The sequence below is a fragment of the Rutidosis leptorrhynchoides genome, chromosome 9, assembly GCF_046630445.1.
Source record: "Rutidosis leptorrhynchoides isolate AG116_Rl617_1_P2 chromosome 9, CSIRO_AGI_Rlap_v1, whole genome shotgun sequence".
NCBI lineage: Eukaryota > Viridiplantae > Streptophyta > Magnoliopsida > Asterales > Asteraceae > Rutidosis > Rutidosis leptorrhynchoides.
The window spans coordinates 364,275,691-364,347,779 of NC_092341.1; the positions used below are offsets into that span (position 1 = coordinate 364,275,691).

A 72,089-nucleotide genomic window follows, 5' to 3' on the forward strand; every position below is an offset into this window, starting at 1 on the left:
TAGTTTATTTCCTTCTTTTGTAAGTACTTTAAAGTTTGTGATGTTGTTATTTTGGTCAAGTGTTACTAGTTAATCTTGATCTCATTTTTCTTGAACAAAAGTTAACTTTATAAGTTCAAGAACATGGAAGTATAACTTTCTAGTTATAACTTCATATACTTGTGTTGGATCTAAGTTTCTATAGCTTATGGTCTTCTAATTTTGTTGTAAATAAGAGCTTACAATCTTACATACATTATTCAAGTTGAAAATCTAAGCTTCATAACTTATGGTTTCATTAAAGTGTAGATCCAAGTTTTGTAACTTAGGATCTAACTTAAGAACACTAGATCTAGACTTTCTAGTCTAGGATCTTTATGATCTAGCTAAGATCTAAGTTCTACAACTTATGATCTTGATTATTTAGTTTACTTTCAAGTTTGTAGCTTAATATTACTTTTGTAACTCATGTATGTGTCGGATCTAAGATCTTGATGTAACTTTGGTTCATCAACCTACTTGCAACACTTAAATGAGTTGTGCTACTTATCTTAGACTTACACTAGTTTTATGATGGTCAAACCTTGGTTTAGATGATGGAAACCCATCAACGAGTTGACACTTGAAGCTATACGCATCAAGGATGAGAACCGTGATGAGCATCAAGCACCAAGAACCCACCGGAACACCTTTACTTACTGTTTCTGGAACTGATCAGACTACCTGGGCTACTGTAAAGTTGATTTTCAGTTAGTTCGGTTCGAGTAGATGATTTTCCGTTTAGACCTTGTCTTAATCCGATTTACGGTTTAGGATCTATGGCCTCCCGAGAGTCACTACACCCTATTAACGTTGTGCTGAAATTTCTGAACTACTCGCACTTAAACCGTCACCACGGTCAAACGAAGACGAGTTTGGTTCTGGAAATTGGTCAGTACCTAGGGGACTCATATACAGAGCCATGGCCACTGGTCTTGAAATGTCCCGTTCATATTGATTATAAACGTTCCATATTAATTGATTTCGTTGCGAGGTTTTGACCTCTATATGAGACGTTTTTCAAAGATTGCATTCTATTTTAGAACAAACCATAACCTTTAAAATATTACGACGATTATTAAATAATGATAATCTAAAATATAGCATTTTTCACACGACCATTACATAATGGTTTACAATAATATTACACATCAACATAAGTCTTCGAATGCAGTTTTTAAACAATATTATACAAGCATGGACTCCAAATCTTGTCCTTAATTTAGTATGCAACAGCGAAAGCTCTTAATAATTACCTGAGATTAAACATGCTTAAAACGTCAACAAAATTGTTGGTGAGTTATAGGTTTAACCTACATATTATCAAATCATAATAATAGACCACAAGATTTCATTTTTATAACACATCTCATATCAGTCATTTCGCAAACTGCATAGAGATAAAAATTCATTCATATGTTGAACACCTGATAATCGACCTTAACAAGATGCATATAGAATATCCCCATCATTCCGGGACTCTCATCGGATATGATAAATCGAAGTACTAAAGCATCCGTAACTCGGATGAGGCTTGTTGGGCCAAATAGATCTATCTTTAGGATTCACGTCAATTAGGGGCCATTTCCCTAATTCTTTAGCTACCAAGCTAAAAAGGGGCATATTCGGTTCGATAATCCAACATAGAAAGTATTTTCGATTACTTGTGTCTATTTTGTAAAACATTTATAAAATCACATGTATTCTCATCCCAAAAATAATAGATTTTAAAAGTGGGACTATAACTCACTTTCACATATTTTTACTTCGTCGGGAAGTAAGACTTGGCCACTGGTCGATTCACGAACCTATAACAAATATGTACATATATATCAAAGTATGTTCAAAATATATTTACAACATTTTTAATACGTTTTACTGTTTTAAGTTTATTAAGTCAGTTGTCCTCGTTAGTAGCCTACAACTAGTTGTCCACAGTTAAATGTACATAAATAAATCGATATATATTATCTTGAATCAATCCACGACCCAGTGTATACACGTCTCAGGCTAGATCACAACTCAAAGTATATATATTTTTGGTATCAACCTCAATCCTGTATAGCTAACTCCAAGATTACTACATATAGAGTGTCTATGGTTGTTCCAAATAATATATATACATGGGTCGATATGATATGTCAAAACATTTGTATACGTGTCTATGGTATCCCAAGATTATATAATATATTAGAATACATGTATAATACAATATGAGTAAGCTAGGATATGATTAATGTAGATTTGTTACAATATTTCCCGTAGCTACAACAATCAAAAAAATATCTAATCTTGTTTTACCCATAACTTCTTCGTTTTAAATCTGTTTTGAGTGAATCAAATTGCTATGGTTTCATATTGAACTCTATTTTATGAATCTAAACAGAAAAAGTATAGGTTTATAGTCAGAAATATAAGTTACAAGTCATTTTTGTAAGAGGTAGTGATTTCAGTTGAAAGAACGACGTCTTGATGACCATTTTGAAAAACATACTTTCACTTTGAGTTTAACCATGATTTTTGGATATAGTTTCATGTTCATAAGAAAAATAATTTTCCCAGAAGAATAACTTTTAAATCAAAGTTTATCATAGTTTTTAAATATCAAACCCAAAACAGCCCGTAGTGTTACTACGACGGCGTATGTCCGGTTTTACGGTGTTTTTCGTGTTTCCAGATTTTAAATCATTAAGTTAGAATATAATATAGATATAGAACATGTGTTTAGTTGATTTTAAAAGTCAAGTTAGAAGAATTAACTTTATTTGAGAACAAGTTTAGAATTAACTAAACTATGTTCTAGTGATTACAAGTTTAAATCTTCGAATAAGATAGTTTTATATGTATGAATCGAATGATGTTATGAACATCATTACTACCTTAATTTTAGGAGGTAAACCTGCTAGAAATAAAAAAAATAGATCTAGCTTCAAAGGATCCTTGGATGGCATGAAAGTTCTTGAAGCAGAATCATGACACGAAAACAAGTTCAAGTAAGATTTCCACTCGAAATAAGATTGTTATAGTTATAGAAATTGAATCAAAGTTTGAATATGAGTATTACCTTGTATTAGAAAGATATATTACTGTAAATAAGAAGGATTTCTTGAGGTTGGATGATCACTTTACAAGATTGGAAGTAAGCTAACAAACTTGGAAGTATTCTTGATTTTATGAAACTAGAACTTATAGAATTTATGAAGAACACTTAGAACTTGAAGATAGAACTTAGGAGAGATCAATTAGATGAATAAAATTGAAGAACGAAAGTGTTTGTAGGTGTTTTTGGTCATTGGTATATGGATTAGATATAAAGGATGTGTAATTTTGTTTACATGTAAATAAGTCATGAATGATTACTAATATTTTTGTAATTTTATGAGATATTTCATGCTAGTTGCCAAATGATGGTTCCCACGGGTTGCTAAGAGCTGATCATTGGAGTGTATATACCAATAGTACATACATCTAAAAGCTGTGTATTGTACGAGTACGAATACGGGTGCATACGAGTAGAATTATTGATGAAACTGAACGAGGATGTAATTGTAAGCATTTTTGTTAAGTAGAAGTATTTTGATAAGTGTATTGAAGTCTTTCAAAAGTGTATGAATACATATTAAAACACTACATGTATATACATTTTAACTGAGTCGTTAAGTCATCGTTAGTCGTTACATGTAAGTGTTGTTTTGAAACCTTTAAGTTAACGATCTCATTTAATTTTGTTAATCCATTGTTTATTATATCTAATGAGATGTTAAATTATTACATTATCATGATATTATGATGTATGAATATATCTTAATATGATATATGTACATTAAAATGTCGTTACAACGATAATCGTTACATATATGTCTTGTTTCAAAATTCTTAAGTTAGTAGTCTTGTTTTACATATGTAGTTCATTGTTAACATACTTAATAATATATATAATTATCATTTTATAATGTTAAATATAGTGTAACCATATCTTAATATGATACATATGTATTTAGTAAGACGTTGTTATAACGATAATCGTTATATATCGTTTCGAGTTTCTTAACTTAGTAATCTCATTTTTTATGTATATAACTCATTGTTAATATACCTAGTGAGATACTTACTTATCATAATCTCATGTTAACTATATGTATATCCATATATATTTTGTCATGTCGTTTTTAAAAGTTTTAACGTTCGTGAATCGCCGGTCAACTTGGGTGGTCAATTGTCTACATGAAACTCATTTCAAATAATCAAGTCTTAATAAATTTGATTGCTTAACATGTTGGAAACATTTAATCATGCAAATATAGTTTTCAATTAATATATAATCATGGAAAAGTTCGGGTCACTACAGGTCTCACCCCATTTCACTTTGTATAGAGGTCGTGGCGACTGAACGAAGTCAGCCCTTATTTCAAACCCTAGTCTTGACTTAAAAACTTACTTTACACTTTTTGTTAAATTATGAATGATGATGGTACTTAAGACCTAATTTACATACATTTAAACCTTTGGGAACGATTTACTGACTTAGTAACTTTTGACTTAGGTTGAGGACCTCCGGACCAACCGCTTCTTACTATTCCCGCGTACCGACTTTTACTACTTTATCACTGTGAGTTATAGCATCCCTTTTTACTTTAACTATTTTGGGAACTGAGAATACATGCGTATTTTATGTTTTACATACTAGGAACGAGTACTTAAACTTTATATATGTGTGGGTTATACAACGGCATAAACTTTCCCCTTAGCTCGGTAACGTTTAGTCATTGGTCTTTGAACCGGTGAACGCGAATCTTAGATATGGATCCATAAGGTTTGACATCCCCACTCGGGCTAGTAGCGCTAGCATTTAACGGGTGTTTAATACTTCGTAAACATACGCACTCGCCAAGTGTACTTTTAGGGGGTGATAAACGTTAAGTTAGTTACCAAGTGCCCACGGTTATACATATACTTTTCATACTGTTTTGAAACGCTGTTGAAGCACTGAAATCTCGTGGCCTACCTTACATTACTGTTATACTTAAACTATAGCTCACCAACCTTTGTGTTGATGTTTTTAAGCATGTTTTTCTCAGGTGCTTAAGGTTTGCTTGCTTCCGCTGTACTAGTCATGCCTTGTAGACTTCCGCTGTGCTTACTAGAGATGTCACCGCATGAAACATTTTTATTGCATTCAAACTATGTTACCTTTTGAAACAATAATTTGTAACGACCATTGGGGTCACGTACTATTACTAATTGCTTCTGTTCATTGAAGCATACTTATGTTGTAAAACATTTGATGTTGGTTAAGACATCACCTTTTATTATGAATGCAAACTTCTTTTGAAACAGCATATAGTATTTGACCTTGTAATGATCCTGTTGTTGATGGTTCATACACGATGGTTATGTACGGGGCATCACAATATGCCATTAATATACATATATATTAGTGGCACAATTTTCATATATGCCATTAATGAACCTATATATTAGTGGCACAATTTTCTTATATGCCATTAATGTACACGTATATTAGTGCAATAACATTTATCTATCATTATATATATACATAATAGTGACACACTTTTATATATGTCAATATGTCATTGATGTATATGACTTTTAGTGTGATATATTTTGTATGTCATTACTTTCTATACATATTAATTACACATATACTACTATTAATATACATATTCACATAAATATATCAGTTAGGAAAATTAATATATGTCACTAATGTACATGGGTCTTATGGAAATACAAATCGAATCATTTGAATGGATTTCATGTCGAATTAGGAATCGGAAGATTGATTGGCTAGGTTGGATCTCGGATCCATGGTCTTGTCTTGTCTAGTGTAGTGCATTTATAGTTTGCTCTCTCCACAACTTCTTTTGTTGTTTTGTATTTTTCTCCTCACTGATCGAGTCTTTGTATGCAATTTCAGTTGGGTCTTGTAACGGGCTTTGCCTCCCCTTAGTGGGCTTTCGAGTTTTAATAATATCTTGCCTTTCGAAAAAAACTAATGTACATGGGTTTGTGCATTTAAACGACGACTTTTGGGTGATAGCTTCGGATTAAGTGTTGTGGTTCTTGGAAAGTTGGTGGATGTAATGCAATGTTCAAATGTTTGTTTGTAGTTTTATATTTGTACAATGTACTGTTTACGTTTAATGTGGGTGGTCATTTAGGTTAGTGCTCAATAGATTATAAGTTAGAATGGATTAAGTGTTCCATGTTTGTGACTTCTGAGATAGAAAGGAACTAGACTAATATCAATGTCATGAGATGTACATACATATTAGGTTCTAAGACAATGAGTACCATTCGCTTTGAAGCTTGTTGGAATTTTTCTTATTTTAACTTTGATTTTTATATTTTTAATATTTTTATATAAATGATAATAATAATAATTCGAATAAATATCTTTTTTTTTAAATATTTTTTATAAAATATTTTAGATTTAGAATAAATATATTTTATATATTTTAGAGATCCAAAAATCAAAGTAAATAAAGGCGCGATTTTTTCCGTGTTCCCTCCGATACCCACGTCCCTTAAAATTTTCAAGTTTCCTAATTTTTCTTAACTTCTTAAAATTTGTATATATCCCTTCAATTGAATTCATTCACGAAGTTTCTACATTCCTTAATCTTATTTCCTTATCGATCTGAAAAAATCGTGAAGAATACTATTCTATGAATTCAATTTGAATAGAGTCTCTTAAACTTTAACTTGAAGAAATTTCAATTGATTCTACATATACTCAGATAATCTCTCCCGTATACGGTTTTTTGCTTGATGGTGATTGCTATAGTATTACTGTTTCAGATTGATCCTTTTTTCTTTGCATATTTTTTCTTGATACAATAAGCCAATGTGATCAAGTTTTTTTATGCATGTTAATTGACTGACAATGCCTGAAGAATCATAAAGAAAAAAAAGAAGGTGGTTTATGATGTTCAAAAAGGTACAAAGGTTTCATGATTTAAATTATTCTTATGATACAAGGATAATTTGTGAGATATTGCATTTGACATTGATTAATGCTTATAAGTATTTGTATGTCGGTTCATAGCAACACATTAAAATAAATTAAAGGGAAGGTAATGATAGGAACCTAAACTCAAAGGAAGAGCCTAGCTCAAAAGACATGTCTAATGGTTAAGAAAACCCCTTAAGCTTAAGTACCGTCATGTAGTTTCCTACATGACCAATGTGGGATTGTATCAGTGCACACCCCATCAAGTGCCGACGTCCTCGTTGGCCCGTTGGGTGCTCGTTGGCCCACTCTAGGTAGCTCTCACTCGGTTTTTCTTTTATTTTTGCTAGGTCGCCCCTCCCACAGCGCACGTTGACCCGTTGGGTGCTTGTTAGCCCACTCTAGATGGCTTTCACTCTAGACTTTTTTCGCTAGGTAGCCCTTTTCTAGGTCGCCTCTTCCGCTACGCGTGGTGTCCACTCTAGATATTCCCGGTAGCCCTCTCCTAGGTCGCCCCCTCCGAAAACGCGGCCTCTCAATGAAAGCACCAAATGATAGGAACCTAAACCCAAAGGAAGAGCCTAGCCCAAAAGACATGTCTAATGGTTAGGAGAACCCCTTAAGCTTAAGTACCCTCATGTAGTTTCCTACATGACCAATGTGGGATTGTATCATGTAATCGTTGGAAAGTGGGATGTGCCTCTTCCCAGGTAAGGGAACATTCATATCTATATATTTTGTTACTTATACATTTGGGTGTTTATGATTACAATATATGGTTCAGAAATCTCGTTCAAGTTAAATCATTTGGTGACGATGAGATAAACAGTTCATATTCATAAAATGTAATTTCTCAACCTGCCTTGTGCCAAACTCCCTACTTGTTTGTGTCCACTTTTATAATTTTTTTGGCATGTTGATTACTACTGTACTTCTGATTTACATCATTACTATTATTTATTTCTTTAGTTTATTTTACAGGAAATTTTAGGAACTTAATAATTTACAATGAAGTTTGAGCAAAAGATTCATCTCAAGGAAGTTTGAAGCTCTTCATATGAAAATATTGAAGTTTGAAGTTTGAAGTTCTTCTTATGAAATTATTGTGTAACATAGTGTAGTTTTTGTACATTAATTGTTCCCTACACAGCCAATTACTTTTTGTAAATCTTGTATAAAGGCAAACAAGCTTTCATTTTAGATAATGATATTGTTTTGTTCACATATACGTTATGCTTGTTTTTATTATTCAATCACATTATTAGAATCTAAAATGGGTACAATCTACATTGTCATAGTGTGTATAACGGACTGAGTAATTAATATTTTATATGATATAATATTTCTAAAAATAGGGTATTTTCTAGATTTGGAGAATCATTTAGTGGCAGAATATAAGTGCCATCAAAGCTTTTTACATCTATTATGGCTTTAAAACAAGTGCCACTAGAATCCTAAAGGCTGCAGCAGCACACTCAAAAAGTGCCACAAAAGGGCTTTAGTGGTGGCTCTTCTAGTGGCACATTTTTATTGTGCCACCCTTTCCTAATTGGATCTTTAGTGGCACTTTTTTGGTTTCTTGTGACACTTTTTGTGTGCCATTAAATGGCTTTTTGTTTGTAGTGGTTGGGAGTTTATTGCATATATTGAGCCACTTGTGGTCAATTGTTTGTTGGTGATTGTATTTGTTTTATCGTTCACCATAAGGTTGTATTGGATCAAACGGGTTGTGTGATCTATGTCAATTGTAACTCGACAATTAGATCATATATATATATATATATATATATATATATATATATATATATATATGTGTGTGTGTGTGTGTGTGTGTGTGTGTGTGTGTGTGTGTGTGTGCGCGCGCGCGCGCGCGTGTGTGAAATATATAGAATACTAGAGTAGATAACTCTTACTTATTTTCTACTTGCACTCCTCGTCCTTTCTTTTTTCCGTTGTTCACACATGTTTATGGTCGTTGTCTCCATTTCTATCACTATTTAGGAGGCATGTTTACATTGAGTTGGTTACTAGTAAAGTGGCCGGTTTTGTGGATAATCACTGAATTTCTATCCTATTATTGTAATCTGTCTATTTCGAAAATGTCGTTCGACGACCAGAGTTTCGTTCCTTCATTCGTTGTCAGCCTTCAGGCGACGAATATAGTGGGTCTTCTACCAAATTTTGTTGGTCTAGTGATAAAAGGTATTGGGTGTACTTTATGATTGTTTTGTGGCTTCCACGTTTTTCCAACAGGGGGTTACCAGGGTTCTCATTATTGGATCTTTGCTTACAACGACACTTTAGCTTCTCTAACTTTGCTAACTTTGTCATGCAGGTTTGTTGGTAGTAGTGGCTTGAGATATTTTAACAGATAAAAACTTGGTCTTCAACCGTCAACTTGAGTCGTCATATATTGAACTTATGTTTTTGGATCTCATAAAAGATTGCTTGACAAACTCCCCTTCCCCTTTGTGTTCGAGGTTGTTTCGTTCATGGTCTATACCCGTCGTGTTTCGTCGTGTTTCGATATTCTTCTTTATAGATATGATGACCCTCAAAATTTTTCATTTTTGTTATTACTGTTCCATTAATAGGAATGTTTGTACTCGTAAACTTTGTTTAACAAACTTTGATTAGAAAGAATCTTTTGATCAATATTTTTCTGTTAATATAAAGTTTATGTATTTATGTGTTTTATTTAAATAAACTATATGTATATATTATTGTGACAATATATATATAATTTAGAAACTATTAAGAATTAAGTAATGAGAACTAATATGAACTTAATAAAAATTAATAAAAGTTAGGGGTTAATAATTAAATAAAATGTAATTAAATAAAATGTAACCCTAATATTAATAATAATAAAAAAATATAAAAATATAAATAAATATATAAGTGCCGGTTTAAAAAAAATTAAAATAAAATAAATATGTATAAGTATTATATATCGGCTGGGAAGAAAAAAATATATTAAACTTGATCCCTAAGTAATTCACAAACCTAGTTTAATTCTAATTAGGGTTCTTGATCACCAAGTAACCTAGTGAGATTAGGAAACCCAACAACCCTATAAAATCCCTCAAGTTTTTCCATAATTCTCACCACAAATAAACCTCTAATCCTGCTGCAAATAGTCGACAGTTTCCTCCAGCTTGTTTCCCTCCCATCTGTCGACTAATAAACCCCTAAACCAGCCTTCTTTTTGTCGAATAAACAAACCCACAAAAACCTGCTGCATACGTCAACCATCACAACCCTTTTTCCTCCAAATTTAATCGACATACAACCCTCACAAAACCCTCCCGTTTCCTGCTCCAGTTGCTGCGTGTTTTTCTGGTTTCTTCCTGCTGAATCCGTGACCCTCAACAGCCCTACAAATCATCCAAGTTGCTGCTATACCTGCTGATGTGTTGCTGCTATTTTCTGTCGAGCAAGAAGACCCAAACAGCCCTCTTTTGGGTCGATTGTTGCTGCTACTGGTTCCTGTCTGTTTCGCATCATACTCATCACCAATTCTTAGTCTCTAGCTTCATAAGGTAGTCTAAACCCTAGCTTAATCTTACTTGTCAAGTTATTTACTTTAAAGTTATGTATAAGTATTATGTATAAGTATTATGATATTATAGTTATTAGGGATTGATGAATAAAAGTTTATGGTTAGTGAAAAAGTTAAAAGTAGATTATGAATATGAGGTATTAATAAATTGTTGATCTTGATTATGTTTATGGATAAGTTAAGGTTAAAAGTATAATTATAAGATTATGATTATGATAAAAGATGTATGATTATGGTTATTGAATAATAAACTAGTTAATATAATAAAGAGTTATGAATTATGAATTGATCATGAAGTATTAAGGTTAAGGTTAAAGATTATGATTTTATGTGTTTTAGTTAATGAGTTAGAACATGGTTAATAGGTTACTAGGTGATAAATATAATTAAGTAATGATGATTAAGAGTTTATGGATTAAAGAATATGATTAAGTAATTGATTATGATTATTATGATTAGGTTATGATAAAAGATCGAACATGAATAGCTTATGATATGAATAAAAATTATGATTTTATATTTAGTAAAGAATAATGATAATAATAATACATGTGCATGCATGCATGCATACGTATGTATGTAAGTATATATAAGTAGGTATATGTGTGTGTATATGTAAATATATACATACATGTAAATGTATGTGTATATATGTATGTATATGTACGTGTGTATGTATGTATGAATGTGTATTATGTAAGTTATATAAGGTTAGTAAATGATAAGAAAAGTAATAAGTGTATGTATATATATGTATCATCTTACACTTATATATGTAACACCTACACCTAATATATATATATATATATATATATATATATATATATATATATATATATATATATATATATATATATATATATACTATATAGTTATGAACATGTATGATAATAATAAAGAATATATATATGTCTGTATCACATAGGTGTATATCTATATATGTAAAATATAATGATAAGTATACATAATAGTTGATTAATTAAATAATAATACAATTATTAGTATAACTTATACACTTAACTATATAGTAACACTTAATTACACTAAATATATTATCACTTATATATATATAACTAATAAGTATATTAATAACTTGTTATGTGTATACACTATTAACGTGAAGGTTATAATTAAAGATGGCGTACAAAGACTACAAACATCACCGCTACTTGTGGCCTAGGGTTACCATCTGTAGCGACCCGACAAAATCGTCATTGACGGCGTCGTCTACTTAGGTCCCGTTACGTGGTCATAAGTCTTTAAAACAACATTTGACCAAAAGTATGTCGCATTCATTTCAAAAGTAAAGATGTTTCAAGGTTTACAAAGTAGTTCGACAACTAGTTACATAGCAAAGTTTAAAGTACAATTGAAACATATGCGACACAATTTGAAAGTAGCCAAAAGACGCTCCACGTATGCATGTATACTCGACATCCAAGCAAGTATCAAAAGAAATGAGCGGAAGCATGTATCACAAAATGTTCAAGGACCTGAGAAAAACATAGAAATCTGTCAACGAAAACGTTGGTGAAATCATAGGTTTAAGTAAGTAAGTACAAGTGAACCACAAGATTTGTAACATTGATATAATAGTAATACATTCCAAAAGTTTGTTTCACGAGCACCCAATTATCAATGCTTAACATTCCTTCCATAGAACCCCATCACAATAGTGTTAGAACATACACTGTTTCTCGAAAATATATTCCATTCGTAAACGGTAGCGAACCGTTTGAATGAGGGTTTGTCAAACCCATATGGCCATATAACATAAGTTCTTGCTTACACCCGGCAAGTGTAACTAATGATAATCGAATTGAGGATTTTTGTTCAAACTCGTATGTAGAATGTTTGTTTTCCTGTACTTGTGTTCACTTAGTAAAAAGAAACGTTTATGTTTTCTCATCCCAAATGTAAGTTCAAAAGAGTAAAAGTGGGACTATGATCTCACCTTGTGTGCACGTAGGTATAAGTACTTCAACAAGTAAACGTGTGTAAGAAACGAATGCTAGTCTTGACCTAAACAAATAGGTTTGTATCAATATCGGTAAACACGGTCGGTCAAAGTGTTCAATTAGTCCTATGGCTCGTTACGACTCGATTACATAGCATGTGGATCAAATTGTCAAGTTTCATGCAAGATACAAGTATAGAAGCATGTTAGAACGATCGCATAAACATTTGGTTAAGTTTGACAAAAGTCAAACTTTGGTCAAAGTCAAAGTCAAAGTCAACGGTGTCGGGTCAGGTATCCGACAATTTTTCCATGATGAGAAAGTATATATAAGCATGTCGGCCAAGTTTCATGTTAATCGGAGTTACGAGTAAGCAGGGGTGAAAACGTGAAAATCAAAAGAATTTGGGACAGTCCAGAATGGCGCGCCACGCGGGGTTTTGGCGCGCCGCTCCATTTCTCGGTTCAGCAAGTCTGGCAGTTTTCAAGTGTTCCAAACGAGCGAAACTTCAAACAAACATAATTTACGAACCGTAAACACTTAAAACGCGTATCTTATATCGTTGGAAAGGTATTTTGATAAGGAATACAACTAACCACATTTCATCAATCACATTTACCTTTACAACAACCAAAATCACATTCAAAGCTCCTCATTTAATGCATTCAAGTTCATAAATGCCATTCGATGATTCGGCAACCAATTTACATGAATGATATGCCGTTTCGAAGGTAATCAAGCATACAATACAACCTAACACTTACAAATAACATTTCATGTCATTCAAAGCATCAAAAGTCCATTTCAAGTTCATCAAACCCTAACCCAATTTCACCAAAATCAGTAATCAAGTTCATGAAGTTTTCTAAAGCAACCTACACATCAAATTGAAGCTAGTGATACTAGGAACACATTTAATACTTGCACTTTATCATAACAACAACATTTAAGCAACCAAATCAACAATCAAACACACCAAACTTTCAAGTTCATGCTAGTTACTAAAAATAACAAGATCGAACATATAAATCATATATTCATGTTAGACTTGAGCCATAGACACTAATTAACAACTTTATAAGTTAAAAACATCAAGAACACGAAATCTAGTGATTTTAGAAAGTTACCCAAATATAATGAAATCGGTATGAAATCGAAGAGGAAGTTGCAAGGATTCCAAATATGTAATTTGTTTGGATTGAAGCTTGCTAGATTTGATTTGGATGATGAATCTTTGTAATGGAGAATTGAAAGAAAATGTGGAAGTGTTAAAATAAAATGGAAATGGAAAATAGAAATGAAAGGAGATGGGTGTTGACTAGTCAAAAGCTAGTCACATCTTTTCTCCCTTGGCGAAACTAGTCCCTCGAGTTCAGTTGCGGTTGCGTGAATTACCTAAACAAGATATTTTTAAAACGCGTATTAACGAAGGATGTTATAATCATATAACGGACTTTAAATAATTAAACGGAAAAGTAAATGGAAAAAGGCGGGATGTTACATTACCTACTCCTTAAAAGAAATTTCGTCCCGAAATTTAAGTAGGCGTAGTAGTCATTGTTTCTTCCTCGGAATCTTGTGTTTCCGGAACCGGGAACAAGTGAGGGTATTTCTTTTGCATTTGATCTTGCCTTTCCCAAGTAAACTCGGGTCCTCTTTTGGCATTCCAACGAACCTTGACAATCGGGATTCGGCTTTGTTTCAACATCTTGACGGAGGTGTCCACAATTTCAACCGGTTCTTCCACAAAATGAAGTTTGTCATCAATAGTAAGTTCCTCGAGAGGAATGACGATATCGGGTTCGGCAAGACACTTTTTCAAGTTAGATACATGGAAGGTAGGATGAACGGAGCTCAATTGAGATGGAAGATCTAAACGATAAGCAACGGTTCCAATACGCTCCAAGATTTCGAAAGGACCAATATACCGCGGATTTAGCTTCCCGCGTTTCCCAAAACGGATTACACCTTTCCAAGGTGCGACTTTTAACATTACACGATCACCGACTTGAAATTCGAGGTCATTGCGTCGTTTGTCGGTATAGCTCTTTTGACGACTTCGGGCCGTCCTAAGCCTAATTTGGATTTGAACTATTTTCTCGGTTGTTTCATGAATGAGTTCGGGTGTGGTGATTTGTGTGTCGCCTACTTCGGCCCAACAAAGAGGTGAACGACATTTTCGGCCATATAAAGCTTCGAATGGTGCGGCGTTAATACTTGCGTGATAACTATTATTGTAGGAGAATTCGGCGAGAGGCAAGTGCTTATCCCAAGCTTTTCCAAAGTCGACAGCGCAAGCTCGTAGCATGTCTTCCAAGGTTTGAATTGTGCGTTCGCTTTGTCCGTCGGTTTGCGGATGGTATGCGGTGCTCATGTCTAAACGTGTTCCCAACGCTTCTTGTAAAGTACGCCAAAATCTAGAAACAAAACGGCCATCTCGGTCGGAGATAATCCATAAGGGTACACCGTGTCGGGCTACGATTTCTTTAATGTAAAGTTGTGCGAGTTTCTCCATGTTGTCGGTTTCCTTCATGGCTAGGAAATGCGCGGATTTAGTGAGACGGTCAACAATAACCCAAATAGTATCATATCCGCCAACCGTCTTTGGTAGTTTGGTGATAAAATCCATCATTATCCTTTCCCACTTCCATTGCGGGATTTCGGGTTGTTGAAGTAGTCCGGACGGTCTTTGATGTTCGGCTTTGACTTTGGAGCAAGTTAGGCACTTTCCAACATAAGTAGCAACGTCCTTTTTAATGTTCGGCCACCAATATTGTTCTTTAAGGTCATGGTACATCTTATTGGCACCGGGGTGAATCGAGTATCGTGACTTATGGGCTTCGTCTAAAATAAGGCTTCGCAAGTCCCCATAACTATGCACCCAAATTCTTCCGGAGAAATATTGGAGTCCGGTTTCTTTAACTTAGAATCGAGAGGTGAGGACGTTCAAGTGTTTGAGAGAGATGTTTTCATCCTTGAGAGCCTCGTCTTGGGCTACACGAATTTGACTATTTAGGTTGGTGTGAATGGTGATGTTTAAAGCTCGAACACGAAGAGGCACAACTCTTTCTTTTCGACTCAAGGCATCGGCTACTACGTTTTCCTTTCCCGGATGGTAACGAAGCTCACAATCATAATCGTTTAAAGTTTCAATCCACCGTCGTTGTCTCATGTTTAGTTGCTTTTGATCGAAGATGTGTTGAAGGCTTTTGTGATCGGTGAAGATGGTACTTTTGGTTCCATAAAGATAGTTTCTCCACATTTTAAGTGCAAAGACAACGGCTCCGAGTTCGAGATCATGTGTCGTATAGTTTCGTTCATGGATTTTCAATTGTCGAGAGGCATAACCAATGACTTTCTTTCGTTGCATCAATACACACCCAAAACCATGTTTCGAGGCATCGCAGTATACAACAAAATCGTCATTGCCTTCGGGAAGTGACAAGATAGGAGCGGTGGTTAGCTTTGTTTTCAAGATTTGAAATGCGGATTCTTGTTCGGTCGCCCAAATGAATTTCTTTCCCTTGTGAGTTAACGCGGTTAGAGGACGAGCAACCAAAGAGAAATCCTTGATGAATCTACGCTAGTATCCGTCGAGACCCAAAAATTGACGAATGTGAGTAGGAGTAGTAGGAGTCTCCCATTTACTAATGGCTTCGATTTTCGTTGGATCGACTTTAATACCTTGATCACTTACAACATGACCAAGAAATTGAACTTCCTTCAACCAAAATTCACACTTGGAGAATTTGGCATATAGTCGTTCTTGTCTCAAGAGTTCGAGCACAAGTCGGAGATGTTGTTCGTGCACTTCTTCGCTTTTAGAATAGACCAAGATGTCATCGATGAACACAATGACGAATTTATCGAGATACGGTTTGCACACGCGGTTCATAAGGTCCATGAACACCGCCGGTGTGTTAGTGAGACCAAATGGCATGACAAGGAATTCATAACTACCATAACGAGTTCGGAAAGCGGTTTTGGAGACATCTTCCCCCTTAACCCTTAATTGATGATAACCCGAGCGGAGATCGATTTTTGAATATACACATGATCCTTGTAATTGATCAAAGAGGTCATCGATGTGCGGAAGAGGATATCGGTTCTTAACCGTCAATTTTTTTAGTTCACGATAGTCAATGCACATTCGTAGGGATCCATCTTTCTTCTTAACGAATAAAATCGGAGCGCCCCAAGGTGAATGGCTAGGTTGGATAAAACCACGATCAAGTAGTTCTTGGATTTAACTTTGCAATTCTTGCATTTCGGATGGAGCGAGTCTATATGGTGCACGTGCTACGGGTGCGGCTCCCGGAACAAGATCGATTTGGAATTCAACCGGTCGATGAGGTGGAAGACCCGGCAATTCGTCGAGAAATACATCGAAAAAGTCACTAACAATTGGCACATCATCGATATGCTTCTCATCGGACTTGACTTTCTTAACATGGGCAAGGATTGCAAAACAACCCTTACGGAGTAGTTTTCTAACTTTAAGGCACGAAACAAGGTTGAGTCCGGTGCAACTCTTATCGCCATAAACAATCAAGAGTTCACCATTCTCGATAGGAATTTGGATTTCGTTAAGATCACAAAGGATGTGAGATTTTGTTTTGGTTAACCAATTCATACCGATTATTACATCGAAGCTTCCTAATTCCATGGGTATCAAGCCAATTTCAAACTCATTACCCAAAATATTTAACGTACACCCCCGGTAATATGTGTCGGCACTCAATAGTTTCCCGTTGGCCACTTCAATGGTATAAGTGGTATCTAGTGGGAGTGGTGGAGTGCTAAAAGAAAGAATCAAAGTCTTGGATACAAAGCATTTATCGGCACCCGAATCGAATAAACAAGTAACATAAGTGTTGTTGAGAAGAAACGTACCCGTGACTAATTCATTGTCATCTCGGGCTTCCTCGGTGTTGATGTTGAAAGTTCGGCCGCGCGTATTGGGGTTATCTTTTTTCTTCGGGCATGCATTTCTATAATGGCCCGTTTGGCCACATTCGTAACAAGTGCCCATTTTTGGTGCATTGGGCCCCTTTCGAGCGATGGGGGCGACACTTTTAGACTCATTGGCCTTATGAACAACTCCTTGGCACCGATGGCAAATTAGCTTGCCACATTCACCAAAGTGATGCTTGTTGCATTTGTTGCAAAGAGGTAGGTTTCCGGCATAACCTTTCTTGCCGTCGGAGGTGAAAGGCTTCTTGGCAAAGTTGTTGTTGCTTGATTGGGGGGCTTCCCATTTTCTTTTGTTGTTACCCGACTTATCCTCGGCTTTAGGTGCCGGCACTACAATTTCGTCCACCGTTTCTATCAACTTGCGGGCCATGTTCAAAGCTTCTTGATGATTAGTGGGTTTGGATGACATTACCCCATGTTTGATGCTCTTTGGAAGACCATCCATGTAAAGTTCAACCCTTAAAGCTTCGGGGTTCACAAGGTTTGGGCACATCAAGGCTAGTTCGAAAAATCGTTGATTGTAGGCCTTGAGATCGTTTCCGACCGCTTTCAAAGTTCTTAGCTCTTGTTCGAGCCTTCGGGTTTCTTCACGAGGGAAATATTCGACGATCATCTTTTCCCTTAAGTCGGCCCAAGAGAGGGCGTGAGCTTCATCGGTACCCACCGATTGTACATAGGTGTTCCACCATGTGAGGGCGACACCGGCAAAAGTGTGAGTGGAGTATTTGACCTTATCTTGGTCCCGACAACCGCTTATGCTAAAGACATCATCCGTTTGTTCGAACCATCGAGTGAGAGTAACCGGTCCCCCGGTCCCATCAAAAGTGTGAGGTTTGCACCCCATGAAGGCTTTGTAGGAGCACCCTTCGCTTGAGTTACCGGCCCCTTGATTGTTGTTGTTGTGGTTGTTATTATTGTTGTTGTTGGAGGAGTGACCGGCCATGGCCGCATCCATGGCGGTGGCTATCATCTGTTGAAGAGCTTGTTCGGGAGTCTCATGGCGTGGCACACGGTGAGGAGGCATTGTTCCTTCAAAACACAAGAATACCGTTGATTAGTATTTTCAATAATACTAATCATGATATGGAATAAGAATAGAGAGAAAAATTTTCCTTGACTCGCCTTAAATTCTTTATGCCATAATGTCGGAACGTTCATATGAGTCACCGTAATATAATCCCGGAAATTATATTACCCTAATTCATATGTGCATTCGACATTATTTCACTAAGTCAAGGTGGCGTGTCAATCAAATTAAACAACGTGAGATTAAGATGAATTAAGAGTAGATATGAGTAGAAACGTTCGAGTATAAATGCACAAGTAGTCAAGTAATTCCTACTTCAAGTCTATATGCCGGTTGTAGTCTAGACTCACTAATGTACCCTATGACTCGGGGTTGACACCAATGAACTCTAAATCCCTACAACCAATGCTCTGATACCATTTGTAGCGACCCGACAAAATCGTCATTGACGGCGTCGTCTACTTAGGTCCCGTTACGTGGTCATAAGTCTTTAAAACAACATTTGACCAAAAGTATGTCGCATTCATTTCAAAAGTAAAGATGTTTCAAGGTTTACAAAGTAGTTCGACAACTAGTTACATAGCAAAGTTTAAAGTACAATTGAAACATATGCGACACAATTTGAAAGTAGCCAAAAGACGCTCCACGTATGCATGTATACTCGACATCCAAGCAAGTATCAAAAGAAATGAGCGGAAGCATGTATCACAAAATGTTCAAGGACCTGAGAAAAACATAGAAATCTGTCAATGAAAACGTTGGTGAAATCATAGGTTTAAGTAAGTAAGTACAAGTGAACCACAAGATTTGTAACATTGATATAATAGTAATACATTTCAAAAGTTTGTTTCACGAGCACCCAATTATCAATGCTTAACATTCCTTCCATAGAACCCCATCACAATAGTGTTAGAACATACACTGTTTCTCGAAAATATATTCCATTCGTAAACGGTAGCGAACCGTTTGAATGAGGGTTTGTCAAACCCATATGGCCATATAACATAAGTTCTTGCTTACACCCGGCAAGTGTAACTAATGATAATCGAATTGAGGATTTTTGTTCAAACTCGTATGTAGAATATTTGTTTTCCTGTACTTGTGTTCACTTAGTAAAAAGAAACGTTTATGTTTTCTCATCCCAAATGTAAGTTCAAAAGAGTAAAAGTGGGACTATGATCTCACCTTGTGTGCACGTAGGTATAAGTACTTCAACAACTAAACGTGTGCAAGAAACGAATGCTAGTCTTGACCTAAACAAATAGGTTTGTATCAATATCGGTAAACACGGTTGGTCAAAGTTTTCAATTAGTCATATGGCTCGTTACGACTCGATTACATAGCATGTGGATCAAATTGTCAAGTTTCATGCAAGATACAAGCATAGAAGCATGTTAGAACAATCGCATAAACATTTGGTTAAGTTTGACAAAAGTCAAACTTTGGTCAAAGTCAAAGTCAACGGGGTCGGGTCGGGTATCCGACAATTTTTCCATGATGAAAAAGTATATATAAGCATGTCGGCCAAGTTTCATGTTAATCGGAGTTACGAGTAAGCGGGGGTGAAAACGTGAAAATCAAAAGAATTTGGGACAGTCCAGAATGGCGCGCCGCGCGGGGTTTTGGCGTGCCGCTCCATTTCTCGGTTCAGCAAGACTGGCAGTTTTCAAGTGTTTCAAACGAGCCAAACTTCAAACATACATAATTTACGAACCGTAAACACTTAAAATGCGTATCTTATATCGTTGGAAAGGTATTTTGATAAGGAATACAAATAACCACATTTCATCAATCACATTTACCTTTACAACAACCAAAATCACATTCAAAGCTCCTCATTTAATGCATTCAAGTTAATAAATGTCATTCGATGATTCGGCAACCAATTTACATGAATGATATGCCGTTTCGAAGGTAATCAAGCATACAATGCAACCTAACACTTACAAATAACATTTCATGTCATTCAAATCATCAAAAGTCCATTTCAAGTTCATCAAACCCTAACCCAATTTCACCAAAATCACTAATCAAGTTCATGAAGTTTTCTAAAGCAACCTACACATCAAATTGAAGCTAGTGATACTAGGAACACATTTAATACTTGCACTTTATCATAACAACAACATTTAAGCAACCAAATCAACAATCAAACACACCAAACTTTCAAGTTCATGCTAGTTACTAAAAATAACAAGATCGGACATATAAATCATATATTCATGTTAGACTTGAGCCATAGACACTAATTAACAACTTTATAAGTTAAAAACATCAAGAACACGAAATCTAGTGATTTTAGAAAGTTACCCAAATGTAATGAAATCGGTATGGAATCGAAGAGGAAGTTGCAAGGATTCCAAATATGTAATTTGTTTGGATTGAAGCTTGCTAGATTTGATTTGGATGATGAATCTTTGTAATGGAGAATTGAAAGAAAATGTGAAAGTGTTAAAAGAAATTGGAAATGGAAAATAGAAATGAAAGGAGATGGGTGTTGACTAGTCAAAAGCTAGTCACATCTTTGCTCCCTTGGCGAAACTAGTCCCTCGAGTTCGGTTGCGGTTGCGTGAATTACCTAAACGAGATATTTTTAAAACGCGTATTAACGAAGGATGTTATAATCATATAACGGACTTTAAATAATTAAACGGAAAAGTAAACGGAAAAAGGCGGGATGTTACATCCTTGGTACCATTATGGGACGCTTGTGGATCTCGAATGCCAAGACTTAGATTCTGGTCAAGAGATCCTGGGCCGCTCGGTAACAATAGATCATTCGAGTGACTTGCATTTTAGCAACGAAGTTTGGGCGAGATTATACAACATCTTTGTTAAGAAATATAACCCGAACTTCTTAAATTAGAAGCTTACTTTAAGTGGAAGCTTTCCATAAATAGTAGGTTTTCAAAAATAGAAACTTTTGAGAAATAGTAACTTTTCTCGAAAATCGTCACTGTTAATATAGTTTGCTATATTAATAAACAAACTTTATGTCTATTAGACATTAACTAATTAAATATTATATCTCTAGGTTGAGATCTCCGATTACATACTCCGTTCATACTACTTGCGTGGAATAACTTTCTTGCTACTAAGGTGAACTTCATAGCCCCACTTTTTAACTATCTTTATATACTTGTTTTGAACTTTTGAGGTGAGACACATGCTTGCTTTTAAACTGTTTTACGCTTAGACACAAGTACACGAAAACTTTATTAGTTCAAACTGTGCTATGACATGCTTTGTTTCATGCTTAATCCCTGCCATGATATCGTTAGTTGCTGGAATTTTGGTAAGCTTAATTATTGTGAGTAGCGCTATTGAGAGTGACGTCTCTATCCGGATGACCGTTGCTCAATGGATACATAATAATGATTTAACGACACGAACGAATAAAGTGATCACGGGGTAACTTGTTTAGTTTCGATATCATATACCTCAGCACTACTAACGAACTGATTAAACTTTATAACTAAATCTTGTGGTCTAAACACTATTATAAACCTTATGTTGTTCACTCAACCATTTTGGTTGACACTTTAAGCATGTTTTGTCTCAGGTGAAGATTGCTAAAGATTATTTGCTAGTTGGACTTTGCTGCTTTTGGAGTCCGCATAATTACATTCATATTATTGCATTAAAACATTTAGTGTTATGACTTAATACTTTTTGCTGCTTTAATACATTGGTTTTAATTAAAACGTCTCATTTAGAGTCGTTCTCGTTTATACATACTTGTGTTGTGATATTGTGAAGTCATATTGTAGTGACCCGAACTTTTCCATGTTTATATATATTAATTGAGATTGATGTTTACATGATTAAATGTTTCCAACATGTTAAGCAATCAAACTTGTTAAGACTTGATTAATTGAAATATGTTTCATATAGACAATTGACCACCCAAGTTGACCGGTGATTCACGAACGTTAAAACTTGTAAAAAAACTATATGATGACATATATATGGTTATATATATAGTTAACATGATATTATGATAAGTAAACATATCATTAATTATATTAACAATGAACTACATATGTAAAAACAAGACTACTAACTTAATGATTTTGAAACGAGACATATATGTAACGTTTATCGTTGTAACGACATTTAATGTATATATATCATATTAAGAGATATTCGTACATCATAATATCATGATAATATAATAATTTAAAATCTCTTTTGATATTATAAACATTGGGTTAACAACATTTAACAAGATCGTTAACCTAAAGGTTTCAAAACAACACTTACATGTAACGACTAACGATGACTTAACGACTCTGTTAAAATGTATATACATGTAGTGTTTTAATATGTATTCATACACTTTTGAAATACTTCAAGACACTTATCAAAATACTTCTACTTAACAAAAATGCTTACAATTACATCCTCGTTCAGTTTCATCAACAATTCTACTCGTATGCACCCGTATTCGTACTCGTACAATACACAGCTTTTAGATGTATGTACTATTGGTATATACACTCCAATGATCAGCTCTTAGCAGCCCATGTGAGTCACCTAACACATGTGGGAACCATCATTTGGCAACTAGCATGAAATATCTCATAAAATTACAAAAATATGAGTAATCATTCATGACTTATTTACATGAAAACAAAATTACATATCCTTTATATCTAATCCATACACCAACGACCAAAAACACCTACAAACACTTTCATTCTTCAATTTTCTTCATCTAATTGAACTCTCTCAAGTTCTATCTTCAAGTTCTAAGTGTTCTTCATAAATTCCAAAAGTTCTAGTTTCATAAAATCAAGAATACTTTCAAGTTTGCTAGCTCACTTCCAATCTTGTAAGGTGATCATCCAACCTCAAGAAATCTTTGTTTCTTACAGTAGGTTATCATTCTAATACAAGGTAATAATCATATTCAAACTTTGGTTCAATTTCTATAACTATAACAATCTTATTTCAAGTGATGATCTTACTTGAACTTGTTTTCGTGTCATGATTTTGCTTCAAGAACTTTGAGCCATCCAAGGATCCATTGAAGCTAGATCCATTTTTCTCTTTTCCAGTAGGTTCATCCAAGGAACTTAAGGTAGTAATGATGTTCATAACATCATTCGATTCATACATATAAAGCTATCTTATTCGAAGGTTTAAACTTGTAATCACTAGAACATAGTTTAGTTAATTCTAAACTTGTTCGCAAACAAAAGTTAATCCTTCTAACTTGACTTTTAAAATCAACTAAACACATGTTCTATATCTATATGATATGCTAACTTAATGATTTAAAACCTGGAAACACGAAAAACACCGTAAAACCGGATTTACGCCGTCGTAGTAACACCGCGGGCTGTTTTGGGTTAGTTAATTAAAAACTATGATAAACTTTGATTTAAAAGTTGTTATTCTGAGAAAATTATTTTTATTATGAACATGAAACTATATCCAAAAATTATGGTTAAACTCAAAGTGGAAGTATGTTTTCTAAAATGGTCATCTAGACGTCGTTCTTTCGACTGAAATGACTACCTTTACAAAAACGACTTGTAACTTATTTTTCCGACTAGAAACCTATACTTTTTTTGTTTAGATTCATAAAATAGAGTTCAATATGAAACCATAGCAATTTGATTCACTCAAAACGGATTTAAAATGAAGAAGTTATGGGTAAAACAAGATTGGATAATTTTTCTCATTTTAGCTACGTGAAAATTGGTAACAAATCTATTCCAACCATAACTTAATCAACTTGTATTATATATTATGTAATCTTGAGATACCATAGACACGTATACAATGTTTCGACCTATCATGTCGACACATCTATATATATTTCGGAACAACCATAGACACTCTATATGTGAATGTTGGAGTTAGCTATACAGGGTTGAGGTTGATTCCAAAATATATATAGTTTGAGTTGTGATCAATACTGAGATACGTATACACTGGGTCGTGGATTGATTCAAGATAATATTTATCGATTTATTTCTGTACATCTAACTGTGGACAACTAGTTGTAGGTTACTAACGAGGACAGCTGACTTAATAAACTTAAAACATCAAAATATATTAAAAGTGTTGTAAATATATTTTGAACATACTTTGATATATATGTATATATTGTTATAGGTTCGTGAATCAACCAGTGGCCAAGTCTTACTTCCCGACGAAGTAAAAATCTGTGAAAGTGAGTTATAGTCCCACTTTTAAAATCTAATCTTTTTGGGATGAGAATACATGCAGGTTTTATAAATGATTTACAAAATAGACACAAGTACGTGAAACTACATTCTATGGTTGAATTATCGAAATCGAATATGCCCCTTTTTATTAAGTCTGGTAATCTAAGAATTAGGGAACAGACACCCTAATTGACGCGAATCCTAAAGATAGATCTATTGGGCCTAACAAACCCCATCCAAAGTACTGGATGCTTTAGTACTTCGAAATTTATATCATATCCGAAGGGTGTCCCGGAATGATGGGGATATTCTTATATATGCATCTTGTTAATGTCGGTTACCAGGTGTTCACCATATGAATGATTTTTATCTCTATGTATGGGATGTGTATTGAAATATGAAATCTTGTGGTCTATTATTATGATTTGATATATATAGGTTAAACCTATAACTCACCAACATTTTTGTTGATGTTTTAAGCATGTTTATTCTCAGGTGATTATTAAGAGCTTCCGCTGTCGCATACTTAAATAAGGACGAGATTTGGAGTCCATGCTTGTATGATATTGTGTAAAAACTGCATTCAAGAAACTTATTTTGTTGTAACATATTTGTATTGTAAACCATTATGTAATGGTCGTGTGTAAACAGGATATTTTAGATTATCATTATTTGATAATCTACGTAAAGCTTTTTAAACCTTTATTGATGAAATAAAGGTTATGGTTTGTTTTAAAATGAATGCAGTCTTTGAAAAACGTCTCATATAGAGGTCAAAACCTCGCAACGAAATCAATTAATATGGAACGTTTTTAATCAATAAGAACGGGACATTTCAGTTGGTATCCGAGCATTGGTCTTAGAGAACCAGAACTTTGCATTAGTGTGTCTTATTGAGTTTGTTAGGATGCATTAGTGAGTCTGGACTTCGACCGTGTTTACTTGAAAAATGATTGCTTAACAAATTTTGTTGGAAACTATATATTTTTAACATGTGAATATTATGTGATATATTAATCTCTTAACGCGCTTGATATTATGTGATAGATGTCTACCTCTAGAACAAGTCCCATTGACTCACCTAATAATAATGAAGAGTCAAATGTAAATTGGAATGATTCGTGGACTGATTCACAAGTTCCCGAAGAGGAACCGGAAGAAGAGTCGGAACCAGAAGAAGAATCGGAACCGGAAGAAGAATCGGAACCGGATGAAGAAGTAGAAACGGTGGGGGAAATAATAAAACGGTTAAGTAAAAGAAAATCCTCAACCAACCGACTAAGGTTAATTATGGTCAATGGTGTTTCCGCCAAGGAAGCAAAATATTGGGAGGATTACAAATTCTCCGATGAATCGGATTCCGACGAGAATTCCGATGATGTTATAGAAATTACCCCAACTGAATTTAAAAAGGCAAAAGAAAATAATAAGGGAAAATGCATAAAAATAGAGAAATCTAATTCCAACCCCGATGAACTGTATATGTATCGTCAACCCCCGAAGTCCTTAAGTTGTAACAATGACCCGGGAACCTCTAAACCTCCAGGTTTTTCTAAACCAATGTGGACAACGACGGCTCGTATTAGGGGAACATCATATATCCCTAGAAACTTGGCAAAACGAACCAAAACCGAAGAAGAAGAAACGAGCGAGTCGGAATAAGATAGTTGTATTCGTGTGGTGTAATATATGGAATATAGTGTTCTTATGCTTTATGATATATGTAAAAATTGCTTGTATTAATAAGTATTTTTTTTATGAATCTAACTCTTGTCTATTTTACAGTTTAAAAACACAAAATGGATAGACAATCCAATATTTTAAGAGACCTACCCGGAGACATGATTGATGAAATCTTGTCTAGAGTCGGCCAGAATTCTTCGGCACAACTATTTAAGGCGAGATCAGTTTGTAAGACATTCAAAGAACGTTCCAAGAATGTCTTGGTTTATAAGAGACTTTCGTTTGAAAGATGGGGGATATCACATTGGGAAACCCATAAGTTACGATGTGTTTACTTTGACGCATATATTGCGGGGAACCCAAATGCTATTTTACGCAACGGGTTAAGAAATTATTTTGACTCAATATATCCGAATATTGGACTTCGTGATTTAGAAAAAGCGGCTAACATGCAACATAAAGAAGCATGTTATGCTTACGGATTAGTAATGTTCGCTTCTCACCAAAGTGAGAACAAGAACATCGGGCTACAACTATTAAACAAAACGTTTCCACAAGTGACGGAGTCGGTAATTGGGGTAAGAAATGAGGTTTTTAGATTATTACGGGACTGTTGGACATTACGTAACCCTCGTCCCTTTGATGACGTTACAACACGCTGTCTTATCAACGGCCATAACGGTTATGTTGCACAAGACCAAGGATGGGAAGTAGTCCTAGTAAAACCAGAATGCATGACTTGTTTCTGGACGTATGAATTACGTGTCTTTATTGCCTTTGCTGAACGACTTGTGTACTAGCTAGAATTGTCTTCACAACTATCTTGTATCAAAGTTATTGTGTGCTATATTTCATGCTTTATGTAAAATAAGCGGTATTGTAAGTTTGTAAAATATTGTATAAAAGTTTGAACGCGAAATATTATTATAATCAGTTTTTCATATAGAATTGTAGTAGTTGAATTGTATATTAGCTACTAAGTATGAACTTAACGGGTAGGTACTACCCGAATTTAAACTTATAAAACGCTAATATGAAGAAAAAGCTTTTATAAATGAGTTCATATTATGCTACGAAATACTATTAACTACTCTTAATATTCTGTATGATTAACTTGTTCCATTTAACTATTTTGAAGGAAATGGCACCGACTACTCGACACACCGTGAATATGAATGAAGAGGAATTCCGTACTTTTCTAGCTTCAAACATAGCCGCAGTACAGGCTGCGCTACATACCAACAATAACCTTGGATCTAGCAGTACAGGAAATCGTGTAGGATGCACCTACAAAGAATTCACTGCCTGCAAACCTTTGGAATTTGATGGAACCGAAGGACCGATCGGATTGAAACGGTGGACCGAGAAGGTTGAATCGGTGTTTGCCATAAGTAAGTGTACTGAAGAGGACAAAGTGAAGTACGCTACGCATACCTTCACAGGTTCTGCGTTAACATGGTGGAATACCTATCTAGAGCAAGTGGGACAAGATGATGCGTACGCACTACCGTGGTCAGCATTCAAGCACTTGATGAACGAGAAGTACCGTCCCAGAACCGAGGTCAATAAGCTCAAGACAGAACTTAGAGGGTTACGAACCCAAGGATTTGATATTACCACGTACGAAAGACGATTCACAGAATTGTGCCTATTGTGTCCGGGAGCATTCGAAGATGAGGAAGAGAAGATCGACGCATTTGTGAAAGGATTACCAGAAAGAATCCAAGAAGATATAAGTTCACACGAGCCCGCCTCCATACAACAGGCATGTAGAATGGCTCACAAACTAGTGAACCAGATTGAAGAAAGAATTAAAGAACAGACTGCTGAAGAGGCCAATGTGAAGCAAGTCAAAAGAAAGTGGGAGGAAAATGGTGATAAGAATCACCAATACAACAACAACAACAATCGCAACATCAATCGCAACTACAACAAACGGCCCAACAACAACAACAACAACAACAACAACAACAGCAACTACAACAATCATCCCAACAACAATAATAACCGCAACAACAACAACAATCAGAAGCAACTATGCCAAAGGTGTGAAAAGAATCACTCGGGGTTCTGCACCAAATTTTGCAACAAGTGTAAAAGAAATGGTCATAGCGCGGTGAAGTGTGAGGTCTACGGACCAGGGGTTAATAGAACGAAAGGAACAAATGGTGTCGGAACGAGTAATGGCGGAGCAAGTAGTGTCGGAGCAAGTTATGCCAATGTAGTTTGTTATAAATGTGGAAAACCAGGCCACATTATTAGAAATTGCCCGAACCAGGAGAACACGAATGGACAAGGCCGTGGAAGAGTTTTCAATATTAATGCGGTAGAGGCACAGGAAGACCCGGAGCTTGTTACGGGTACGTTTCTTATTGACAATAAATCTGCTTACGTTTTATTTGATTCGGGTGCGGATAGAAGCTATATGAGTAGAGATTTTTGTGCTAAATTAAGTTGTCCATTGACGCCTTTGGATAGTAAATTTTTACTCGAATTAGCAAATGGTAAATTAATTTCAGCAGATAATATATGTCGGAATCGAGAAATTAAACTAGTTAGCGAAACATTTAAGATTGATTTGATACCAGTAGAGTTAGGGAGTTTTGATGTGATAATCGGTATGGACTGGTTGAAAGAAGTGAAAGCAGAGATCGATTGTTACAAAAATGCAATTCGCATTATACGAGAAAAAGGAAAACCCTTAATGGTGTATGGAGAAAAGGGCAACACGAAGCTACATCTTATTAGTAATTTGAAGGCACAAAAACTAATAAGAAAAGGTTGCTATGCTGTTCTAGCACACGTCGAGAAAGTACAAACTGAAGAAAAGAGCATCAATGATGTTCCCATTGCAAAAGAATTTCCCGATGTATTTCCGAAAGAATTACCGGGATTACCCCCACATCGATCCGTTGAATTTCAAATAGATCTTGTACCAGGAGCTGCACCAATAGCTCGTGCTCCTTACAGACTCGCACCCAGCGAGATGAAAGAACTGCAAATCCAATTACAAGAACTTTTAGAGCGTGGTTTCATTCGACCAAGCACATCACCGTGGGGAGCTCCTGTTTTGTTTGTCAAGAAGAAAGATGGTACATTCAGGTTGTGTATCGACTACCGAGAGTTGAACAAACTTACCATCAAGAACCGCTACCCACTACCGAGAATCGACGACTTATTTGATCAACTACAAGGCTCGTCTGTTTATTCAAAGATTGACTTACGTTCCGGGTATCATCAAATGCGGGTGAAAGAAGATGATATTCCAAAGACTGCTTTCAGAACACGTTACGGTCATTACGAGTTTATGGTCATGCCGTTTGGTTTAACTAATGCACCAGCTGTGTTCATGGACCTTATGAACCGAGTGTGTGGACCATACCTTGACAAGTTTGTCATTGTTTTCATTGATGACATACTTATTTACTCAAAGAATGACCAAGAACACGGTGAACATTTGAGAAAGGTGTTAGAAGTATTGAGGAAGGAAGAATTGTACGCTAAGTTTTCAAAGTGTGCATTTTGGTTGGAAGAAGTTCAATTCCTCGGTCACATAGTGAACAAAGAAGGTATTAAGGTGGATCAGGCAAAGATAGAAACTGTTGAAAAGTGGGAAACCCCGAAAACTCCGAAACACATACGCCAGTTTTTAGGACTAGCTGGTTACTACAGAAGGTTCATCCAAGACTTTTCCAGAATAGCAAAACCCTTGACTGCATTAACGCATAAAGGGAAGAAATTTGAATGGAATGATGAACAAGAGAAAGCGTTTCAGTTATTGAAGAAAAAGCTAACTACGGCTCCTATATTGTCATTGCCTGAAGGGAATGATGATTTTGTGATTTATTGTGATGCATCAAAGCAAGGTCTCGGTTGTGTATTAATGCAACGAACGAAGGTGATTGCTTATGCGTCTAGACAATTGAAGATTCACGAACAAAATTATACGACGCATGATTTGGAATTAGGCGCGGTTGTTTTTGCATTAAAGACTTGGAGGCACTACTTATATGGGGTCAAAAGTATTATATATACCGACCACAAAAGTCTTCAACACATATTTAATCAGAAACAACTGAATATGAGGCAGCGTAGGTGGATTGAATTGTTGAATGATTACGACTTTGAGATTCGTTACCACCCGGGGAAGGCAAATGTGGTAGCCGATTCCTTGAGCAGGAAGGACAGAGAACCCATTCGAGTAAAATCTATGAATATAATGATTCATAATAACCTTACTACTCAAATAAAGGAGGCGCAACAAGGAGTTTTAAAAGAGAAAAATTTAAAGGATGAAATACCCAAAGGATCGGAGAAGCATCTTAATATTCGAGAAGACGGAACCCGGTATAGGGATGAAAGGATTTGGGTACCAAAATTTGGAGATATGAGAGAAATGGTACTTAGAGAAGCTCATAAAACCAGATACTCAATACATCCTGGAACGGGGAAGATGTACAAGGATCTCAAGAAACATTTTTGGTGGCCGGGTATGAAAGCCGATGTTGCTAAATACGTAGGAGAATGTTTGACGTGTTCTAAGGTCAAAGCTGAGCATCAGAAACCATCAGGTCTACTTCAACAACCCGAAATCCCGGAATGGAAATGGGAAAACATTACCATGGATTTCATCACTAAATTGCCAAGGACTGCAAGTGGTTTTGATACTATTTGGGTAATAGTTGATCGTCTCACCAAATCAGCACACTTCCTACCAATAAGAGAAGATGACAAGATGGAGAAGTTAGCACGACTGTATTTGAAGGAAGTCGTCTCCAGACATGGAATACCAATCTCTATTATCTCTGATAGGGATGGCAGATTTATTTCAAGATTCTGGCAGACATTACAGCAAGCATTAGGAACTCGTCTAGACATGAGTACTGCCTATCATCCACAAACTGATGGGCAGAGCGAAAGGACGATACAAACGCTTGAAGACATGCTACGAGCATGTGTTATTGATTTCGGAAACAGTTGGGATCGACATCTACCGTTAGCAGAATTTTCCTACAACAACAGCTACCATTCAAGCATTGAGATGGCGCCGTTTGAAGCACTTTATGGTAGAAAGTGCAGGTCTCCGATTTGTTGGAGTGAGGTGGGGGATAGACAGATTACGGGTCCGGAGATTATACAAGAAACTACCGAGAAGATCATCCAAATTCAACAACGGTTGAAAACCGCCCAAAGTCGACAAAAGAGCTACGCTGACATTAAAAGAAAAGATATAGAATTTGAAATTGGAGAGATGGTCATGCTTAAAGTTTCACCTTGGAAAGGCGTTGTTCGATTTGGTAAACGAGGGAAATTAAATCCAAGGTATATTGGACCATTCAAGATTATTGATCGTGTCGGACCAGTAGCTTACCGACTTGAGTTACCTCAACAACTCGCGGCTGTACATAACACTTTCCACGTCTCGAATTTGAAGAAATGTTTTGCTAAAGAAGATCTCACTATTCCGTTAGATGAAATCCAAATCAACGAAAAACTCCAATTCATCGAAGAACCCGTCGAAATAATGGATCGTGAGGTTAAAAGACTTAAGCAAAACAAGATACCAATTGTTAAGGTTCGATGGAATGCTCGTAGAGGACCCGAGTTCACCTGGGAGCGTGAAGATCAGATGAAGAAGAAATACCCGCATCTATTTCCAGAAGATTCGTCAACACCTTCAACAGCTTAAAATTTCGGGACGAAATTTATTTAACGGGTAGGTACTGTAGTGACCCGAACTTTTCCATGTTTATATATATTAATTGAGATTGATGTTTACATGATTAAATGTTTCCAACATGTTAAGCAATCAAACTTGTTAAGACTTGATTAATTGAAATATGTTTCATATAGACAATTGACCACCCAAGTTGACCGGTGATTCACGAACGTTAAAACTTGTAAAAAAACTATATGATGACATATATATGGTTATATATATAGTTAACATGATATTATGATAAGTAAACATATCATTAATTATATTAACAATGAACTACATATGTAAAAACAAGACTACTAACTTAATGATTTTGAAACGAGACATATATGTAACGTTTATCGTTGTAACGACATTTAATGTATATATATCATATTAAGAGATATTCGTACATCATAATATCATGATAATATAATAATTTAAAATCTCTTTTGATATTATAAACATTGGGTTAACAACATTTAACAAGATCGTTAACCTAAAGGTTTCAAAACAACACTTACATGTAACGACTAACGATGACTTAACGACTCTGTTAAAATGTATATACATGTAGTGTTTTAATATGTATTCATACACTTTTGAAATACTTCAAGACACTTATCAAAATACTTCTACTTAACAAAAATGCTTACAATTACATCCTCGTTCAGTTTCATCAACAATTCTACTCGTATGCACCCGTATTCGTACTCGTACAATACACAGCTTTTAGATGTATGTACTATTGGTATATACACTCCAATGATCAGCTCTTAGCAGCCCATGTGAGTCACCTAACACATGTGGGAACCATCATTTGGCAACTAGCATGAAATATCTCATAAAATTACAAAAATATGAGTAATCATTCATGACTTATTTACATGAAAACAAAATTACATATCCTTTATATCTAATCCATACACCAACGACCAAAAACACCTACAAACACTTTCATTCTTCAATTTTCTTCATCTAATTGAACTCTCTCAAGTTCTATCTTCAAGTTCTAAGTGTTCTTCATAAATTCCAAAAGTTCTAGTTTCATAAAATCAAGAATACTTTCAAGTTTGCTAGCTCACTTCCAATCTTGTAAGGTGATCATCCAACCTCAAGAAATCTTTGTTTCTTACAGTAGGTTATCATTCTAATACAAGGTAATAATCATATTCAAACTTTGGTTCAATTTCTATAACTATAACAATCTTATTTCAAGTGATGATCTTACTTGAACTTGTTTTCGTGTCATGATTTTGCTTCAAGAACTTTGAGCCATCCAAGGATCCATTGAAGCTAGATCCATTTTTCTCTTTTCCAGTAGGTTCATCCAAGGAACTTAAGGTAGTAATGATGTTCATAACATCATTCGATTCATACATATAAAGCTATCTTATTCGAAGGTTTAAACTTGTAATCACTAGAACATAGTTTAGTTAATTCTAAACTTGTTCGCAAACAAAAGTTAATCCTTCTAACTTGACTTTTAAAATCAACTAAACACATGTTCTATATCTATATGATATGCTAACTTAATGATTTAAAACCTGGAAACACGAAAAACACCGTAAAACCGGATTTACGCCGTCGTAGTAACACCGCGGGCTGTTTTGGGTTAGTTAATTAAAAACTATGATAAACTTTGATTTAAAAGTTGTTATTCTGAGAAAATTATTTTTATTATGAACATGAAACTATATCCAAAAATTATGGTTAAACTCAAAGTGGAAGTATGTTTTCTAAAATGGTCATCTAGACGTCGTTCTTTCGACTGAAATGACTACCTTTACAAAAACGACTTGTAACTTATTTTTCCGACTAGAAACCTATACTTTTTTTGTTTAGATTCATAAAATAGAGTTCAATATGAAACCATAGCAATTTGATTCACTCAAAACGGATTTAAAATGAAGAAGTTATGGGTAAAACAAGATTGGATAATTTTTCTCATTTTAGCTACGTGAAAATTGGTAACAAATCTATTCCAACCATAACTTAATCAACTTGTATTATATATTATGTAATCTTGAGATACCATAGACACGTATACAATGTTTCGACCTATCATGTCGACACATCTATATATATTTCGGAACAACCATAGACACTCTATATGTGAATGTTGGAGTTAGCTATACAGGGTTGAGGTTGATTCCAAAATATATATAGTTTGAGTTGTGATCAATACTGAGATACGTATACACTGGGTCGTGGATTGATTCAAGATAATATTTATCGATTTATTTCTGTACATCTAACTGTGGACAACTAGTTGTAGGTTACTAACGAGGACAGCTGACTTAATAAACTTAAAACATCAAAATATATTAAAAGTGTTGTAAATATATTTTGAACATACTTTGATATATATGTATATATTGTTATAGGTTCGTGAATCAACCAGTGGCCAAGTCTTACTTCCCGACGAAGTAAAAATCTGTGAAAGTGAGTTATAGTCCCACTTTTAAAATCTAATCTTTTTGGGATGAGAATACATGCAGGTTTTATAAATGATTTACAAAATAGACACAAGTACGTGAAACTACATTCTATGGTTGAATTATCGAAATCGAATATGCCCCTTTTTATTAAGTCTGGTAATCTAAGAATTAGGGAACAGACACCCTAATTGACGCGAATCCTAAAGATAGATCTATTGGGCCTAACAAACCCCATCCAAAGTACTGGATGCTTTAGTACTTCGAAATTTATATCATATCCGAAGGGTGTCCCGGAATGATGGGGATATTCTTATATATGCATCTTGTTAATGTCGGTTACCAGGTGTTCACCATATGAATGATTTTTATCTCTATGTATGGGATGTGTATTGAAATATGAAATCTTGTGGTCTATTATTATGATTTGATATATATAGGTTAAACCTATAACTCACCAACATTTTTGTTGATGTTTTAAGCATGTTTATTCTCAGGTGATTATTAAGAGCTTCCGCTGTCGCATACTTAAATAAGGACGAGATTTGGAGTCCATGCTTGTATGATATTGTGTAAAAACTGCATTCAAGAAACTTATTTTGTTGTAACATATTTGTATTGTAAACCATTATGTAATGGTCGTGTGTAAACAGGATATTTTAGATTATCATTATTTGATAATCTACGTAAAGCTTTTTAAACCTTTATTGATGAAATAAAGGTTATGGTTTGTTTTAAAATGAATGCAGTCTTTGAAAAACGTCTCATATAGAGGTCAAAACCTCGCAACGAAATCAATTAATATGGAACGTTTTTAATCAATAAGAACGGGACATTTCACATATTTCCTCGGCCCTATTTGGGGGTATGACAATAGACGCTATACCCCTTTCGTGTTTCTTTTCGTGGTGTTGTGGCTCATGGGTTTTAAGAATGCTCTGCAGACATCCGTTGATAATTTTCAATCCCCGTGAGGTTATTCAACTTTTGGTTGGGTTACTCATCGAGTTCTGTTTTTATCATTTTTACTTAGCAATGTGTTTGTAACGTTATGGTACTTCTAGATATAGTTAGGGTGACTCCTAGTTCGGCTTAGATGCGATTTGTGATGCATGTTGCCATTGGATACAATTGGATATATGTCGTTATCGAGTATTCGAAGACGTTTCCGCTCCCACTTAGGTTGGGTGAACTTGTTTGAGGAGTTTCAGTTTTAGTTGCATGTGTTAGTTTTGATTGGATTGTATATGTGTAATGTCATGAGTTGTGATAGAGTTTAGCTTCAATTGTTGATCAAATAGATTGTTGAATCTATATTTCACACGTTATTAGTTCTAACTCAAAGTTATACTCAACATTAAATCTTTTTTATCTAATATAATTCAATTTCAGTTTGTTATCAAAAAGAAATATAAATAAATAATATATTTGCAAAAGTAAAATTTAAAGCAATTGACGAAGGCGTGACAAAACTTTTAATAGTAGAGCTCCTTGATGGAATTATAACATTATTTGAATATTTTAGGAGAATACAATAATAAAAATAATAATAATTATTTTAGGTAATCCGAGTGAGGTCGCTGCCCCAATACTCATGAAGAAATTGGCAGATGTTTATTTCACAAAGGTTACCGCTTCTGCAGAATCCACTTTTTCGTTATCTCCCCGACAATTAGCCTTATGGAAATCACAGCAGAGTGATCACACCTCTGCTTGGCTAAGGGCAGTCCCTATTTTGGGGTTGGGTCTGACGATGAACACAAAGACTTACCGATGTGTGTTGTGCTACCGGTTAGGTGTTCCATTGTTCTCTATCTCGACGGCATGTTCTGCCTGTTCAAGGGTTTTTACTGGGGATATTTTCGGGGATCACGCGGTGTCTTGTGCTGGTATGGTGGGTATTAAGCATCGACATAATATTGTCCGGGATTCCCTTGTTGATGTTTGTTATCGATCTGGGATTTCAGCGAGAAAGGAGGTTGACATTGGGTTGTCTGGAGGGAACGACAGGGCCCTCAGACCTGCAGATGTGTTACTTTATTCCTGGGATTGTGGTCGCGATGTTTGTGTTGACTTGACAGGGTCTTCTCCTTTGACACAGTCTGGGCTTTCTGACTTTGTCCCTGGACGTGCTGTGATTAATGCGGCTCGTCGGAAGCGGGTCAAGTACGAATCTAGTTGTCTGGCGATTGGTTATGGTTTCATTCCTTTCTCATTTTCTTCCCTTGGGGAATTAGAGAAGGAGGCTGTTTCTTTGCTAAAGCGGGTTCAGAAGAGTTCGATGGCGCAAGATATTGGTGCCGGTGCTGCTGCTCATATTTTTACTAGGATAGGTTTTGCTATTGCTAGAGGTGTGGGGGCCCAGATTGTCTCTAGGCTTCCCACTAATTTTTTGTAAGTTTTAAAACTTTTAAGTTTATTATAATAATAATAATAATAATAATAATAATAATAATAATAATAATAATAATAATGATACCATCATGTCTTAGCTAGTCTTTGAAATTAGTTGGCTTAGATTAGATATAATGCTTATTTAATCAAATCTTTAATCTCTATATCATATGATGTTGTATAATATGGAGTATAGTATTTAGTATTTTAAACTTAAAAATTAAAATAAAATAAATTTATATATATAAAAGAAAGAGAGAAAGAACAATTAATTTTTTTGTTAATGACATAGAATTTTAAATGTAAAAATTAAATTAAAATAAATTAAATTTATATAAATAAAAGAAAGAGAGAAAGAAAGAAAAGTAATTAATTTCTTGTCGATGACATTGTTCATATGTTATAATTTGATTTTCGAGTTAAGATATTGATAGAGTTCACTCGAACAAGTTACCGACTTACTCGAACTTGCGAGATAGAGGCGTAGCCATAGTAATCTAAAGACTATTAGTTTTTAATTTTGATCGAATCTACTTACATATTACAATATTACATTACAATCTATGTAATTTAAAGACTCAAAATTATCGCAACTTTATTGCTTCTAAATTGATAATTGAACAATCTCTCTCTCTCTCTCTCTCTCTCTCTCTCTCTCTATATATATATATATATATATATATATATATATATATATATATATATATATATATATATATATATATATATATATATATAGTGGTAGGATCCAGAGGGAAGTAACCAATCGGGGGGAAGCAAAACCTTTTTTTTTCTCCTTTTTTTGAAAAAACTTTGTTCACGAACATTATAGATGAGATGAAAATATGAACATTTAGTAGAGAAACTTTGTGATAAATGTTTTTATTTTGGCGGGAAAACGCTCGAAGAAGTAATATATGACAATTATCGTGTTTTTCGAGCGTATGTTGAGGTTTTAGCTATTGGGGTTTAGATATTAGGGTTTAGATATTAGGGTTTAGAAATTTAGGGTTTAGATTTAGAGTTTAGATTGAGTTTTTAACACGAACGGTTTAGAGTTTAGGGTTTAGGGTTTGGTGTTTTAGGTTTATGGAATAAACCCAAAACACCAAACCCTAAACCCTAAACTCTAAATCGGGCTAAATTTTACTTCACAAAACATGAAGAAAAAAAACGTTCATATTCTTCACGAACAATATTATCTTGAATGTTATTTTTATCGATCGTTTTCCCGCCTAAATAATAAAATTCATCACGAAGTGTCTCTTCTAAATGTTCATATTTTCGTGTGATCTTGATGCCGGAAAAAAAAATTCCAAAAGAAACGAATTTTTTTTTTTTTTGCTTCCCCCCGATTGGTTACTTCTCCATTGATCCTACCCCTATATATATATATATATAAAGACCACAAGACACTCAAAACTTTCAACAACTTTAGATGTACTTGTTTACGACTGAACTATTAAATTAAAAGTAAATACGAAATTAATACATAAAATAATATAATACTGTACTATATAACATCCATATATGTAAAAGAAAAAAGACGTTTGACCTTATATAGTCAAAATAAGAGAGTCAAATGTCAAAATCAATGATGCGACATTTAGCGATATAAAGAATCTAGACCGTCCAGATCACTGATCGTAAGTTCCTTATATCGACGATGTCACATCTTTTTTATATTTCGGTAGTCTCTATCACATGTAATCTTAAGCAAAACCTCCTTTGTTATTTCCGCATTTTGTCTTGTATTTTTTTTCTTACGTTACTATAACAACTACTTCGTTGACCTGTAATACGAAGACAATAAACCTTATAAATTTTGATTTTCGTAATTTTATTATATATATATATATATATATATATATATATATATATATATATATATATATATATATATATATATATATATATATATATATATATATATATATATATATATATATATATATATATATATATATAATAAAATTACGAAAATCAAAATTTATAAGGTTTATTGTCTTCGTATTACAGGTCAACGAAGTAGTTGTTATAGTAACGTAAGAAAAAAAATACAAGACAAAATGCGGAAATAACAAAGGAGGTTTTGCTTAAGATTACATGTGATAGAGACTACCGAAATATAAAAAAGATGTGACATCGTCGATATAAGGAACTTACGATCAGTGATCTGGACGGTCTAGATTCTTTATATCGCTAAATGTCGCATCATTGATTTTGACATTTGACTCTCTTATTTTGACTATATAAGGTCAAACGTCTTTTTTCTTTTACATATATGGATGTTATATAGTACAGTATTATATTATTTTATGTATTAATTTCGTATTTACTTTTAATTTAATAGTTCAGTCGTAAACAAGTACATCTAAAGTTGTTGAAAGTTTTGAGTGTCTTGTGGTCTTTATAATATGTTTTTTTTTTTTTTTTTTTCGAAAATATTAATATATATATATATATATATATATATATATATATATATATATATATATATATATATATATATATATAGATCAGAAGATCCGGTGGTGTACATTGGAGTTACATTGATTGTGAGTACTTGGTCACACACGACCAAAATTCATTGACAAACGCTCACAAAACGAGCGTCGTTGAAATTGAAATTGAAAAAGAGATTACATATAAAACCACCAATCCTAAGTCTAACACAAATACATAAACCCGATCCCGTATTCACAACCGCAACATCATTCCTCAGAAGCCGCGTACCCAAACCAAACACCGGGCAACCCAAGAACGCCTAACCCGAGGCCTATTTGCCGAAGTCAACAACGCCGGCAACAACATCAAGCCCATAAAAGACTCAACGACGGAAAAAATGGAATGAAAGACCCAAATAAGCAGCAACCGAACATAAACAAAAACAGAAACGAACCATATAAGGACCAGTCATCTCCGCCAATTTTTCTAAGGACATATACAGACCCCGGACTCAAGCAGTCAACCAAACGAACCATATAATATGTTTTGTTAAGACCGTTTTATTAAATGCGGATATTTTATGGAAAAAGCATTGAACGATTTATTTGGTTAAAAAGGTTACTGAAATTTATATAGATATTTCAAATTGCAGAACGGTTGGTTGTTTTGAAAAGTCATTCACTTACCAGTCAAAGTCAAGGTACTTGGTTTAATTTGCTCCTTAAATTTGCTGACGTACAATTAATTTTTATGTGTAAATTTTAATAGGTTAAAAGCAGTAAAATTATACACCTTACATTTGGTAATTATATTAAAGGAGTACTAGTTTATAACCCGCGCATTCGCGAGACTTTAGCATAAATCAATGTTAAATTAAATATATTTTTTTACACGATATGTATATCAATAAAATCAAAACAAAATTACGCGCTTGGTCTATAAAGTTGTTTTAAACTTGCATGTATGAATCTACAGCTTTGATGATATATATATATATATATATATATATATATATATATATATATATATATATATATATATATATATATATATATATATATATATATTAATTTTGTAAATTATATAAATCAATCATAAGTTGTTATTAATTGTGTATAGGTATGCCACCCGTGAACGACATACAAACCCCTTATATAAACGACACGCCCAATTTTTTTTTATTTACTTGGCAGGTTGGTTCGCCCGTCAACTGATTAATTTTTAGCCACTTCTCATAACCCGCATATACCAACGACCCGCAAGTTATAAAAGTATATAATCTAACTAATTAAAAAAGCTAATACAACAACAAAACTAAGAAATATATCGAGAGTGTTCAAAATTATAAGTATAATAATGTGTAAAAGATGTAAGTATGAGGGTTAACGGGTACACCTCGAGTTATTAATGGAGAACACGGATTCACGAGTTTGATTTACCCCGCATCGAGCTTGATATATCATGACTCTCCCACGACGTTGATAGATAAATTATTTACCCAACCTGTACCAATGTATAAAGTATTTTATCAAATATAATTTTAATTATTAACCTAATAGTAATACAACAACAACAACAACATTACCCAATCCAACGAAAGTGGGGTATGGGGGAGGTGAGTGTAGACAATCATTCCTCGCACCCTAGATTAGAAGGAAGTCACTACTCCACCCGCGGGTATAGAACCGGCGCCTAGATAAGGTCGTCCCTCCCTCTACTCTAGCGCAAAAGAGATTGCTTCCTAAAGGATCTCCGGCCCGAAGAGCTCATAAGAACGAAATAGACAGGGCAAATGATACGTACCTGTACGAGTAATGAGCGCCTAGCAAGAAGCAACCATACACAGTAACCATAAAGGGGACACATATAGCAGTAATGCACAACAGTAGGGCAAAGAGCATGAATAAAATAGTGCACATAACCATTTAATTTCAGGTAGACATACAGACAAACAAGATATATACATATACATATACGCACCCACACAGACACACACATCGATGTATATATACCACACGAAAGCATGAAAAAAAAAAAAAAAAACTCATGCTTAAACATAAATACATATAGATACATTCGTAGATATATATACCTAGGTACAGATACAAGACAGACAAACCTACATACACCAATACATGCACTTAGATACATAGATACATATATATAGAGATACAAACATATACATCGGTACATATATATAGCCTAAAAACATATACATAGATACAAAGGCATATAAACCATGTAGAGGGGTATAAATAGTGTGGTTATTGAATATCTGGTTATAGTTATATATGTAGTTGTATAATAAAAGTAACTAACACAATGAAAAAAAAAAAAAAAAAAAAAAAAAAACCTACTCAATAATTCTAATTCTACTCCTCCACAGGCTCCTATCAGAAGTCATGTCCTCCGTCAGTAGGAGCTCTTTCATGTCAAGCTTCAATCTATCCTCCATCCTACGTCTAGGTCTACCCCTTCTCCTTACGCCGCCAACGGCGAGGGTCTCGACTCTCCTAACTGGGGCTAAAAGTGGGCGCCTCCTAACATGCCCAAACCATCTAAGTCGTCCTTCCCTAAGTTTGTTGATGATGTTCCCAACTTCCAATTTCTCTCTAAAAACTCCATTTGGTATCATATCTAGCATGGTCTTACCACACGTCCATCTAAGCATCCTCATTTCTGCCACCTCCATCCTCCTCTCTTGGGCCTTCGTCATTGGCCAACACTCTGATCCGTACAACATGGCTGGTCTAATTGCCACCTTAAAGAATTTACCTTTCAGTTTAAGTGGGACCTTCTTGTCGCACAACACCCCTTTCGTAGCCCTCCACTTCAACCATCCTACTCGTATACGATGCGTCACATCCTCATCTATCCTTCCCGAAATGTGGAGCATCGAGCCTAAATATCTAAAGGACTCTTGCGGGGGTAGAATCTGATCCCCAATTCTGATATCCACTATATCGTCGTGTTCCTCTTCGCCCCCTTGAAATCGCATCTAAGGTACTCCGATTTAAGTCTGCTAATCCGTAGGCCATTTGATTCTAAGGCGATCCTCCATTGCTCTAGCCTCCTGTTAAGCTCATCCTGAGAATCCGAGACTAATACAATATCGTCGGCGAAAATCAGGCACCATGGGATGTTGTCTTGTATCCTATGAGTCAACTCGTCTAGGAACAAAGCGAAAAGATAAGGGCTAAGGGCAGATCCCTGATGTAAACCAACCTCTACCGGGAAAAACTCTGTGTTTCCTACCGTCGTACGTACACGAGTCTTCGCCCCCTCGTACATATCTCTAATAGATCTTATATATCTACTTGGGACTCCCCTAGCATTAAGAGTCTTCCAAATCAGCTCACGCGGGACACAGTCATAAGCTTTTTCCAAGTCTAAGAACGCCATGTGTAGGTTCTTTTGCTTTTCCCTATACTTCTCCATAAGGCTTCTAACTATGTGAATCGCTTCCATCGACGAGCGTCCTGGCATGAAGCCGAATTGGTTCTCTGAAACCTTTGTCTCGCGTCTGAGCCTCGTCTCGATCACTCTTTCCCAAAGCTTCATAGTATGACTGAGTAACTTTATGCCTCTATAGTTACTACATAATTGTGCATCTCCCTTGTTCTTGTAAATGGGAATAACCTCACTGAGTCTCCATTCCATAGGCATATTTGCGCTTCTAAACGTCGTGTTGAAAAGGTTTGTCAACCATCTAACCCCGTCACCTCCTAGGCACTTCCACGCCTCAATCGGAATTTGGTCTGGTCCTACTGCTTTGTTTCTCCCCATCTTTCGTAGGGCCAATCTAACTTCCTCCTGATTAATCCTCGTGCAGAAACAGTTGTTTTGAAACTCCTGAACCTCGTGGGGTTCACCGTTCCGCTCTGGTCTTCCCCTACCGAAAAGGGATGCAAAATATTCTTCCCATCTTTTCCTAATAAGGTCTTCTCTCACTATACTTTGCCCTGCTACATCCTTGATATATTTGATGTTACCTAAGTCCCTCCTTCCTCGCTCCCTAGCTTTGGCTATCCTATATATGTCATTAGCTCCCTCTTTAGAGTCTAGTTTTCTATACAAGTCTTCATATGCTTTGTCTTTTGCAATTGCTACGGCCTTCTTAGCTTCTCTCTTAGCTTCTTTATATCTTTCTTCTACCCAAGAGTAATGAGCTCCCTAAACCTCGTCTGCTTTAACGCGACTTTCGATTGGACATCGTCACTAAGCCACCACGACTCTCTTCTACTCTTATGGGCTCTCGATGTCCCTATAGCCACTCCTAAGGTCTCTTTTGCCACATCTCTGATAGTGGACGCCATGCGATTCCATATCTGGTCTGCGTCCGTAGGGGCAACGTAATCCTCTTCTACACTCAATCTATTAACAACAATCGCTCTAAAAGTCTCCGCATTCGCTCCATAGAGGTTCTTCCAAAGGATTCTAGGTTGTACAGCCCTAGCCCTCCTGCCAACTCTTCCCCTAGTGACTAGGTCCATGACCAACAATCTGTGCTGGGAGGAGCACGTCAAAGCTGGAAGGACCTTACAGTCCTTACATGTCCTAAGTTCCCCTTTACGAAGAAGCAAAAAGTCAATCTGGGTGCTGCGACCCCCGCTATGGAATGTGGCTAACTGAGCATCCCTCTTCTTGAAGAAAGAGTTTGCTACCACCAACTCGTGGGCAATGGCAAACTCAAGAATTGAGCGCCCCTCTTCATTTCTAGGACCAAACCCAAAGCCACCATGGGCTCCCTCATAACCTTCTGCCTCCACTCCTATATGTCCATTCAGATCATCACCTATAATCAGTCGATGGTCGGCTGGGCACCCCCTCACCACCTCATCTAACAATTCCCAAAAACTCTTCTTTTCCGCATCACCTAAACCCGCATGAGGTGCGTATGCACTAATGACCGTGAAAGTCTCCTCCTTAATAATTAAACTAACCGACATAATCCTATCGCTAAACCTGCCCACGTCAACAACGTTATCTTTATGTAGTTTTCCTAAAAAGATACCTACCCCGTTTCGTGCTATCCTAGAACCCGAGTACCACAACTTATAGTCCTGAATCTCTATCGCCTCTTCACCCTTCCATCTAGTCTCTTGAACACACACTATGTCTACCTTACTCTTAAGAAAGGTATCAACGAGCTCAATCCTCTTACCAGTCAAGGTTCCTATATTCAAACTACCCACTCTAATCCTACCAACGGTGGCTACCCTACAACCTCCTCTAACCCCTCTAGGCCTACCCGCCCCTAAAACAGGAGAACATGACCTCAAGTGACCATAACTATGCGAAGGATCTATGTTACTTTGTGCACTAAAAAGATGACCAAGTACAAGCTAAACAATATGAATAAGATAAATTCGTATAAATTGTAAATTATAATATTTAGAACTAAAAAAAGGATATATAAATGTAAGTTATACTATAATATAAATTACAACTAGGCGGCATATCAATAAAAGAATAATATATAATCCAATATAGTCAAATAGGAGAGAAAAAAAAGGAAAAAAATATATATATATGTATATATAAGAAGAATTTATACCCAATGGAAAATACTTAATAAATTTATAAAAAAAATCTATTAGATGGAAACTTAATATACTATAGCTACAAAAATATTACTCTTAATTCGGGGAAAGCACAGGTTGTAAAGGCGTAAAAAAAAAGAAAAAGACAAACAGCATAAAAGTTTAAGTTATGAAAACCAAATAGAAATTGTACAGTAAGGTTGGCTACAGAAAAGTTAGGTTATGGAGAAGAGAAATTTAAGGGTCAGAGAACATAAACACAGCCTTATGAGGATGAAGGAGGAGTTCCGGCAGCAGCGGCTCCCGACGGCAAAGAAGTAGCAGCGGCTCCGTTATATTACCTGCGAAAAAAAAAAAAAAAAAACGGGAACTATTCCGGCGATCTGAGAGGCGGCGCGTGGTGGCGCGTTGCGAGAGGTTTGCCGGCGAAAGTTATACTCTCAGGTTCGGAAAATTCCTGCGATTTTGATGGTGCCGGTGACGGTTTCTAATTTGATCCAAGCTAAGAGCAATTTAAGTTTAAATGTAATAGGTGGTTGTTTGCTTTTTGGGGTGGAGCAAGGCAGAGAGAAAGAGACGTTCCTATGTTAAGAATAATTTTCAAATGATTCATATGTTAATTTAAGATGTTAACTTATAAATTATATTATATACGGAGTATTATATAATAATAATAGTTATAAATATCCAAATATAAATAAATAAATAGAAATAATTGTGTCGTTGGTCCCTCCATTTTACCCCAAAAAGCTAACAGCGTCCCTCAAGTTTTTTTTTGGCTTTCAACGTCACTCTATTATCACCTTTTTTGATTACGCGTCCCTCCCTCTATTATCATCTTTTTTGATTACGCGTCCCTCTAAATTCGTCTTTTTACTCTTTTTTTCAATAAAATCGAGGGACCACCAACGCAAAAAATGAAAAATCTTATCTTTTTACTCATTTCTTTCCGTTTTTATTTCACTTTCCCCAAATTGTCTTCAATCAAAGCCTCGTAATTACAGCATGTGTGCACTACAACTCATAATTATTCTTCTTATATATTATGAAATAGACAAAATACGTAAACCGTGATTTACCATAACCATCCTTTGTATCGCCAAATCTGCTACGACGGCCAATCGGAGCTCCACATCAAATATATTAGGGTTTATCATCACCTTCTTTAAAATAAATATGTTGATGATGAATGGCAATGAAGATGATAAGCAACCACCCACCATCAGATGTAGTCCAACCGCCCACCGTCAGATCCAACCGCCCACGCCTCTGATTATAATGCTTGTTAAAGTGATGAAGAATAATTAGAGTTTTGGTGAAATGGGGATTTAGGGGAAATTAAGAGTGATTTTTGGTTTTTAAAGTTCAAATTTATTGCTTGATTTGTTTTAGCGTTTAGGGATATATGAAATTTATAGATACTGATTAGTGAGATTGCCTGATTGTGTTTGATTTAGGGTCGGTTATATTGATGGGTTTTGAAAAAAGTAAAGAAGAAAGGGACTATTTGTTATATTGTAGGTGCATGAACTATCCATATATAGTGATTATATAATAATTATATAAAATAAAATATAAATAGAAATAATAAATATATAGATAAAAAATATATAAATTATAAGATTTTTCATTTTTTGCGCCGGTGGTCCCTCAATTTTAGTAAAGAAAAAAAGATGAATTTACCCTCACATGCAAGACACATGGCATGACTTAACGGACTTTTATTAACAGAAAGTTGACGGAGGGACGCGTAATCAAAAAAGGTGATAATAGAGGGACGCTGAAAGCAAAAAAAAAAAACTTGAGGGACGCTGTTAGCTTTTTGGGGTAAAATGGAGGGACCAACGGCACAATTATTTCATATAAATATAAATAATTCACATTTAAAATCAAAATATACTATAGATAGATATAAATAATTGAATATAACAAAAAATTTGGATTGGTGATAAATAATTTTGAGTAACTGCAGGCAATGATTTATTAGCTAATAATTATACGGGAATGGCTAATTTATACCCTAAAGGCATAAGATAAACATCATTAGCCCCACTTAAAACTTTTCAAATATAATATAATATGTAAGTTTTTATTTTCGAATAATTGAAAATGTATACAATAATTAGGTAGTGTATACGAGTAATATACGTACTTTTGAATATCATATTCTCGGGTTGATTTTTGAGAAAAATATGTGAGAGAGAGAGAGGAGAGAGAGTGACCCCAACGGATTTGCATCCAAAGGGATAGGGGAGCTTCAAACACAGCAGGTAACAACATCAAAGGAAGAAATCCAAATGGAAACTACGGGTATCAGTTCACAAAAACATTCGACAACAACACGAAGTCTTTCTTCTTCTTCAACTTCCCGTAATATTGGAACATCACAAACCTATGGAAACTCTTCAAGGTGTATGGTAAGGTCAGAGAAGTTTATGTTCCAGCAACGAAAAGGTTGAAAAGCGGAATGAGGTTCGGTTTCGTTAGGTTTGAAGGATTAAGAGAGCTTGAAATGGAAGGTTTCGCAAGAAAATTAAGTATGCCAGATGCAGATGGGTTAACCATTAAGGCTTTCATTGCTAAGGACAGGGTTACACATCAAAAGGAGGAACTACCAAAAACCACCTTTAATGGAGATAAAACGAACCTCAACAATCATCTGAACAACCATGTGAATGGCCGGAGTTACAGTCGTGTGGTGGACGCGAGAGAAATCATTGAAAGAAAAAGAAAAACGATAGAAAATAAGCCCATCAGAGAGGTTTACCCTACTAAACACCAGAAAGATAGCACTCTCCTGGAGCGTGCCTTAATAGGTAAAGTCAAGAAGCTCGAATATATCGAACAAATTGGGGACATCTGTGCCTATGAAGGGATGGTGGAAGGTTTCAAAATCAAGTACCTAGGGGGTTATTTGATGATGATCTCTTTTGAAAAACCGAACGTAGCTGCTCAGATTGTCAATAACAAAAGGCGCTTTCTACATTCTTGGCTTGACGATATAAGGTTATGGGATAGCAACCAACCATCTGCAGGAAGGTTTACATGGCTAAGCATCATCGGAGTTCCTACCTCATACTGGAACGAAAAACCTTTAAAGACATTGCTAGTTGGTGGGGCGAACCTATTGAAACCAAAAACTGTAATATCGAGGGACACCAAAGTCTCATCATAGGTAAAGTTCTTATACATGCTTTAGCCCCAGAATTGGTCAATGATCATGTCCACTTTGTTGCGGGTGCAAACGCATCCCAGTTTTCGTCTCAGAGGGTTTAAGTGATATTGTTGTTGTTGAGATAATAGAACCATCCTCGGTTAAATGGAACGATGAACTAAATCAAGATGATGAGGTCTCAGATGAAGAATCAATCATGAATGAAGTTAAGAAGATGACGAAATCTTTTGTTAATGAAGACGGAGACGAACAGGATACTGATAATGAAGATGACCCGACTACTGACATTGAAGAGGAGAACCAAAAGACACAGGTTGATAACTGTAACCCTAGTGACAGCCGGAATCAAATTAACAGTAATGGTGACGGTAAGTCAGATGGTCAGCCAACTTCGGGGAATTCAAAATGCATGGAGGCACAAAGAGTTTTCTCTGACAATAATGATGATACACCAAGTCCCAAAGCAGACAACAGAAAAGAAAACGGCGACGCTTTTAATTCCAAACAATCAAATCCCTTTCACCCTTCACCAAAATTAAATCACCCCAACCCAACTTTGGCCCAGTCTCCAATCATGGGCCTCAAATCCAAAATAGCCCACTACACCCAATTAGCCCAAATCTCAACCCACCCCAATTTAACCCAACCCAAATCCTCCCCAACTCACCACATATTCAAGTATCACCACCCACAAAACTAACCGACCCAGTCCCGGTTCCGGATCCAATTACCAAACCTGAAAACAACACCAAAATCGATGTTAACCTCAACACGAACTTAACCGATCAATCCAATTCATCTGCATCTTCCTCAATCCATAACCTTTCGCCCATCACCAAATTTGATCTCGAACCTACCATCTTCGGCTCCCCTTCACCCATACCCGACACCTATGATATTGATGAAACACAAGACTCAAACGATGACACGATCAAAGACAACCCCAACGATGCAATTAATGATGTCTGCAACAACCCCTTAGTCGCTGGGAATATCTCAGGCAGCCCACCGTCGAATGCTCAAAAATTGAATGATACAAATAGGTCGAAGTTAAAGAGGGTAGCAAGGGAGCACTCGGGAAGGAGTAAGGGATCGATTCAATCCACATCTAAATCAAAAAAGACTGATCAGGGAATAATGTGGGCAGGCACCTCCAAATTCCTCCACATCAAACATTTAGTGAGATCGGCTCACAAAGGTAGTCAACAGTTGATAAAAACACATAAGCCTCCACAAATTAAAGATCTTAGTTCGAAGTCGAGATCAAATGAATCAGCTAAAATAAAAGAGGCGTCGAGCAGTATGGATATCAAAGAGCTTGGAGGCAAATTAGGAGTCCGATGGAAGCCTAGACACTAATGTAACTATCTGGTCTATAAGTAACTAGAGGGGGGGGGGGGGGTGAATAGTTACTTGATACGTTTTTAACACTTTTTCAATTGATCACCAATTCGATTAACTTTGATCAACCAATTCAACTCAAACTTGATGTATGTAGTGTATATGTTCAAAATGATGAATGAAATAATGTAAAGAACATAGACACAAGGATTTATAGTGGTTCGGGTGGATGTTAACTAATCCACCTTAATCCACTCCCCGATTACACTAATCGGGATTTTTTGCTCACTAAGCACTTTTCTCCAAAGCCGGTGGAGATCTGATTTACAAGTCTTCAACTTCTTTGGTAGACAACAAACCTAATCTTTCTATCCCTTTAAAAGATCAACTCTAACCTAGATCAACTTGTCTTCACCTTGGACAAGTATTAATCTCCAAATAAGATTAATCAACTTCCTAAGTCCCTTTTAAGGAAGTAGATCACTAAGCTAGCCTATGCTTCTACTAATTGAAGTTACAAGACTTATACACTTTGCAATGATGATCCTAACACAACACTAGGACATACATCACAATAAGTAAACTCACAAGATTAATGATTTTGATTAGTAAGTTTACAACAACCAAATTCTATATCTCTAAGATTATAGAATCTTCTCTTGCTTGATCACATTTGAGTAGTAATTAGTGTAGCGACCCCAACAAATCGTCAAGTGACGGCGTCGGCTACGTGGGTCCCATTACCTGATTATAAGTCTTTAAGATAACGTTTGACCAAAATATGTCGCCTTCATTTCAAAATAAAGATTGTTTCAAAGTTTACAAGAATTGTTCAACCAAAAGTTAAGTTACAACGTTATAAGTACGATTGAAATCTAGGCGACACGGTTTAAAGTAAAGTCAAAAGACGCTCCATGAAATGCATGTATACTCGACATCGGATGCAAGTATCAAATAGTGAGCGGAAGCATGTATCACATATCGTGCAAGACCTGAGAAAAACATAGAAGAATCTGTCAACGAAAACGTTGGTGAAATCATAGGTTTAGTAAGTATTAAACGTTGTCTTTGAACCACAAGATTTTGTATATCCATAACGTAGATTATCCAAATCATTTGCATTCCAAAAGTGTTGTTATACGCGAGCACTCAATTATCAAAACTTAACCAACGTTACCCCACCACACAGTGCTAGAACCCACACTAAAACACAAAAATATATTTCATCCGCATAACGGTAGCGAACCGTCCGAATGAGGGTTTGTTAAACCCGTATGGCCACACAATATAAGTTCTCGCTTACACCCTGCAAGTGTAACTAATGATAATCGAATTGAGGCATTTTGTTCTAACTCGCACGTGGAATGTTTGTTTTCACACTTGTGTTCAAAACATAAAAGTAAGTAGTACAAAATGTAACAAAGTATATGTTTTCTCAGCCCACGATTTAAAAGTATAAAAGTTGTTGAAAAGGTGGGACTATGATCTCACCTCGAGTGCACGAGTATAAAGGTACTTCAACAAGTAAACGTGTGCATGAAAGTTGCTTAGCCTTGACCTAAACATATAGGTTGTATCAAATAACGGTAAACACGATCGGTCAAAGTTGTTCAATTAGTCCTATGGCTCGACACGACTCGATTATGTAGCATGTGAAGCAAATTGTCAAGTTTCATGCAAGATACAAGTATAAAAGCATGTTAGGAAGATTGCATAAAAGTTTGGTTAAGTTTGACTAAAAGTCAAACTTGGTCAAAGTCAACGAAAAAGTCAACACGTTCGGGTCGGGTCTCGGACAAATTTTCTATGCTAGTTATTCATATATAAGCATGTTAAAACAAGTTGCATGTGAATTGGAGGTCTAGAACATGGCAAACATTTTTGATAAAATGGAAAAGTTGGACAGAATCTGGACAAGGCAAATGTCGCGCCGCGGCAAGGGGTGTCGCGCCGCGACATAACACATGGTCTGGTGTCAGGTCGTTTTCAAGGTTCAAGTCTTGGTCAAAACTTCAAACAAACGCAAAACGCAAACCGCAAACAATTAGAAGACGTATCTTATACCGTTGGAAAGCTCTTTTGACAAGGAACACAACTAAACACAAATCCTCAAACAAAAACATCATTTACAACAATCGAATTCTCGTCATGTGATCAATAAACGCTCATTTCAAAGCCTCAAGTTCATCAATATGCATTTTAAGTTCCGGGAATCCAATTTACACATGTGATATGCCGTTTTGAAGGTAATGAAGCATACATTACAACTAAACACTTACTAATAACATTTCATGGCATTCAAGCATCAAAAGTTCATGTCAAGAACTATCAAACCCTAGTCAAACATCACAAAATCAATATTCATGTTTTTTGAAGTTTTCTTAATCAACCTACGCATCAAAACGAAGCTAGTGATACTAGTAACACAATTAAAACATGCACTTTAACAATCTAACAACATTAACTCATCCAAAATCAAGGATTAAGCACACCCATTTCAAGTTCATGCTAGTTACTCCAAAAACAACAAATCGAGCAAACCAAACATATATTCATGTTAGACTCGAGCCATAGACACTAACTAACACCATTTCAAATCAAAAACACGAATTTAGAGAAATCTAGAGTTTTAGAAATGTTACCCAAACGAGATGAAGTTGGTATCAAATTGTAGAGGATGAAGAGAGGATTCCAAATATGTAATCGGATTTGTTGTGAGCTTCCAAGATTGAATTTAGATGATGAATGAATGGAATGGGTTTGTGTGTGTGTTCTTGAGATGGAGAGAAAAGGGATGAGGGAGATGATGGAATGGATGAAATGGGTTGACTAGTTGACCTAGTCAACTAGTTTGCCCATTTGGCAACTCCGGTCCCTCGAGTTTCAAAGCGGGTGCGGGATTTAACCGATCGAATATTTTTAAAACGCAAGTTAACGAGAAATGTTATAATTAAATGACGGAATTATTATGAACGTTAGTCAACGGAAACCACGAATTTAAATAACGAAAGGTATTATTTAAAAGAAAAAAAGACGGTGTTAAAAATAAATTTAACGGAAAACGCGGGATGTTACATTATCCACAACTCAAAAGAAATTTCGTCCCGAAATTTAGTTGGAAGTAGTAGTCGATATCTCTTACTCGAGACTTTACGTTGTCAATGCTATGAATAAGTGAAAGTACGTTCTTGAGGGTTCTCATGAATTTGGATAGTCAGGGTTTTACGTTGCATTAAGGTTCGGTTTTTACGATCCCCAGTTTCAACTGGTTTTCCTATGAAGAGAAGTTTGTCATCGATAGTTGATGTATCCAGCAGGATTGCACGTTCCTGTTCCGCAGGACACGTTTCTAAGTTTGTTACACGCAATGTAGGGTAAACGGAAACTTAATTGAGTCGGCCGTTCTAAATGGTAGGAAGCGGCTCTAATACGCCCCAAGGTTTCAAAAGGTTCAATATTGCGGATATAACCTTTCTCGATTTCCCAAAATGGATTACACCTTTCCAAGGTGCGGTTTCTCAATATTACGCGGTTACACACTGGGATTTGTGAGGTTTTCATCTAAGTTTAGTATAACTCTTCTGGCGACTACGGATCGTCTCGAGCCCTCCTCGGATTTGAATGATTTCAATTGTTGTTTCTTGATGGAGTTCAGATTTCGGTGGTTGATGCCTTGGTTAAATGAACAGGGGTATGACATTAGCGGTCATATAGGGTTTCGGAAAGTGCGCGTGAACACACGAGTGGTAACTACTGTTGTAAGAGTGATCTACTAAAGGTGACAATACGAATTTGTGACATGTCTTTCCAAGACGTAAATCGTTCGTTTGCTCGGTTTGTCGGTTTGTGGGTGGTACGCGGTACTCATGTCTAAACGGGTCTCCAAGGTTTCTTGTAAAACTAGAAGTGAAACGAGTATTTTGATACGGAATAATTGACAAAGATACGCCGTGTTGGAATAGAATCTCTTAAGATACGTTTGAACAAGTTAGTTAGGGTTCGAAATATGTTCGTTAGGACTATTCATCCTCGTGGCGAATACTTAGGTAATATGAGGAATTTCTTTAAACGGAAATGCGAGCGATAAAGATAGGAGTGAAATGAGGACTTAGAATAGGATGAGCTTGCATCTCGAGGTTGCTATAACGTGCCTCTAGTTGTCGAAAGTTGAAGTCTGAAAGAGAAACGAGGTAGTACACGTAGTTGTATAGTTCGGGGTTGAATGATAGTTGACCGATTATCAGAAACACAAGGGCGTTAAGTCAAAGAAGAGTGAAATATCGTTGGATTGTGTGTTATCTTAATTTCCAGTAATATCAGACGGTAACGGTGAAATAACAGAGGTATGTAGTGTGGTACGTGATGACAAGAATATTGATCGGATCCACAATTTAGTATTTGAATTCTTCGTGCAAAATAACGAATTTCCGTCCCGTTGATTTCGAGTCGAGAGAGTATGCCTTTCGGCGTCCAAGTAGAAATATTTCCATATTTGAGTCCCATCTGGTGTTGTACGAATTTAGCTAGAAATGTTGGTGTGAAGAATCACGCTCAAGGTTCGATCGTGGAGAGATTAAAGTCGTGTAATACGAGAAAAGTCAGAAATGAATCTTCGGTAACAACCGGTGAGATCTAAGATTTTTACGAATACAAGTCTGAGTTGGGAGAGTTTCCTGATTACATGTGGCTTGATTTCGAGATTGATTGTAATTCCTTGACCATTAACTTCATGGTCTAGAAAATTGGACTTCGTTCAACAGAAATTCTCACTCGGAGAATTTGGTATAAAGTTGCTTTTTTCTCAAAAGTTCGAGCTTAAGATGGTGATGTTGTTCGTTTTCTTCTTTACTTAAATAAGTTAAGATGTCATCTATAAATACGATAACAGATTAGTCTGTATGAATTTGCATACGCGGTTCAAGAGGTTTATGGATACGGGCGAGCCCTAAATAAATCAAGCGGTACTAAGAGAGATTTACAACTAACGTTGCGAGTTCGGAAAGTGGCTTAGGAGACATCGTCTCACTTAACCCCCAATTGATGATAACCGGAACGGAGGTCGATTTGGAACATACGGGATTCGTGCAAATAATCATGAGGTCATGGATGCGAGGGAGAGGGTATCGGTTTCCAACCGAAAATTACTCAGTTCACAATAATCTATACAAGATGATGGGGAAACACATTTTTTTTTTTTTTTTTTTTTTTTTTTTTTTACGAATAGGTTCCGAGCTCCCTAGTTCTATAGGTGTCAAGTCAAAAGTCTTAACGTATTTCCTCCAATAAAGTTTATAGGCACACAATATTTTTCCGTTGGTCGCTTAAATTGCCTAAATAGTATCTAGGGGAAAAGATGGAAGATAATGAGTACAAGTCAAAGTATTGGTCGTAAAACGTCTAGCGGTAATCGAATCGAACGAGTATGAAATATACGGTTTGTTGTGAAGAAACGTACCCGTGACTAGTCCATCATCGTCTCGGGCATCCTAGGTGTCGATGTTGTAAGTTCAACGGCGCGCGTTGGTTTTTGCTTTATTCTTTGGGCATTCATTCCTAAAATGACCCGATTGGCCACATTTGTAGCAAATACTCGGCTTTGGTGCGCCGGGCCCCTTTTGAGTGACGGGGGCGGTACTTCCACAATACTTGGCAATATGACCACTACCTTGGCACCGATGGCAAATTAGCTTGCCACATTCACCAAAATGATGCTTGTGGCATTTGTTGCAAAAAGGTCGTGTCCCGGCATAACTTTTCTTGCCGACGGGGGTGAGAGGTTCCTTGGCAAAGTTGTTGTTGTAGTTACTCGATTGGGGGGCTTCCCATTTTCTTTTGTTGTCACCCGACTCATCCTCGGCTTTAGGTGCCGGCACTTCAATCTCGTCTACCGTTTCGATCAATTGACGGGCCATATTCAGGGCCTCTTGGTGATTACTGGGTTTGGATGACATTACTCCTTGTTTGATGCTCTTGGGAAGACCATCCATGTAAAGTTCAACCCTTAGAGGTTCGGGGGTCACGAGGTTTGGACACATCAAGGATAGCTCAGAAAATCGTTGATTATATGCCTTTAGGTCATTCCCGACCGCTTTTAAAGTTCTTAGTTCGTGTTCGAGCTTACGGGTCTCTTCGCGCGGGAAGTATTCGGTGATCATCTTTTTCTTTAAGTCGGCCCATGAGAGAGTGTGAGCTTCATCGATACCCACCGACAGCACATACGTATTCCACCATGTGAGGGCGATACCGGCGAAAGTGTGGGTGGAATATTTGACTTTGTCTTGGTCCCGACAACCGCTTATGCTAAAAACGGCTTCTGTTTGCTCAAACCATCGGGTGAGCACAACCGGTCCTCCGGTCCCATCGAAGGTGTGAGGTTTGCACCCCATGAAAGTTTTGTAGGAGCAACCCTCGTTTGAATTACCGGCTCCATGGTTGTTGTGGTTGTGGTTGTTATTGATGTCGGAGGAGATACTAGCCATAGCCGCACCTATGGCGGTGGCTATCATGCGTTGAAAAGCTTGTTCGGAAGTTTCATTACGTGGTCCGCGACGGGGAAGCATTGTTCCTTCAAGACACAAGAATATCGTTGATTAGTATTCTCAATAATACTAATCATGATAGGGAAGGATGATGTAGAGAAAATTTTCCTTGACTCGCCTTAAATTCTTTATGTCATAATGTCGGAACGTCCATGTGAATCACCGTAATATAATCCCGGAAATTATATTACCCTGATTCTCATGTGCATTTAACATTACTTCATAAAGTCAAAGTGGCGCATCAACAAAATTTATCAACTTAAGATTAAGATCGAATACGAGTTAGATATGATATAAGAGTTCGAGTATAAATGCACAATTAGTCAAGTAATCCCTACTTCAGTCTATATGCCGGTTGTAGTCTAGATTCACCTATGTACCCTATGACTCGGGGTGGACACAAATGAACTCTAAATCCCTACAACCAAGGCTCTGATACCAACTGTAGCGACCCCAACAAATCGTCAAGTGACGGCGTCGGCTACGTGGGTCCCATTACCTGATTATAAGTCTTTAAGATAACGTTTGACCAAAATATGTCGCCTTCATTTCAAAATAAAGATTGTTTCAAAGTTTACAAGAATTGTTCAACCAAAAGTTAAGTTACAACGTTATAAGTACGATTGAAATCTAGGCGACACGGTTTAAAGTAAAGTCAAAAGACGCTCCATGAAATGCATGTATACTCGACATCAGATGCAAGTATCAAATAGTGAGCGGAAGCATGTATCACATATCGTGCAAGACCTGAGAAAAACATAGAAGAATCTGTCAACGAAAACGTTGGTGAAATCATAGGTTTAGTAAGTATTAAACGTTGTCTTTGAACCACAAGATTTTGTATATCCATAACGTAGATTATCCAAATCATTTGCATTCCAAAAGTGTTGTTATATGCGAGCACTCAATTATCAAAACTTAACCAACGTTACCCCACCACACAGTGCTAGAACCCACACTAAAACACAAAAATATATTTCATCCGCATAACGGTAGCGAACCGTCCGAATGAGGGTTTGTTAAACCCGTATGGCCACACAATATAAGTTCTCGCTTACACCCTGCAAGTGTAACTAATGATAATCGAATTGAGGCATTTTGTTCTAACTCGCACGTGGAATGTTTGTTTTCACACTTGTGTTCAAAACATAAAAGTAAGTAGTACAAAATGTAACAAAGTATATGTTTTCTCAGCCCACGATTTAAAAGTATAAAAGTTGTTGAAAAGGTGGGACTATGATCTCACCTCGAGTGCACGAGTATAAAGGTACTTCAACAAGTAAACGTGTGCATGAAAGTTGCTTAGCCTTGACCTAAACATATAGGTTGTATCAAATAACGGTAAACACGATCGGTCAAAGTTGTTCAATTAGTCCTATGGCTCGACACGACTCGATTATGTAGCATGTGAAGCAAATTGTCAAGTTTCATGCAAGATACAAGTATAAAAGCATGTTAGGAAGATTGCATAAAAGTTTGGTTAAGTTTGACTAAAAGTCAAACTTGGTCAAAGTCAACGAAAAAGTCAACACGTTCGGGTCGGGTCTCGGACAAATTTTCTATGCTAGTTATTCATATATAAGCATGTTAAAACAAGTTGCATGTGAATTGGAGGTCTAGAACATGGCAAACATTTTTGATAAAATGGAAAAGTTGGACAGAATCTGGACAAGGCAAATGTCGCGCCGCGGCAAGGGGTGTCGCGCCGCGACATAACACATGGTCTGGTGTCAGGTCGTTTTCAAGGTTCAAGTCTTGGTCAAAACTTCAAACAAACGCAAAACGCAAACCGCAAACAATTAGAAGACGTATCTTATACCGTTGGAAAGCTCTTTTGACAAGGAACACAACTAAACACAAATCCTCAAACAAAAACATCATTTACAACAATCGAATTCTCGTCATGTGATCAATAAACGCTCATTTCAAAGCCTCAAGTTCATCAATATGCATTTTAAGTTCCGGGAATCCAATTTACACATGTGATATGCCGTTTTGAAGGTAATGAAGCATACATTACAACTAAACACTTACTAATAACATTTCATGGCATTCAAGCATCAAAAGTTCATGTCAAGAACTATCAAACCCTAGTCAAACATCACAAAATCAATATTCATGTTTTTTGAAGTTTTCTTAATCAACCTACGCATCAAAACGAAGCTAGTGATACTAGTAACACAATTAAAACATGCACTTTAACAATCTAACAACATTAACTCATCCAAAATCAAGGATTAAGCACACCCATTTCAAGTTCATGCTAGTTACTCCAAAAACAACAAATCGAGCAAACCAAACATATATTCATGTTAGACTCGAGCCATAGACACTAACTAACACCATTTCAAATCAAAAACACGAATTTAGAGAAATCTAGAGTTTTAGAAATGTTACCCAAACGAGATGAAGTTGGTATCAAATTGTAGAGGATGAAGAGAGGATTCCAAATATGTAATCGGATTTGTTGTGAGCTTCCAAGATTGAATTTAGATGATGAATGAATGGAATGGGTTTGTGTGTGTGTTCTTGAGATGGAGAGAAAAGGGATGAGGGAGATGATGGAATGGATGAAATGGGTTGACTAGTTGACCTAGTCAACTAGTTTGCCCATTTGGCAACTCCGGTCCCTCGAGTTTCAAAGCGGGTGCGGGATTTAACCGATCGAATATTTTTAAAACGCAAGTTAACGAGAAATGTTATAATTAAATGACGGAATTATTATGAACGTTAGTCAACGGAAACCACGAATTTAAATAACGAAAGGTATTATTTAAAAGAAAAAAAGACGGTGTTAAAAATAAATTTAACGGAAAACGCGGGATGTTACAATTAGAGTCCTTGTGATCTCTGGAAAAAAGCCTTTGAAATATGCAAGAGGGTCAGCTTCAAATGCTCTTAAATGTTTGCCTTTTATAGTGGGATTCAAAAAGTAGCCGTTGACACACGGTTGTCATCACGGTCGACCGTGGTGCGACCGTGCGTGCTCTAGTCCAAATTTAGTATCCGTTGTATAGCCGTTTGACTCAAATTTGAACACCACATTTTGGCACCTTTACTCCTTCTAGCACCTGCAAAAGAAACCAAACATCCTATACAAGTACTATATGCATTAAGTGTGTGAGATTTGGTCTTAATGCATGAAAGTGACTAATCATTCCAAAAGTGGCAAACCCAACATTCTTGGAGAAGTGTCTTGATTGATATTTTGGGAAATCTGTAGTGACCCGAACTTTTCCATATTTACATATATTAAATGTAAACTATATTTACATGATTAAATGTTTCCAACATGTTAAGCAATCAAACTTGTTAAGACTTGATTATTCGAAATGAGTTTCATGTAGACAATTGACCACCCGAGTTGACCGGCTATTCACGAACGTTAAAACTTGTAAAAACTATATGATGATGATGATGATATATATATATATATATATATATATATATATATATATATATATATATATATATATATATATATATATATATATAGTTAACATGATATTATGATAAGTAAGTATCTCACTAGGTATATTAACAATGTGTTGTATACATAAAATGAGACTATTGAATTAAGAAACTCGAAACGATATATATAACGATTATCGATATAACAACGCCTTACTAAATACATATGTATCATATTAAGGTATTGTTACACTATATTTAACATGATAAAATGATAATTATATATATGTAAAACAAGACTACTAACTTAAGGATTTCGAAATGAGACATATATGTAACGATTATCATTGTATCGACATTTTAATGTATATATATATCATATTCAGATATATTCATACATCATAATATCATGATAATGTAATAATTTAACATCTCATTAAATATAATAAACAATGGGTTAACAACATTAAATGAGATCGTTAACTTAATGGTTTCAAAACAACATTTACAAGTAACGACTAACGATGACTTAACGACTCAGTTAAAATGTATATACATGTAGTATATTAAGATGTATTAGAACACTTTTGAAAGACTTCAAGACACATATCAATGTACTTCTACTTAACAAAAATACTTATAATTGTATTCTCATTCATTTTCATCAACAATTCTACTCGTATGCATCCGTATTCGTACTCGTACAATACCCAGCTCCTAGACGTATATACTATTGGTATATACACATAATAATTTAGCTCTTAGCAGCCCTTGTGAGTCACCTAACCATGTGGGAACCATAATTTGGCAACTAGCATGAAATATCTCACAAAATTACAAACTAATGTGACCTTATATGCCATCCCATATTCACGTGAACACACACATACACCAACACATTTTCAATCACCTTTCATACATCAAATTGATCCCTCTCAAGTTTTCTCTCATTGTTCTAAGTGTTCTTCATCATTTTCTTAATAATCTACATCAATCTAGCTCATAAATCCTAACCTAGATCAACATACAAAACAACTACTCAAGAAAACTTCAAGAACACTTTCAAGTTTGCAAGTCTACTTCCAAGCTTTCTAATCCATTCCAAGCAATCATCTAGGATCAAGAAACCTTTGTTATTTACAGTAGGTTATCTCTCTAATTCAAGGTAATACTCATATTCAAACTTTGGTTCAATTTCTATAACTATAACAATCTTATTTCGAGTGGAAATCTTACTTGAACTTGTTTTCGTGTCATGATTCTACTTCAAGAACTTTCAAGACATCCAAGAATCCTTTGAAGCTAGATCAATTTTTGTCACTTTCAGTAGGTTTTTCTACTATATTTAAGGTAGTAATGATGTTCATAACATCATTCGATTCATATATATAAAACTATCTTATTCGAAGATTTGAACATGTAATCACTAGAACATAGTTTAGTTAATTCTAAACTTGTTCGCAAACAAAGTTAATCCTTCTAACATAACTTTTAAAATCAACTAAACACATGTTTTATATCTATATGCCATGCTAACTTAATGATTTAAAACTTGGAAACACGAAAAACACCGTAAAACCGGACATACGCCGTTGTTGTAACACCGTGGGCTGTTTTGGGTATGATAATTAAAAACTATGATAAACTTTGATTTAAAAGTTGTTCTTCTGGGAAAATGATTTTTTTTATAAACATGAAACTATATCCAAAAATCATGGTTAAACTTAAAGTGGAAGTGTGTTTTTCAAAATGGTCATCAAGATGTCGTTCTTTCGACGAAAATGACTATCTCTTTAAAAAATGACCTGTAACCTGTATTTCCGGCTATAAACTTATACTTTTTCTATTTAGTTTCATAAATTTTAGTTCATTATGAAACCATAACAACTTTAATCACTCAAAACGGATTTGAAACGAAGAAATGACGGGTAAAACAAAATTGGATAAACTTGCTAGTTTTAGCTACGAAAATTTTGTAACAAATCTAGACTAAACATATCCTTACTAATTTATATTGTATTATACATATGATTTAATCTTGGGATACCATAGACACGTATACAATGTTTTGACATATCATATCGACCCATCTATATATATTATTTGGAACAACCATAGACACTCTATATGCAGTAATGCTGGAGTTAGCTATACAGGGTTGAGGTTGATTCCAAAATTATATATATACTTTGAGTTGCGATCTAGCCAGAGACTTGTATACACTGGGTCGTGGATTGATTTGAGATAATATATAATTTATTTCTGTACATCTAACTGTGGACAACTAGTTGTAAATTACTAACGTTGGACTGCTAACTTAACAAACTTAAATCATTAAAACGTAATAAAAATGTTATGAATATATTTTGATCATACTTTGATATATATGTACATATTTGAACCTATGTTCGTGAATCGACCAGTGGCCAAGTCTTACTTCCCGACAAAGTAAAAATCTGTGAAAGTGAGTTATAGTCCCACTTTTAAAATCTAATATTTTGGGATGAGAATACATGCAGTTTTATAAATGATTTACAAAATAGACACAAGTATGCCGAACTACATTCTATGGTTGAATTATTATTACCGAATATCACCCTTTTTAGTCTGGTAATCTAAGAATTAGGGAACAGAAACCCTAATTGACGCGAATCCTAAAGATAGATCTATTGGGCCTAACAAACCCCATCCGGGTTACGGATGCTTTAGTACTTCGATTTTATCATGTCCGATGAGAGTCCCGGAATGATGGTGATATTCTAGACGCGTTCTGTTAATGCCGGTTACCAGGTGTTCACCATATGAAAGATTTTTATCTCTATGCAGTTTATGCGAAATGCCTGATATGAGATGGATGTTTATGAAAAATGAAATCTTGTGGTCTATTATTACAATTTGATATATATATATATATATATATATATATATATATATATATATGTAGGTTAAACCTATAACTCACCAACATTTTTGTTGACATTTTTAAGCATGTTTATTCTCAGGTGATTATTAAGAGCTTCCGTTGTTGCATGTTAATTAAGGACAAGAATTGGAGTCAGCATGCTTGTATTATATTGTTTAAAAACTGCATTCGGAGATTTAAATCGATGTGTAATATTATTGTAAACCATTATGTAATGGTCGTGTGAAAAATATTATCTTTTAGGTTATCATTACTGGATAATCTACGTTGTGATTTTAAAACCTTTAATGATAAAATAAAGGTTATGGTTTGTTTTTAAAACGAATGCAGTCTTTGAAAAACGTCTCATATAGAGGTCAAAACCTCGCAACGAAATCAATTAATATGGAACGTTTATAATCAATATGAACGGGACATTTCAGTTGGTATCAGAGCGTTGGTCTTAGAGAACCAAAAATTTACATTAGTGTGTCTTACCGAGTTTGTTAGGATGTATTAGTGAGTCTGGACTTCGACCGTGTTTTCTTCAAAAACGATTGCTTAAAACTTTTTGTTGGAAACTATATATTATTAACATGTAAATATTATGTGATATATTAATCTCTTAACATGTTTGATATTGTGTGATAGATGTCTACCTCTAGTACAAATCCCATCGACTCACCTAATAATAATGAAGAGTCAAATATATTTTGGGAAGATTCACAAATTCCCGAGGAAGAACCGGAAGAGGAGGAACTGGAAGAGGAGGAATCGAAAGAAGAAGAACCAGAAGAAGAAGAGGTTCCGGAGGAAGAAATATTAATAACCACTGAAAAATGGTTAAATAAAAGAAAATCCTCAACCAATGGATCAAAGTTAAAAATGGTCAATGGTGTTTCCGCCAAGGAAGCAAAATATTGGAAAAATTACCAGTTTTCTGATGAATCGGATCCCGATGAGGATTCCGATGATGTCATAGAAATTACCTCGACCCAATTTAAAAAAGCAAAAGAAAACAATAAGGGAAAAGACATCAAAATAGAAAAAACCGAGCCCAAAACCGATGAACTTTATGTTAACATGAAGTACCCTGATGGGGTGTACCGTAAACACCCGTATTTCTTAAACTTTCACTATAACCCGGGAACATCTAAGCCACAGGTTTTTCTAGACCATTTGAGAAAAGAACGGCTCTTATTAGGGGAGCACCATATATCCCTAGGAAATTAGCGAAACGAACCAAGTCCGAAGAGGAAGAAACGAGTGAGTCAGAATAAAGAGTTGTAATCATGTTGTGTAATATATGTATTGTAGTGTGCTTGTATTTTCATTTTATATGTTAAAATTGATTGTATTGTTTGTTAATTATCTTTTACGAATCTAATCCTCGTCTATTTTACAGTATAAAAACACACAATGGACGTTATGGATAGACAACCAAATATTTTAGAAGACCTACCCGGGGACATGATTGATGAAATCTTGTCTAGAGTCGGTCATAGTTCATCGGCACAATTATTTATGGCGAAATTAGTTTGTCAAACATTTGAAAGATGTTTCAGGCATGCCTTAGTTTATAAAAGACTTTCCTTTAATAGATGGGGTATATCACATTGGAGAGACCATAAGTTACACCGTGTTTTCTTTAAAGCATTGAATGCGGGGAACCCAGATGCAATTTTACGCTACGGGTTGAGAGCCTATTTTGACTCTACCTATCCCAACATAGGACTTCGTTCTTTAGAAAGAGCTTCAAACATGCAACATAAAGAAGCATGTTATGTCTACGGGTTAGTATTGTTCGCTTCTCACCAAATCGAGAAAAAGAACATAGGATTGTAACTACTAAATAAAACATTCCCACAAGTGACGGATTCAGTAGTTGGAGTGAGAAATAAGATTTTTAGATTATTACGAGGCTGTTGGGCATTACGTAACCCCCGTCCTTTTGAAAACATTACAACATGCTGCCTAGCCAACGGTCACAACGGTGATTTTTCACAAGATCAAGGATGGGAAATAATACTAGTAAAACCCGAATGCATGACTTGTTTCTGGACTTATGAATTACGTGTCTTTATTACCTTTGCTGAACGACTTGCGTATTAACTAGAATTGTCTTCGCAACTGCCTTGTATTAAAGTTATTGTGTGCTATATTTCATACTATATGTTATATAGTGGTATTGTAAGTTTGTAAAATATTGTATAAAAGTTTAAACGCGAAATATTATTGTAATCAGTTTTTCATATAGAATTGTAGTAGTTGAATTGTATATTAGCTACTAAGAATGAACTTAACGGGTAGGAACTACCCGAATGAAAAATTATAAAAAGCTAATATGAAGAAAAAACTTTTATAAATAAGTTCATATTATGCTACGAAATACTATTGACTATTCTTAATATTCTATATGATTAACTTAATTCTTTTGGTTATTTTTGAAGGAAATGGCACCGTCGTCAGAACTTGAACATGAGTGAGGAAGACTTCCGTGTTTTTCTTGCAGCAAACATAGCCGCAGTACAGGCTGCGATGCAAAATAACAATAACTCTGGATCTAGCAGTGGAACTAATTCTATAAGAAATCGTGTAGGATGCTCCTACAAAGAATTCACTGCCTGCAAACCTCTGGAATTCGATGGAATCGAGGGTCCAATTGGATTAAAACGGTGGACCGAGAAGGTCGAATCGGTGTTTGCCATAAGTAAGTGCACTGAAGAAGATAAAGTAAAGTACGCTACGCATACCTTCACAGGCACTGCGTTAACATGGTGGAATACCTATCTCGAGCAGGTGGGACAAGATACTGCCTACGCGCTACCGTGGTCAGCATTCAAACACATGATGAATGAACAATATCGCCCCAGAAACGAGGTCAATAAGCTCAAAGTAGAGCTTAGAGGATTATGAACGCAAGGATTCGACATTACCACGTATGAACGATGATTCACAGAATTATGCCTATTGTGTCCGGGAGCGTTCGAAGATGAAGAAGAGAAGATCGACGCATTTGTAAAAGGGTTACCAGAAAGAATTCAAGAAGATTTGAGTTCACACGAGCCCGCCTCCATACAAAAGGCAAGTCGAATGGCTCATAAGCTCATAAATCAAATTGAGGGAAGAATTAAAGAGCAGGTGGCCGAAGAAGCCAACACGAAACAAGTCAAGAGGAAGTGGGAAGAAAACAGTGATAAAAGTCACCAACACAACAACAGTAACTATCGCTTCAACAATCAACACAACAATCACAACTACAATCACACTAATTTTCTTAACAACAAACGCAACAACAATAATCCCAACAACAACAACCACTACAACCACCGTCCCAACAATAATAACAATCGCAACAACAACCATCTCAATAACAACAATGGCAACAAAAACCATAAAATCCCGTGCAAAAGGTGTGAAGGGTACCATCCAGATATTTATTGTTCCGTAACATGTACCAAGTGTAATAGAATGGGGCATTGTGCGGTAAAGTGTGAAGTTTTCTGAACAGGGAATAAAGGAACAGAAAATGCCAACATTATTTGTTTCAGATGCGGAAAGAAGGGCCACTACAAAACTAGGTGCCCAAATCAGGAAAATAAAAATGGTCAAGGACGAGGAAGAGTCTTCAACATTAATGCGATAGAAGCGCAAGAAGACCCGGAGCTTGTTACGGGTACGTTTCTTTTTGACGATAAACCTGCTTATGTTTTATTTGATTCGGGTGCAGATAGAAGCTATATGAGTAGAGATTTTTGTGCCAAATTAAGTTGTCCATTAACGCCTTTGGATAATAAGTTTTTACTCGAATTAGCAAACGGTAACTTTATTACGGCGGATAAAATATGTCAAAACCGAGAAATTAAACTGGTTGGCGAAACATTTAAGATTAATTTGATACCAGTAGAGTTAGGAAGTTTTGATGTGATAATTGGCATGGACTGGTTGAAAAAGGAGAGAGCAGAGGTTGTATGTTACAAAAATGCGATTCGCATTGTACGCGCAAAAGGAAAACCTTTAATGGTGTACGGAGAAAAGAGCAACGCGAAGTTAAATCTTATTAGTAGTTTGAAGGCGCAAAAACTAATAAGAAAAGGTTGCTATATCATTCTAGCACACATCGAGGAAGTCAAACCAGAAGAAAAGAACATCAGTGATGTTCCCGTTGCAAAAGAATTTCCCAATGTATTTCCAAAAGAATTACCGGGACTACCTCCACATCGATTCGTTGAATTCCAAATAGATCTTGTACCCGGGGCTGCACTGATAGCTTGTGCGGTATACAGACTCACACCCATCGAAATGAAGGAACTCTAGAGCCAATTACAAGAACTTTTAGAGTGCGGTTTCATTCGACCAAGTACATCACCGTGGGGAGCTCCTATTTTGTTTGTCAAAAAGAAGGATGGTACATTTAGGTTGTGTATCGACTACAGAGAGTTGAACAAACTTACCATCAAAAATCGTTATCCACTACCGAGAATCGACGACTTATTTGATCAACTACAAGGCTCGTCGATTTATTTGAAGATCGATTTACGTTTCGGGTATCATCAAATGCGGGTGAAGGAAGATGATATTCCAAAGACCGCTTTTAGGACGCGTTACGGTCATTATGAGTTTATGGTTATGCCGTTTGGATTGACTAACGCACCATCTATTTTCATGGATCTCATGAACCGAGTGTGTGGGCCATATCTTGACAAGTTTGTTATTATTTTCATCGATTACATCCTTATCTACTTAAAGAATGAGCAAGAGCACAAAGAACATTTAAGAAAAGTGCTAGAATTGTTGAGGAATAAGAAACTGTATGCTAAATTTTCAAAGTGTGCATTTTGGTTGAAAGAAGTTCAATTCCTCGGTCACATAGTGAGCAAAGAAGGTATTCAAGTTGATCCGGCAAAGATTGAAACCGTTGAGAAATGGGAAACCCCAAAAACTCCGACGCAGATATGCTAATTTTTAGGATTGGCTGGTTACTATAGAAGGTTCATCCAAGATTTTTCCAAAATAGCAAAAGCCTTGACTGCATTAACGTATAAAGGGAAGAAATTTGAATGGAAGGATGAGCAGGAAAAAGCGTTTCAATTGTTGAAGAAAAAGTTAACTACGACACCTATATTGTCATTGCCTGAAGGGAATGATGATTTTGTGATATATTATGACGCCTCAAAGCAAGGCCTTGGTTGTGTATTAATGCAACGAACGAAAGTAATTGCTTATGCGTCTAGACAATTGAAGAATCACGAGCAGAATTATACGACACATGATTTGAAATTAGGCGCGGTTGTTTTTGCATTAAAGACTTGGAGACATTACTTATATGGGGTCAAAAGTATCATATATACCGACCACAAAAGTCTCCAACATATATTTGATCAGAAACAACTGAACATGAGACAACGTAGGTGGATTGAACTATTGAACGATTATGACTTTGAGATTCGATACCACCGGGGGAAGGCGAATGTGGTAGCCGACGCCTTGAGTAGGAAGGATAGAGAACCTATGTGGGTAAAAGCTATGAATATAATTATTCGTACTAACCTTACTACTCAAATAAAGGAGGCGCAACAGAGAGTTTTAAAAGAAGGAAATTTGAAGAATGAAATACCCAAAGGATCGGAGAAACATCTTAATATTCGGGAAGACGGAACCCGATATAGGGCTGAAAGAATTTGGGTACCAAAGTTTGGAGATGTGAGAGAAATGGTACTTAAGGAAGCACATAAGACCAGATATTCAATACATCCTGGAGCGGGAAAGATGTACAAAGATCTCAAAAAACACTTTTGGTGGCCGGGTATGAAAGCCGATATTGCTAGATATGTAGGAGAATGTTTGACGTGTTCTAAGGTCAAAGCTGAACATTAGAAACCATCAGGTCTACTTCAACAACCCGAAATCCCAGAATGGAAATGGGAAAACATTACCATGGATTTCATTACTAAATTGCCAAGGACTGCAAGTGGTTATGATACTATCTGGGTAATAGTCGATCGTCTCACAAAATTAGCACACTTTTTGCCAACGAGAGAAGATGATAAAATGGAAAAGTTGGCACATTTATATTTGAAGGAAGTCGTCTCCAGACATGGAATACCAGTATCTATTATCTCTGATAGGGATAACAGATTTGTTTCAAGATTTTGGCAGACGTTGCAATAAGCATTGGGGACTCGTCTAGACATGAGAACTGCTTATCACCCACAAACTGATGGGCAAAGTGAAAGGATGATACAGACCCTTGAAGACATGCTACGAGCATGTGTTATCGATTTCGGAAACAGTTGGGATCGACATCTACCATTAGCAGAATTTTCCTACAACAACAGTTATCATTCGAGTATTGAGATTGCACCATTCGAGGCACTTTATGGTAGAAAGTGTAGGTCTCCAATTTGTTAGAGTGAAGTTGGGGATTAACAGATTACGGGTCCAGAAATTATCCAAGAAACCACGGAGAAAATTATTCAAATTCAACAGTGGTTGAAAACCGCCCAAAGTCGACAAAAGAGCTATGCGGACATTAAGAGAAAAGATATAGAATTTGAGATTGGAGAGATGGTCATGCTTAAGGTTTCACCTTGGAAGGGTGTTGTTCGATTTGGTAAACGAGTTGGTAAACCAGGGAAACTAAATCCAAGGTACATTGGGCCATTCAAGATTATAGATCGTGTCGGACCGGTAGCTTACCGACTTGACTTACCTCAACAACTCACTGGGGTACATAATACTTTTCATGTCTCGAATCTGAAGAAATATTTTACTAAAGAAGATCTCACTATTCCGTTAGACGAAATCCAAATCAATGAAAAACTTCAATTCATCGAAAAACGCGTCGAAATAATGGATCGTGAGGTTAAAAGACTTAAGCAAAATAAAATACCAATTGTTAAGGTTCGATGGAATGATTGTAGAGGACCCGAGTTAACCTGGGAGCGTGAAGATCAAATGAAGCTGAAATACCCGCACCTATTTCCAGAAGATGTGTCAACACCACCAACTGCTTAAAAATTTCGGGACAAAATTTTTTTAACGGGTAGGTACTGTAGTGACCCAAACTATTCCATATTTACATATATTAAATGAAAACTATATTTACATGATTAAATGTTTCCAACATATTAAGCAATCAAACTTGTTAAGACTTGATTATTCGAAATGAGTTTCATGTAGACAATTGACCACCCGAGTTGACCAGCGATTCACGAACGTTAAAACTTGTAAAAACTATATGATGATATATATATATGTATATATATATATATATATATATATATATATATATATATATATATATATATATATATATATATATATATATATAGTTAACATGATATTATGATAAGTAAGTATCTCACTAGGTATATTAATAGTGTGTTATATACATAAAATGAGACTATTGAATTAAGAAACTCGAAACGATATATATAACGATTATCGATATAACAACGCCTTACTAAATACATATGTATCATATTAAGGTATTATTACACTATATTTAACATGATAAAATGATAATTATATATATCATTATGTATGTTAACAATGAACTACATATGTAAAACAAGACTACTAACTTAAGGATTTCGAAACGAGACATATATGTAACGATTATCGTTGTATCGACATTTTAATGTATATATATCATATTAAGATATATTCATACATCATAATATCATGATAATGTAATAATTTAACATCTCATTAGATATAATAAACAATGGGTTAACAACATTAAATGAGATCGTTAACTTAATGGTTTCAAAACAACACTTACATGTAACGACTAACGACGACTTAACGACTCAGTTAAAATGTATATACATGTAGTATATTAAGATGTATTAGTACACTTTTGAAAGACTTCAAGACATATCAATGTACTTCTACTTAACAAAAATATTTATAATTGTATTCTCATTCATTTCCATCCATAATTCTACTAGTATGCACTCGTATTCGTACTCGTATAATACCCAGCTTCTAGATGTATATACTATTGGTATATACACATAATAATTCAGCTCTTAGCAGCCCTTATGAGTCACCTAACCATGTGGGAACCATCATTTGGCAACTAGCATGAAATATCTCACAAAATTACAAACTAATGTGACCTTATATGCCATCCCATATTCACGTGAACACACACATACACCAACACATTTTCAATCACCTTTCATACATCAAATTGATCCCTCTCAAGTTTTCTCTCATTGTTCTAAGTATTCTTCATCATTTTACTCATAATCTACATCAATCTAGCTCATAAATCCTAACCTAGATCAACATACAAAACAACTACTCAAGAAAACTTCAAGAACACTTTCAAGTTTGCAAGACTACTTCCAAGCTTTCTAATCCATTCTAAGCAATCATCTAGGATCAAGAAACCTTTGTTATATACAGTAGGTTATCTCTATAATTCAAGGTAATACTCATATTCAAACTTTGGTTCAATTTTTGTAACTATAACAATCTTATTTCGAGTGGAAATCTTACTTGAACTTGTTTTCGTGTCATGATTCTACTTCAAGAACTTTCAAGCCATCCAAGAATCCTTTGAAGCTAGATCAATTTTTATTACTTCCAGTAGGTTTACCTATTATATTTGAGGTAGTAAGATTGTTCATAACATCATTCGATTTATATATATAAAACTATCTTATTCGAAGATTTGAACATGTAATCACTAGAACATAGTTTAGTTAATTCTAAACTTGTTCGCAAACAAAGTTAATCTTTCTAACTTACCTTTTAAAATAAACTAAACACATTTTCTATATCTATATGATATGCTAACTTAATGATTTAAAACTTGAAAACACGAAAAACACCGTAAAATCGGACATACGCCGTTGTTGTAACACCGCGGGCTGTTTTGGGTATGATAATTAAAAACTATGATAAACTTTGATTTAAAAGTTGTTCTTCTGGGAAAATGATTTTTCTTATGAACATGAAACTATATCCAAAAATCATGGTTAAACTCAAAGTGGAAGTGTGTTTTTCAAAATGGTCATCAAGATGTCGTTCTTTCGACGGATATGACTACCTCTTTAAAAAATGACTTGTAACCTGTATTTCCGACTATAAACTTATACTTTTTTCTATTTAGTTTCATAAATTTTAGTTCATTATGAAACCATAGCAACTTGAATCACTCAAAACGGATTTGAAACGAAGAAATGACGGGTAAAACAAAATTGGATAAACTTGCTAGTTTTAGCTACGAAAATTTTGTAACAAATCTAGACTAAACATATCCTAACTAATTTATATTGTATTATACATATTATGTAATCTTAGAATACCATAGACACGTATACAATGTTTTGACATATCATATCGACCCATCTATATATATTATTTGGAACAACCATAGACACTCTATATGCAGTAATGCTGGAGTTAGCTATACAGGGTTGAGGTTGATTCCAAAATAATATATATACGTTGAGTTGTGATCTAGTCTAAAACTTGTATACACTGGGTCGTGGATTGATTCGAGATAATATATAATTTATTTCTGTACATCTAACTGTGGACAACTAGTTGTAAATTACTAACGTTGGACTGCTAACTTAACAAACTTAAATCATTAAAACGTAATAAAAATGTTGTGAATATATTTCGATCATACTTTGATATATATGTACATATTTGTTATAGGTTCGTGAATCGACCAGTGGCCAAGTCTTACTTCCCGACGAAGTAAAAATCTGTGAAAGTGAGTTATAGTCCCACTTTTAAAATCTAATATTTTGGGATGAGAATACATGCAGTTTTATAAATGATTTACAAAATAGACACAAGT

The 72,089-nt window shown here is 35.5% G+C and overlaps 1 protein-coding gene across 1 annotated transcript; it reads right to left on the reverse strand.

Annotated features, from left to right (window-relative positions):
- Positions 1-10,286: 10,286 nt before the first annotated feature.
- On the reverse strand, positions 10,287-46,118 carry LOC139869268 (uncharacterized). The gene is made up of 4 exons (XM_071857585.1): positions 45,975-46,118; positions 43,508-44,697; positions 43,067-43,382; positions 10,287-10,484 (listed from the first exon to the last, which is right to left on the reverse strand). The coding sequence occupies exons 1-4, from the start codon at positions 46,116-46,118 to the stop codon at positions 10,287-10,289; spliced, it is 1,848 nt and encodes a 615-aa protein (XP_071713686.1).
- Positions 46,119-72,089: the final 25,971 nt, after the last annotated feature.

Excerpts from the sequence above, each read along its gene's own strand:
- LOC139869268 (XM_071857585.1), bottom strand. The coding sequence starts at position 46,118 with ATGGTGGGTGGTTGCTTATCATCTTCATTGCCATTCATCATCAACATA. Across the intron at positions 44,698-45,974 it reads CGATACAAAGGATGGTTATG|CTTGTACTTGGTCATCTTTT; the intron begins GTAAATCACGGT and ends CATATTGTTTAG. Across the intron at positions 43,383-43,507 it reads AGGGAGCTCATTACTCTTGG|GATAGCCAAAGCTAGGGAGC; the intron begins GTAGAAGAAAGA and ends TGACATATATAG.